General features: G+C 44.2%; 1 protein-coding gene across 1 annotated transcript; it reads left to right on the forward strand.

Annotated features, from left to right (window-relative positions):
- The first annotated feature begins 8,594 nt into the window (after window positions 1–8,594).
- LOC139753513 (glutamate-gated chloride channel-like) lies at window positions 8,595–53,772 on the forward strand. Its single transcript, XM_071670161.1, has 9 exons — window positions 8,595–8,693; window positions 12,278–12,347; window positions 13,418–13,571; window positions 16,900–16,982; window positions 19,085–19,224; window positions 34,709–34,909; window positions 35,957–36,010; window positions 50,956–51,202; window positions 51,687–53,772. The coding sequence occupies exons 1-8, from the start codon at window positions 8,595–8,597 to the stop codon at window positions 51,193–51,195; spliced, it is 1,041 nt and encodes a 346-aa protein (XP_071526262.1). The 3' UTR covers window positions 51,196–51,202; window positions 51,687–53,772.
- Window positions 53,773–72,089: the final 18,317 nt, after the last annotated feature.

Consider the following 72,089-nt stretch of genomic DNA (forward strand, 5'->3'; position numbering starts at 1 on the left):
TGTAACAGGGGAGTGTAGACCTCTGTTGTTCATGTAACAGGGGAGTGTAGACCTCTGTTGTTCATGTAACAGGGGAGTGTAGACCTCTGTTGTTCACATAACAGGAGAGTGTAGACCTCTGTTGTTCACATAACAGGAGAGTGTAGACCTCTGTTGTTCATGTAACAGGGGAGTGTAGACCTCTGTTGTTCACATAACAGGAGAGTGTAGACCTCTGTTGTTCATGTAACAGGGGAGTGTAGACCTCTGTTGTTCATGTAACAGGGGAGTGTAACCTCTGTTGTTCACATAACAGGAGAGTGTAGACCTCTGTTGTTCATGTAACAGGGGAGTGTAGACCTCTGGTATTCATGTAACAGGGGAGTGTAGACCTCTGTTGTTCATGTAACAGGGGAGTGTAGACCTCTGTTGTTCACATAACAGGAGAGTGTAGACCTCTGTTGTTCATGTAACAGGGGAGTGTAACCTCTGTTGTTCACATAACAGGAGAGTGTAGACCTCTGTTGTTCATGTAACAGGGGAGTGTAGACCTCTGTTGTTCACATAACAGGAGAGTGTAGACCTCTGTTGTTCACATAACAGGAGAGTGTAGACCTCTGTTGTTCATGTAACAGGGGAGTGTAGACCTCTGTTGTTCATGTAACAGGGGAGTGTAACCTCTGTTGTTCACATAACAGGAGAGTGTAGACCTCTGTTGTTCACATAACAGGAGAGTGTAGACCTCTGTTGTTCACATAACAGGAGAGTGTAGACCTCTGTTGTTCACATAACAGGAGAGTGTAGACCTCTGTTGTTCATGTAACAGGGGAGTGTAACCTCTGTTGTTCACATAACAGGAGAGTGTAGACCTCTGTTGTTCATGTAACAGGGGAGTGTAACCTCTGTTGTTCACATAACAGGAGAGTGTAGACCTCTGTTGTTCACATAACAGGAGAGTGTAGACCTCTGTTGTTCATGTAACAGGGGAGTGTAGACCTCTGTTGTTCACATAACAGGAGAGTGTAGACCTCTGTTGTTCATGTAACAGGGGAGTGTAACCTCTGTTGTTCACATAACAGGAGAGTGTAGACCTCTGTTGTTCATGTAACAGGGGAGTGTAGACCTCTGTTGTTCACATAACAGGAGAGTGTAGACCTCTGTTGTTCACATAACAGGAGAGTGTAGACCTCTGTTGTTCATGTAACAGGGGAGTGTAGACCTCTGTTGTTCACATAACAGGAGAGTGTAGACCTCTGTTGTTCACATAACAGGGGAGTGTAGACCTCTGTTGTTCATGTAACAGGGGAGTGTAGACCTCTGTTGTTCACATAACAGGAGAGTGTAGACCTCTGTTGTTCATGTAACAGGGGAGTGTAGACCTCTGGTATTCATGTAACAGGGGAGTGTAGACCTCTGTTGTTCATGTAACAGGGGAGTGTAACCTCTGTTGTTCATGTAACAGGGGAGTGTAGACCTCTGTTGTTCACATAACAGGAGAGTGTAGACCTCTGGTATTCATGTAACAGGGGAGTGTAGACCTCTGTTGTTCATGTAACAGGGGAGTGTAGACCTCTGGTATTCATGTAACAGGGGAGTGTAGACCTCTGTTGTTCATGTAACAGGGGAGTGTAGACCTCTGGTATTCATGTAACAGGGGAGTGTAGACCTCTGTTGTTCATGTAACAGGGGAGTGTAGACCTCTGTTGTTCATGTAACAGGGGAGTGTAGACCTCTGTTGTTCATGTAACAGGGGAGTGTAACCTCTGTTGTTCATGTAACAGGGGAGTGTAGACCTCTGTTGTTCATGTAACAGGGGAGTGTAGACCTCTGTTGTTCATGTAACAGGGGAGTGTAACCTCTGTTGTTCACATAACAGGAGAGTGTAGACCTCTGGTATTCATGTAACAGGGGAGTGTAGACCTCTGTTGTTCACATAACAGGAGAGTGTAGACCTCTGTTGTTCACATAACAGGAGAGTGTAGACCTCTGTTGTTCACATAACAGGAGAGTGTAGACCTCTGTTGTTCATGTAACAGGGGAGTGTAGACCTCTGTTGTTCATGTAACAGGGGAGTGTAGACCTCTGTTGTTCACATAACAGGAGAGTGTAGACCTCTGTTGTTCACATAACAGGAGAGTGTAGACCTCTGGTATTCATGTAACAGGGGAGTGTAGACCTCTGTTGTTCACATAACAGGAGAGTGTAGACCTCTGGTATTCATGTAACAGGGGAGTGTAGACCTCTGTTGTTCATGTAACAGGGAGTGTAGACCTCTGTTGTTCACATAACAGGAGAGTGTAGACCTCTGTTGTTCATGTAACAGGGGAGTGTAGACCTCTGTTGTTCACATAACAGGAGAGTGTAGACCTCTGTTGTTCACATAACAGGAGAGTGTAGACCTCTGTTGTTCATGTAACAGGGGAGTGTAGACCTCTGTTGTTCATGTAACAGGGGAGTGTAGACCTCTGTTGTTCATGTAACAGGGGAGTGTAGACCTCTGTTGTTCACATAACAGGAGAGTGTAGACCTCTGGTATTCATGTAACAGGGGAGTGTAGACCTCTGGTATTCATGTAACAGGGGAGTGTAGACCTCTGTTGTTCATGTAACAGGGAGTGTAGACCTCTGGTATTCATGTAACAGGGGAGTGTAGACCTCTGTTGTTCATGTAACAGGGAGTGTAGACCTCTGTTGTTCATGTAACAGGGGAGTGTAGACCTCTGTTGTTCATGTAACAGGGGAGTGTAGACCTCTGTTGTTCATGTAACAGGGGAGTGTAGACCTCTGTTGTTCACATAACAGGAGAGTGTAGACCTCTGTTGTTCATGTAACAGGGGAGTGTAGACCTCTGGTATTCATGTAACAGGGGAGTGTAGACCTCTGTTGTTCACATAACAGGAGAGTGTAGACCTCTGTTGTTCACATAACAGGAGAGTGTAGACCTCTGTTGTTCATGTAACAGGGGAGTGTAACCTCTGTTGTTCACATAACAGGAGAGTGTAGACCTCTGTTGTTCATGTAACAGGGAGTGTAGACCTCTGTTGTTCACATAACAGGAGAGTGTAGACCTCTGTTGTTCATGTAACAGGGGAGTGTAGACCTCTGTTGTTCATGTAACAGGGGAGTGTAGACCTCTGTTGTTCATGTAACAGGGGAGTGTAGACCTCTGTTGTTCATGTAACAGGGGAGTGTAGACCTCTGTTGTTCATGTAACAGGGGAGTGTAGACCTCTGTTGTTCATGTAACAGGGGAGTGTAGACCTCTGGTATTCATGTAACAGGGGAGTGTAGACCTCTGTTGTTCATGTAACAGGGGAGTGTAGACCTCTGTTGTTCATGTAACAGGGGAGTGTAGACCTCTGTTGTTCATGTAACAGGGGAGTGTAGACCTCTGTTGTTCATGTAACAGGGGAGTGTAGACCTCTGTTGTTCATGTAACAGGGGAGTGTAGACCTCTGTTGTTCACATAACAGGAGAGTGTAGACCTCTGTTGTTCATGTAACAGGGGAGTGTAGACCTCTGTTGTTCATGTAACAGGGGAGTGTAGACCTCTGTTGTTCATGTAACAGGGGAGTGTAGACCTCTGTTGTTCACATAACAGGAGAGTGTAGACCTCTGGTATTCATGTAACAGGGGAGTGTAGACCTCTGTTGTTCATGTAACAGGGGAGTGTAGACCTCTGTTGTTCATGTAACAGGGGAGTGTAGACCTCTGTTGTTCATGTAACAGGGAGTGTAGACCTCTGGTATTCATGTAACAGGGGAGTGTAGACCTCTGTTGTTCATGTAACAGGGGAGTGTAGACCTCTGTTGTTCACATAACAGGAGAGTGTAGACCTCTGTTGTTCACATAACAGGAGAGTGTAGACCTCTGTTGTTCATGTAACAGGGGAGTGTAGACCTCTGGTATTCATGTAACAGGGGAGTGTAGACCTCTGGTATTCATGTAACAGGGGAGTGTAAACTCTGTTATTCATGTAACAGGGGAGTGTAGACCTCTGTTGTTCATGTAACAGGGGAGTGTAGACCTCTGTTGTTCACATAACAGGAGAGTGTAGACCTCTGTTGTTCATGTAACAGGGGAGTGTAGACCTCTGTTGTTCATGTAACAGGGGAGTGTAACCTCTGTTGTTCACATAACAGGAGAGTGTAGACCTCTGTTGTTCACATAACAGGAGAGTGTAGACCTCTGTTGTTCACATAACAGGAGAGTGTAGACCTCTGTTGTTCACATAACAGGAGAGTGTAGACCTCTGTTGTTCACATAACAGGAGAGTGTAGACCTCTGTTGTTCACATAACAGGAGAGTGTAGACCTCTGTTGTTCACATAACAGGAGAGTGTAGACCTCTGTTGTTCACATAACAGGAGAGTGTAGACCTCTGTTGTTCACATAACAGGAGAGTGTAGACCTCTGTTGTTCATGTAACAGGGGAGTGTAACCTCTGTTGTTCACATAACAGGAGAGTGTAGACCTCTGTTGTTCACATAACAGGAGAGTGTAGACCTCTGTTGTTCACATAACAGGAGAGTGTAGACCTCTGTTGTTCACATAACAGGAGAGTGTAGACCTCTGTTGTTCACATAACAGGAGAGTGTAGACCTCTGGTATTCATGTAACAGGGGAGTGTAGACCTCTGTTGTTCATGTAACAGGGGAGTGTAGACCTCTGTTGTTCACATAACAGGAGAGTGTAGACCTCTGTTGTTCACATAACAGGAGAGTGTAGACCTCTGTTGTTCACATAACAGGAGAGTGTAGACCTCTGTTGTTCATGTAACAGGGGAGTGTAACCTCTGTTGTTCATGTAACAGGGGAGTGTAACCTCTGTTGTTCACATAACAGGAGAGTGTAGACCTCTGTTGTTCACATAACAGGAGAGTGTAGACCTCTGTTGTTCACATAACAGGAGAGTGTAGACCTCTGTTGTTCACATAACAGGAGAGTGTAGACCTCTGTTGTTCACATAACAGGAGAGTGTAGACCTCTGTTGTTCACATAACAGGAGAGTGTAGACCTCTGTTGTTCATGTAACAGGGGAGTGTAACCTCTGTTGTTCACATAACAGGAGAGTGTAGACCTCTGTTGTTCATGTAACAGGGAGTGTAACCTCTGTTGTTCACATAACAGGAGAGTGTAGACCTCTGTTGTTCACATAACAGGAGAGTGTAGACCTCTGTTGTTCATGTAACAGGGGAGTGTAGACCTCTGTTGTTCATGTAACAGGGGAGTGTAGACCTCTGGTATTCATGTAACAGGGGAGTGTAGACCTCTGTTGTTCATGTAACAGGGGAGTGTAGACCTCTGTTGTTCATGTAACAGGGGAGTGTAGACCTCTGTTGTTCATGTAACAGGGGAGTGTAGACCTCTGTTGTTCATGTAACAGGGGAGTGTAACCTCTGTTGTTCACATAACAGGAGAGTGTAGACCTCTGGTATTCATGTAACAGGGGAGTGTAGACCTCTGTTGTTCACATAACAGGAGAGTGTAGACCTCTGTTGTTCATGTAACAGGGGAGTGTAACCTCTGTTGTTCACATAACAGGAGAGTGTAGACCTCTGTTGTTCATGTAACAGGGGAGTGTAGACCTCTGTTGTTCACATAACAGGAGAGTGTAGACCTCTGGTATTCATGTAACAGGGGAGTGTAGACCTCTGTTGTTCACATAACAGGAGAGTGTAGACCTCTGTTGTTCACATAACAGGAGAGTGTAGACCTCTGTTGTTCACATAACAGGAGAGTGTAGACCTCTGTTGTTCATGTAACAGGGGAGTGTAACCTCTGTTGTTCACATAACAGGAGAGTGTAGACCTCTGTTGTTCATGTAACAGGGGAGTGTAACCTCTGTTGTTCACATAACAGGAGAGTGTAGACCTCTGTTGTTCACATAACAGGAGAGTGTAGACCTCTGTTGTTCATGTAACAGGGGAGTGTAGACCTCTGTTGTTCATGTAACAGGGGAGTGTAGACCTCTGTTGTTCATGTAACAGGGGAGTGTAGACCTCTGTTGTTCATGTAACAGGGGAGTGTAGACCTCTGTTGTTCATGTAACAGGGGAGTGTAGACCTCTGTTGTTCATGTAACAGGGGAGTGTAGACCTCTGTTGTTCATGTAACAGGGGAGTGTAGACCTCTGTTGTTCATGTAACAGGGGAGTGTAGACCTCTGTTGTTCATGTAACAGGGGAGTGTAGACCTCTGTTGTTCACATAACAGGAGAGTGTAGACCTCTGTTGTTCACATAACAGGAGAGTGTAGACCTCTGTTGTTCATGTAACAGGGGAGTGTAGACCTCTGTTGTTCATGTAACAGGGGAGTGTAGACCTCTGTTGTTCATGTAACAGGGGAGTGTAGACCTCTGTTGTTCATGTAACAGGGGAGTGTAGACCTCTGTTGTTCATGTAACAGGGGAGTGTAGACCTCTGTTGTTCATGTAACAGGGGAGTGTAGACCTCTGTTGTTCATGTAACAGGGGAGTGTAGACCTCTGTTGTTCATGTAACAGGGGAGTGTAGACCTCTGTTGTTCACATAACAGGAGAGTGTAGACCTCTGTTGTTCATGTAACAGGGGAGTGTAGACCTCTGTTGTTCATGTAACAGGGAGTGTAGACCTCTGTTGTTCACATAACAGGAGAGTGTAGACCTCTGTTGTTCACATAACAGGAGAGTGTAGACCTCTGTTGTTCATGTAACAGGGGAGTGTAGACCTCTGTTGTTCACATAACAGGAGAGTGTAGACCTCTGTTGTTCACATAACAGGAGAGTGTAGACCTCTGTTGTTCACATAACAGGAGAGTGTAGACCTCTGTTGTTCACATAACAGGAGAGTGTAGACCTCTGTTGTTCACATAACAGGAGAGTGTAGACCTCTGTTGTTCACATAACAGGAGAGTGTAGACCTCTGTTGTTCACATAACAGGAGAGTGTAGACCTCTGGTATTCATGTAACAGGGGAGTGTAGACCTCTGTTGTTCATGTAACAGGGGAGTGTAACCTCTGTTGTTCACATAACAGGAGAGTGTAGACCTCTGTTGTTCATGTAACAGGGGAGTGTAGACCTCTGTTGTTCATGTAACAGGGAGTGTAGACCTCTGTTGTTCATGTAACAGGGGAGTGTAGACCTCTGTTGTTCATGTAACAGGGGAGTGTAGACCTCTGTTGTTCATGTAACAGGGGAGTGTAGACCTCTGTTGTTCATGTAACAGGGGAGTGTAGACCTCTGTTGTTCATGTAACAGGGGAGTGTAGACCTCTGTTGTTCATGTAACAGGGGAGTGTAGACCTCTGTTGTTCATGTAACAGGGGAGTGTAGACCTCTGTTGTTCACATAACAGGAGAGTGTAGACCTCTGTTGTTCACATAACAGGAGAGTGTAGACCTCTGTTGTTCATGTAACAGGGGAGTGCAGGAATTCTGTTGTTCATGTAACAGGGAGTGTAGACCTCTGGTATTCATGTAACAGGGGAGTGTAGACCTCTGTTGTTCATGTAACAGGGGAGTGTAAACTCTGTTATTCATGTAACAGGGGAGTGTAGACCTCTGGTATTCATGTAACAGGGGAGTGTAGACCTCTGTTGTTCATGTAACAGGGGAGTGTAGACCTCTGTTGTTCATGTAACAGGGGAGTGGTAAACTCTGTTATTCATGTAACAGGGGAGTGTAACCTCTGTTGTTCACATAACAGGAGAGTGTAGACCTCTGTTGTTCACATAACAGGGGAGTGTAGACCTCTGTTGTTCACATAACAGGAGAGTGTAGACCTCTGTTGTTCACATAACAGGAGAGTGTAGACCTCTGTTGTTCACAATAACAGGAGAGTGTAGACCTCCGTTGTTCATAAACAGAAGAGTGTAGAACTCTGTTGTTCATGTAACAGGGGAGTGCAGACTTCTGTTGTTCATGTAACATGGGAGTGTAGACCTCTGGTATTCATGTAACAGGGGAGTGTAGACCTCTGTTGTTCATGTAACAGGGGAGTGTAAACTCTGTTATTCATGTAACAGGGGAGTGTAGACCTCTGGTATTCATGTAACAGGGGAGTGTAGACCTCTGTTGTTCATGTAACAGGGGAGTGTAAACTCTGTTATTCATGTAACAGGGGAGTGTAGACCTCTGTTGTTCACATAACAGGAGAGTGTAGACCTCTGTTGTTCACATAACAGGGGAGTGTAGACCTCTGTTGTTCACATAACAGGAGAGTGTAGACCTCTGTTGTTCACATAACAGGAGAGTGTAGACCTCTGTTGTTCACATAACAGGAGAGTGTAGACCTCTGTTGTTCATGTAACAGGAGAGTGTAGACGTCTGTTGTTCATGTAACAGGGGAGTGCAGACCTCTGTTGTTCACATAACAGGGGAGTGTAGACCTCTGTTGTTCATGTAACAGGGGAGTGTAGACCTCTGTTGTTCACAGAACGGGACAATATACAGCTCTGCTATTTGGTGATAATATTGATATCAGGACCCAGAGTTTTCTCCAAGTACTTGGTGATAACATTGATATCGGGAGCCAAGGTTTCCAATCATCTAGTGATAACACTTATCAGTAGCCAGGACTTCCAAGTGCTTGATGATAGATATCATTGCTATACGGAATCAGGGTTTCGTATTCATCATATGATAATGATAACACACCATCGTCTCTCTCCCTGCCCAGGTCCAGCCATCGTTCACATCAACCTCATGATTCGAAATGTCCAGACCATCTCTGACGTCAAGATGGTGAGTTACACTCGATCTGTTCTTGTCCACTCGTAATGAGTTACCTGTCCTTGATGAGTTACCTGTCCTTCATGAGTTACCTGTCCTTCATAAGTTGTCTGTCCTTCATGAGTTATCTGTCCTTGATGAGTTACCTGTCCTTCATGAGTTACCTTTCACTCTTGGTGAGTTACCTTTCACTCTTGGTGAGTTACCTTTCACTCTTGGTGAGTTACCTGTCCTTGATGAGTTACCTTAAATTCTTGATGAGTTACCTTTCACTCTTAATGCGTTACCTGTCCCTGATGAGTTACCTTTCACTCTCGATGCATTACATGTCCTTGATGAGTTACCTTTCACTCTTGATGAGTTACCTGTCCTTGATGAGTTACCTTTCACTCTTGATGAATCACCTCTTCCATCAGATGAGTTACGTGACTCTTGATGAATTGCCTTTTTTCTTGAGTTACCTGTCCCTCCTAATGTGTATCCTATGCCTTATGATAAGTAACCTGTCCCTCTTGATGAGTTACCTGTCCCTCCTGAGGAATTATCTTTATCTTCTAATGATTCACCTGTCTCTTTTGAGTTCCCTATCCCCATAAATGAGTTACCTGCCCCTCTTCATGCCTTAAACTGTTCCTCTTGATGAGTAACTTGTCACTGTCGATGAGTTACCCGTCACTCTTGATGAGTTACTCGTTACTCATGATGAACTACTGTCTACTGGTCTACACACAGAAACTATAGGAAGCAACAGCCAGGCGCAAGTCAGGGAGCCCAAGGTTTTGGCAAGGGACACACGTGAAGACAGCTCACGAATGTAGTAACCAAAGTAATACCTGTAGAATAAGGAGAGAACAGCAACATCACTGTGGATAGAGAGAGAGAGAGAGAGAGAGAGAGAGAGAGAGAGAGAGAGAGAGAGAGAGAGAGAGAGAGAGAGAGAGAGATGGATGGAGAGAAAGGGGGGATGCCTGGAGCACTTGTAGGGCGAAAGACTTTCCATTCGACTCTAATTAAGGATAGAGGTGCAGGAGGTGCCACCCTACAGATATGAACAGTTCTCTTGTACTGTTGGGGTGTGGGGGGGGGGGGGGGGGTGATGTATGAGATATCTGGAAGGAGAAAAAGTCATGGCGGCGTCTATACAACAACACTCCCAGCTTTTTGTGGAAGCAGCAAGTGGTTTAATATTCATCATGTGGGGTTTCACACAGGATAGAGTTGGGGGATATGTTTATGGCCAGCAGGTTTATGCTTATCAGAGGGATGAATAATTATGGTGCTCTGAAAGTGAAGAGGGGGAAAAGAGTGACACTTAGGGAGAGAGAGAGAGAGAGAGAGAGAGAGAGAGAGAGAGAGAGAGAGAGAGAGAGAGAGAGAGAGAGAGAGAGAGAGAGAAATGAACATGGTTTCTGCTTCCTCATCCCGAGATATTGCACAGGTTCGAGTTATGTGAGGAGATGTGTCCAGTATGACAGAGGCAACGGATGATAAGAGTAAGGAAGGAAGGGTAATTGAGGTGAGGCATACAGAGGGGAATCTCCCTCAAGAGTGGACATAAAAACAGCAGTATCGAGACCAGCGATGCTGGTGATGAAGCTAAGTCTGGACGAAGGCAAAACTCTGCAGACATTTACAAAATGGTTGACGCAACGCTAGTACATAAAGGACGACCCTGAGATAATGCCTCAGCAGTAGAGGCCAGATAGCTTGACTCTATGAGTATTAAGTTCTTTTTTTAAGAGTGATAAAAGAACACATTCAAACCTCTTGATCGAGAACATAGCTCCTGACAATGGACGAGTAATGCAAGGGAAGAGAAAGAACACCATACCTCTCAATTTTGCTACAGCAATTGACGATCAAACCACCGAAAATATCAACAGAAAATGCAGCGTAACAGAACACTAGGAGTAAGATAGGAAGACGGATCAAAGAGGTCTTAAGCAACAGAAGGTTCAAAGTAGTTGCAGACGAAGCCATGTATCATGAAGATGATGATATCAAGGGTAGAGTGAGGTGACGTACCAACCCTTGGTAAGCTCACAGACCTGTCAGTGAGGGTGTCATGTCCCCAGACGTGGACACCTCCTGGGGTTAACTCGAGCCTAGTTACAAGCTGACGGCGCTGGCTAAGCTTGCCACAGCTGTGGTACTTTACACCAACAGTAGGTGGTACCCCTCTGTCTACCAACCAGAGGACCAACCCGAGGAAGCGTGAAAAGCAAGGTGAGCTTTGCGCCTGGAATCGAACCCTGGCCATTGAATTAGTAGTCAGTGATGCTAATCATAAGGCCACCGAGGCACCTTCTGTCAGTGAGGTATTCATAAGGAACAGTGTTAATCTTGATTCTCTTTAGAATACAGATATAGGGCATCGACAGGAGAAGTGAAGCGCTTTGCTTATACTTAGAGGATCAGAAGCTGAAGAAAATGACTTAAATACAATCAACGGATAAGCTTTCGTGAACCATAGGGAATTTAGCGAAGACAAGCTTGTGCAAAATAAGGTAACACCGCATTGAGAACACCGTATATAGACCAAAATAGAAAGCAAGAGAGAGAGAGAGTGAGGCTTATTTCAGAGATTTGGTGTCATCACGAATGAGCCAAATAGAATGTAAAGTACATATTGAAACAAGAGCTATATAGAACCAGGTATGATCTTGTGATCTCAAACATCAAGACAACTATTAATGATATGTTTTATGTATACATAAGAAGCATCTATGCATTCATGTGTCGTTACATATTAATATCTGACTAGGTGTGTATACATACTGATATATTTACGTATATGTGTTGAAAGACCCTATCACCCAAAACATATTTTGCATAACGTTAATATACAGATTGCCAGATTGTACCCCTAATGACAGAGCTAATTAGCCAGTAGTCATTATGACTTTTTCTGCTTGTTGATATTCAGTGGAATTAAATGAACAACGTTTGTAAGTTTTCTTTCATACAGAAAAAATTATATATATATATATATATATATATATATATATATATATATATATATATATATATATATATATATATATATATATATAATGTTGGAAAGGATCACAATTTTGCGCGTGATCAAGATATTCCTGTGAGTCCACGGGGAAAATGAAACACGAAAAGTTCCCAAGTGCACTTTCGTGTAATAATCACATCATCACATGTTTACCAAATGGCGTCCTAGCTTCGTCTCTTCGATGTATATCAACTGACTGTTATATTTCTCTCTTGTGTCTCCCATGATGATGTGATTATTACACGAGAGTGCACTTGGGAACTTTTCGTGTTTCATTTTCCCCGTGGACTCACAGGAATATATATATATATATATATATATATATATATATATATATATATATATATATATATATATATATATATATGTATATATATATATATATATATATATATATATATATATATATATATATATATATATATATATATATATATGTATATATATATATATATATATATATATATATATATATATATATATATATATATATATATATATATATATATATATATATAATGGAGATGTGTATGGGCAATCGACGCTAATAGATGTGTGTGTTTTCTTCCTGCAGGAGTACAGTATACAGATCACCTTCCGTGAACAATGGGTGGATCATCGGCTCACATTCAACAACATGCAAGGTACGTACGTGGCTGGCCGGACCGAGGTCTATCCCCAATGGCTATCCCAAGGACTGTTCCTAAGACTACTATCCCTATGGTCATCCCAAGGACTATCCTCATGGCTATTTCCAGGGACTGTCCCTAAGACTATCCCCATGGCCATCCCAAGGACTATCCCTAAAACTATCCCTGTGGCCATCTCAAGGACCATTCCAAAGACTATCCCTAAGGCTATCCCAAAGATTATCTCAAAGACTATCCCTGTAGCTATCCCAAGAACTATCCCTAAGACTATCCTCATGGCCATCCCAACCACTATCCCTAATACTATCCCAACGGACGTGCCACAGGCTATGAGTCAGCATCACACTAATTAGAAGAAAATGTATAGAGGTTTCAAATGTTGGTTCACTACTATGCCGGATAATTTACCTATTTTTAATTATGTGTCTTGAATTTACCTCATCTAAGTTGTCAAGGCAAAGATACAAAAGCCATAAAAGTATTTCATACATTTTCTAACCCAGAATCTCACTTCAAAGTTGGTGCTGTGATTTCACGTTTTCTTTCCTTACATCTTCTCTTCAAAGTACATACCTACTTACTACCCATTACCTGTCAACTCACCTAATACCCATTACACTATTTACTTCCACCTAAAGAATTGAAATTACAGAAGTTTCTTTCATCGCTTACCTTATTTTCCAGTACCCAAAATACAAGATATAAAGATACCCAGTACCCACATCACCAGCCAGTACCAACCTACCACATCACCATACATGTATATATTCAACATACACCACCCCAGTACCCACTACACCACTCAGTACGCACTACACAACCCAGTACCCACTAAACCATCCGGTAGCCACTACACCATCCAGCACCCCACCCGTATCCACCACACCTCCCAGTACCCACTACAGTATCCAGTACCTACCATTCCACAGAGTAACCTCTTCTTACCCTGCCACATCACCCAGTACCCACCAAACCACCCGGTAGCCACCATACCATCCAGTGCCCCACCCAGTATCCAGCACACCACCCAGTACGATGCCCACCAGTTCACGTCTCGTTGGCAGGTCGTATCCAGTACTTGACCCTGACGGAGACAGACATGGTGTGGATGCCTGATTTGTTCTTCAAGAATGAGAAGGAAGGACATTTCCACAAGATCATTCTACCCAACCTCTACATCCGTATCTACCCAAACGGTGGCGTTCTATACAGTATCAGGTGAGTCTACAAGATCATTCTACTCATCATCTACCTCCTTATCTACCCGAACGGTGGCGTTCTATACAGTATCAGGTGAGTCTACAAGATCATTCTACTCATCATCTACCTCCTTATCTACCCGAATGGTGGCGTTCTCTACAGTATCAGGTGAGTCTACAAGATCATCCAACCCAACATCTACCTCCTTATCTACCCGAATGGTGGCGCTATCTACAGCCACAGGTGAGTCTACAAGATCATTCTCCCTCACCTCTACATCCGTATCTACCCGAATGGTGGCGTTCTCTACAGTATCAGGGGAGTCTACAAGATCATTCTACTCATCATCTACCTCTTTATCTACCCGAACGGTGGCGTTCTTTACAGTATCAGGTGAGTCTACAAGATCATTCTTCTCATCATCTACTTCTTTATCTACCCGAATGGTGGCGTTCTGTACAGTATCAGGTGAGTCTACAAGATCATTCTACTCATCATCTACCTCCTTATCTACCCGAATGGTGGCGTTCTCTACAGTATCAGGTGAGTCTACAACATCATCCAACCCAACATCTACCTCCTTATCTACCTGAATGGTGGCGCTATCTACAGCCACAGGTGAGTCTACAAGATCATTCCCCCTCACCTCTACATCCGTATCTACCCGAAAGATGGTGCTCTATACAGCATCCAGTGAGTAAGATGAGTATATTCTCTGCATTATTAGTTGATATGATGAGTAAAATTTCCTGCATCTGGTGAATAGGTTTTAGACACGTGGGAGTTGACATGTCACCGAATGGAACCATGGGAGCTGAAGTGAACTGTCGGATGGGTGAAGTGGCGAAGGTCTTGAATGTGAAGAAGAATGAGTGGAAAAAGAAGTCCCTGTCTGTGAGGGCGAAGATGAGTATGTTTGCTGGTATAATAGTTCCAAAATTGTTGTGTGGATACGAAGCGTGAGCCCAAGATCAAAAGAAGTACGAAGATTATATTTTTGAGGACAATATGTGGGTGTGAGGAAGGTTGTACGAGAGAGCTGAAAAGATGTGCTGAAATGGTTTGGACATATGGAGAGGATGAGTGAGGAGAGGTTGACGAAGAGGGAACAGGTTGTACGAGAGAGCTGAAAAGATGTGCTGAAATGGTTTGGACATATGGAGAGGATGAGTGAGGAGAGGTTGACGAAGAGGGAACCGAGGAAAGGCGTACGCGAGATAGAGCGAATTGGAACGATGTGGTTTAAGGGGGACAACGAACTGTCATTGGACTGAAGCAGGGCATAAGAAGCATGGGAGAGAGAGAGAGAGAGAGAGAGAGAGAGAGAGAGAGAGAGAGAGAGAGAGAGAGAGAGAGAGAGAGAGAGAGAGAGAGAATATCCCAAATGGTGTTCTAAACATGCCATTCTCTCGTCTGAAACAGACATATTTCAAATACACTGAGTGACAGTGATGTGAATAATGATAACCTGAGACTTAACTTGACGAAGAACTCAGAGGGGGAAAAAAAAATAGAAAATGGGCAAGAAAACGGGAACAACAACACTACAGATGACTCGCTCGGGGTGATGCAGGGAGGGAGACAACACGTCTTGCTTTATTAGAATTTCCTTCACAAATTCCGGGAGCGGGAAAAACATGACACAGCTTTGGTGTCGCATGACATGAGCGGATTACCCGATGAAAAAAAGACATTAAAGAAATGGCTCTAGGAATGACAGGATGTATATTGGCCATGAAAGAAAAAAGATGTGGAATTCTGAGAGTCTTGTGTTGTACGAAGTGGGAAGTTGAACGTAACTTGGAAGTTCTAACTCCAGACTATGCTTACCTCTATGGTTTAGGGAACTTACCCATACATGTTATGAACTTACCCATACTTGTTATGAACTTGCCCATGCTGTAGGAACTTACCCAAGCTGTAGGAACTTATCCATATTTGTATGAACTTACCCATACTTGTTATGAACTTGCCCATGCTCTAGGAACTTACCCATGCTGTAGGAACTTACCCATATTTGTATGAACTTACCCATACTTGTATGAACTTACCCATACTTGTATGAATTCACCCATGCCTGTATGAACTTAAACATACTTGTATGAACTTACCCATACTTGTATGAACTTACCCATACATGTATGAACTTACCCATGCTGTACGACTCCATAGAAAATTCAGCTCTGCTTGAACATTATGTTGTTTCAGATTTAAAAGTGGTCTGCATCATGTTTACACAAAGTGTCTACTAGTAGTGCTGCTACTGAAACTACGACGATTAAAGCTAATAGTAAAACTACTACAACTACTACTACTACTTTTACTCGTACTATTAGATCGCATAAACAACTTTGGCTGTTGTACTGGGCATGACGTAACAGGAATTCGCAACTTGAGCCCGACGTCCGTCCTTGGAAGATAACAAGCTCTTGGAAGATCACAGCGATGGAAATTCTTCCCACAACTCCAAAGTCCATCTACAAGAACAACAACTCCTTTGTTTTGCAGGATGTTGTCCACAGCCACTCGGTAACCTAAGTAGTACCTTATGGTTTGCTCTGAGGTCAGTGACATAGTTGTGCACAGTGACCCCGGAGAGGACAGATCACTGCAGTACGGGGAGTTCATACAGGTGGAGGGGACAAGCTGTGTCCGTACTCCCGCCATGGGGAAAGGTGATATCAGAGAGGAAGGCGCTGCAGGTGGTCGTGACGGGGGAAAACAAAGGAGGGCAAACTGCACCAGACCACTGGAGTCTTCTGCTAGTGGTGCCGGAAGATGACTTGAGGAGAAATGTCTATACACTGTAATGTGTCTTTCAAGAAGGCGCGAATGATGTCAGTCGTAGATTTAAGGCAACGTATTCATCAAGTTTATTGTTTTATGTATCCACTGATCACAGCTGCTCTTACAGGCGAATGGTTCCATAAGTTTAAACAATCCCTTTGAGGAAAGAAAATGCACTTCTCCTTATTCGATGTAGAATGGTTGCCTGCCTGTTTGTGTCTATCACCACGAATGACAGTTGGACAAATCGAACCTTGAATCACAGTTTAGTTCGAGAATCATTAAGGCCTTGATGATAATTATGGTCATTATCTAATCACTGTATGTATCATGGCGTAGATGCAGAGGTGTTCATTATACTGTGACGAAGACGTAGAATGTGATGTGACAGAAACGTAGAGAAAGAAGGACAGGAAGCGAAAAAGATGGAAAGATGAAGTGGAAGAAACTCTTGAGCAGAAGCAAGGGATAAATGAGATCGAGTATAAGTCATGAGGAAGCACCAGCTTAGACACAAAGAATATGATAAAAGCGTCTCATCTACTCCTTCCTTTGACAGGATCTCTCTGACGCTGTCCTGCCCGATGGATCTGAAGCTCTTCCCGCTGGACCGACAACAGTGTCAGCTCCTCATGGCCTCGTGTAAGTATAGACCTTTCCTTTAAGCAAATATATGCTATTGCTAAGCACTATCTATCTTGTCCAGGTACTCTTTAATTTCCATATATCACGAATATTGGTAAATTGGTAACTTGCTTATTAAGAAGGATATCTCTTCAGTACACAGGTACTTATTCTCCGTTTTCTTCGGACATCACTTTCTCTCCAAGATATTCATGTGTCTTCCAAGTCGAGGAATTTTTTCTCTAGGTTGATGGGATGGTCAGTGCCGAGGGGCTTTCCACCCAAAACGTTCCTTTTGTGTGATGAAGCGGCCTTGGAGAGGTGAAAGGGGGGTGGGTCAAGTGTAATGAGTTACCACAGTGTTGCAGAGTTGGAGATGTAGGGCTGGACTGTACCGTGAGTTGTAAGTGTTGTCGTATGGGGGAAATCACACCCGTCTGTAGCTTGCCATGGAGACTTGAGATATGTCAAAGGTAGTCTGAGCAGCAAAGACCCAGTCCCTGGTGGGGCTAATTAGGCCTGTCAGTAAGGGCCATGAACATGGACACCCCCTGTTAGGTTCATTATGCATGTCGGTGAAGGCCATGTCCCTAGACATGGACACGGCCTGGTTGGATGAACGGCTGGGTTAGCTGCGCGCTCTCTGTCCACGCCGAGGATCGAACACGAGCCAGTGGATAAAAAAGATAACTACGTTAACCACAACACCACCCGGGGGCGCCTCCACTCTCAACAGTGACCATCCAGTTCATCCCGAGGAAGTTCCACCTTCCCCTCAACACAGCAGGGGCCTCGCTCCAGAGCAAGGTGTAGCTGTAGTAAGATACTCGTCTCGACCACTGTCTTGGGAAGCCTCATAACTTTTGGTATGTCATGCCATCCACTACTCCCTGTTCCTCACCACAGTTGTGTTATTACATCTGTACTCCTGAGCAAACCTAACCTAGAATATATGTCATCTGACCTCACCTTGTTGGCTGTAAGGTTAACATGGGTCTCTCGTCTCTTGCGAGGTTAACGAGGGTCTCTCGCCTCCTGTGAGGTTAACGTGGGTCTCTCGTCTCTTGTGAGGTTAACGTGGGTCTCTCGTCTCCTGTGAGGTTAACGTGGGGTCTCTCGTCTCCTGTGAGGTTAACGTGGGTCTCTCGTCTCCTGTGAGGTTAATGTGAGTCTCCCGTCTCCGGTGAGGTTAACGTGTGTCTCTCGTCTCCTGTGAGGTTAACGTGTGTCTCTCGTCTCCTGCGAGGTTAACGAGGGTCTCTCGTTTCCTGTGAGGTTAACGTGGATCTCTCGTCTCCTGTTAGGTTAACGTGGGTCTCTCGTCTCCTGTGAGGTTACCGTGGGTCTCTCGTCTCCTGTGAGGTGAACGTGTGTCTCTCGTCTCCTGTGAGGTTAACGAGGGTCTCTCGTCTCCTGTGAGGTTAACGTGGGGTCACTCGTCTCCTGTGAGGTTAACGAGGATCTCTCGTCTCCTGTGAGGTTACCGTGGGTCTCTCGTCTCCTATGAGGTGAACGTGTGTCTCTCGTCTCCTGCGAGGTTAACGAGAGTCTCTCATCTCCTGTGAGGTTAACGTGTGTTTCTCGTCTCCTGCGAGGTTAACGAGGGTCTCTCGTCTCCTGTGAGGTTAACGAGGGTCTCTCGTCTCCTGTGAGGTTAACGAGGATCTCTCGTCTCCTGTGAGGTTAACGAGGATCTCTCGTCTCTTGTGAGGTTAACGTGTGTCTCTCGTCTCCTGCGAGGTTAACGAGGGTCTCTCGTCTCCTGTGAGGTTATCAAGGGTCTCTCGTCTCCTGTGAGGTCAACGAGGGTCTCTCGTCTCCTGTGAGGTTAACGTGGGGTCTCTCGTCTCCTGTGAGGTTAACGAGGATCTCTCGTTTCCTGTGAGGTTAACGTGTGTTTCTCGTCTCCTGTGAGGTTGACGAGGATCTCTCGTTTCCTGTGAGGTTAACGTGTGTTTCTCGTCTCCTGTGAGGTTAACGAGGATCTCTCGTTTCCTGTGAGGTTAACGTGTGTTTCTCGTCTCCTGTGAGGTTAACGAGGATCTCTCGTTTCCTGTGAGGTTAACGTGTGTCTCTCGTCTCCTGTGAGGTTAACGCGTGTCTCTCGTCTCCCTGGGCAGACGGGTGGACGACGGAGGACCTGGTCTTCCTGTGGAAGGACGTCGACCCGGTGCAGGTGACCAAGAACCTCCACCTGCCTCGCTTCACCCTCGAGAAGTTCATCACTGACTACTGCAACAGCAAGACCAACACAGGTCAGGTTACTCCTCTTCACTACTCCTCACTCGTTGTCTGTAATGATGTTCGTTCCTTCTCCTCTTCGCTACTCCTCACTCGTTGTCTGTGTTATAATCTCAAGAGTTTCCCCTTCCTCTTCAAGAATCAGAGTCACTTTTATGTGTGTTGCAGCACACTGACACACACACACACACACACACACACACACACACACACACACACACACACACACACACACTTGAAAAACGAGTTCCAGTTCATCCAGTGTTTAGAAGATAGATTTTTCATAAGGCTAAACGTTATTCTATAAAACTAGTTTTAATGGCTTGCAGTTTGGTCACATCATTACAGTATGAGAATGAGAGACTATTCTCTCCTTAATTAATCTGCTAATTACAACTGCCTTCAGTGTTTATATCTGGTTATCAGGCTGGGGTCATTAAGACAAATAATTTCTGACTATTATGAGTATTTTATCTCCATCTTTCCTCCCACTTTCCTATGAATAATTTTCAGACCTGATGATTTCCTTCCATTCTTCCCATATCTTACCAAAACTAATTCTGTGTAATTAATGACACCCTTATCCTTCGCGTTCCTCCACAAGGCACAATCCTCCTCATCCTTGTGTGCTCCAAGAAATTCCTTCGCTTTTGTTGCAACAGGGAATCACAAATGGACGCACTGAAGATCGTGTCTAAGGGAATCAGAAACGGACGCACTGAAGATCGTGTCTAATCAGATTTGCGTCAGCGATGATTACTGAGGAAATGACGTTGTTTAGCTAGATCAAGAAAACTCATAATGCTGATGAGTTAAAGCTTGGCACTTACGAACTTTAAAGTTATGACTACACCAGACATACACTGTAGTAAAGCTATGACTACACCAGACATACACTGTAGTAAAGCTATGACTACACCAGACATATACTGTAGTAAAGCTATGACTACACCAGACATACACTGTAGTAAAGCTATGACTACACCAGACATACGCTGTAGTAAAGCTATGACTACACCAGACATACACTGTAGTAAAGCTATGACTACACCAGACATACACTGTAGTAAAGCTATGACTACACCAGACATACACTGCAGTAAAGCTATGACTACACCAGACATACGCTGTAGTAAAGCTATGACTACACCAGACATACACTGTAGTAAAGCTATGACTACACCAGACATACACTGTAGTAAAGCTATGACTACACCAGACATATACTGTGGTAAAGCTATGACTACACCAGACATATACTGTAAAGCTATGACTACACCAGACTTACACTGTAGTAAAGCTATGATTACACCAGACATACACTGTAGTAAAGCTATGACTACACCAGACATATACTGTAGTAAAGCTATGACTACACCAGACATACACTGTAGTAAAGCTATGACTACACCAGACATACACTGTAGTAAAGCTATGACTACACCAGACATACACTGTAGTAAAGCTATGACTACACCAGACATACACTGTAGTAAAGCTATGACTACACCAGACATACACTTTAGTAAAGCTATGACTACACCAGACATACACTGTAGTAAAGCTATGACTACACCAGACATATACTGTAGTAAAGCTATGACTACACCAGACATACACTGTAGTAAAGCTATGACTACACCAGACATACACTGTAGTAAAGCTATGACTACACCAGACATACACTGTAGTAAAGCTATGACTACACCAGACATATACTGTGGTAAAGCTATGACTACACCAGACATATACTGTAGTAAAGCTATGACTACACCAGACATACACTGTAGTAAAGCTATGACTACACCAGACATACACTCTAGTAAAACTATGACTACACCAGACATACACTCTATTAAAGCTATGACTACACCAGACATACACTGTAGTAAAGCTATGACTACACCAGACATACACTGTAGTAAAGCTAGAACTACTCCAGACATACACTCTATTAAAGCTATGACTACACCAGACATACACTCTATTAAAGCTATGACTACACCAGACATACACTGTATCAAAGCTATAACTACACCAGACATACACTCTAGTAAAACTATAACTACACCAGATATACACTGTAGTAAAGCTATGACTACACCAGACATACACTGTAGTAAAACTATGACTACACCAGACATACACTCTATTAAAGCTATGACTACACCAGATATACACTGTAGTAAAGCTACGACCAAACCAGACATACGGCGCAGTAAAGCTAAAAAAAAAAAAAATGTGTTGGAGAAATCGATATATCTCATCTATAGATCGACTACATATCGAGGCAGACGTAGACAACCATCCTGACAGTGTGGGCTGGGGTGGTAGAATGTCTCTTCCATTTCACTCCAGTACACACGACCCAAGCCCAACTGGCGACCACCATTCCCAAACCAAGTGTATGGTCCCCTCCCACCACCTTGCGACACCTAGCATGGGAAAGCCGTGTTTAATCACCGCCAGCGGTGTGTGTCCTGGTGGAGTTATCATGGCAATAATGGCGAGAACATGGCCCGATACAGCTGTGTGGTGTAACATAGGAGGCCCCCAAGATCAAGAGGTGTTCACGTGACTCGTCGGTGGTGTTGCGGTGGAGGGAGGGAGGCATGGGTGAGTTGAGGAAGTCTGGTGAGGGAGGGAGAGGGTGAATAACACGTAGGGGAGAGGAGGAGGACGAGGACAAGTGATCAATCAATATAGAGAAAGTGAGAACACAGAAATGGGGATGATAGATGCAAGATGAAACATTGTGAATATGATGATAGGCATGGGAGAAAGTGAGGTATGAAAATTATAGGAGAGGAAGGGGGAAGAAGGAGTAAAGAGGAGGAGACGGAAAGAAGGAGGAGGAACAGGAGGAGGTAGAGTGTGATGGTTGTAAACAAGGCATATGAAGTAGTGCAGCAATTTAGGGGAAACTTAGGAACATGAATTTGAAGAGGTCAGTTCAGGAAGCGGATCATAACGAATTGAAAAGAAATGATTTCGAAAAGTGGTTGACGGGATGTCAGTGATTGTGGTGAAGCAAAACATAATGGGCCGCCTGGGATCAAGCCTGCACTGGTTCGCATCCTGGTCGGGGCTGTCGTTACACAGTCTACCCAACTGTTCCTCCTTCCCTGTCGGGGTCGGTTGATGGGACTGGTACCTGGCTTAGGCTAGGAAGTATACACAGAGCGATGATGAGTTGGCCTTGGTTAGGGCGTTCAGCTGCCCGTGCCGTCTCAGCTAACACAGAAAAAAAAGCTGTGTCAGGAGAGTTTAACTGTGACAAGAATAAGATTGAAGAATGTCATAGAATTGAGAATTATAAGGGTAAAAACGGGTAGGATTATAGTTCATTTGATATTGATGATGAAGGGCGGACTTATATAGTGATGAAGGGCGGCCTTATATAGTGATGAAGGCCGGCCTTAGACAGATGTTAAAAGAAGATCAGGTAAGGAGGGAGACGGATGGTTTACACTATGGTGGAGGCTGGATGATGAATCTCAGGCCACGGGTGTTAAAGAGGTGGATGGAGAAGAGCTCGTTCTTGGGGCAGTGTTGGTAGAGATGTGGTGAGGTTCCGCGTCTTTTGATCGCGGTGAAATGGGGATCCAGAGAAGCGTTCAGCACTCCTCAATCTGTGGCGCCATTCCGATTTGGGATTTCGATTAGAAAAGAATCGTGTCAGATGTTGCCAAAGGTTATGTAGAGGATGAAAGAATGTCTCTCTTTGGACTGAATACCAGCAGTCTACGTGTGTATAGGGGGGGGGGGGGGGAGAGAATATTAAAGATGGCAACCTGGGCCAGGGAGGGGAACGTGTCAGCTATCGAATTACTGGCTAACTGCGCCCCCGTCACTAACTTCCCCAATACCCAGACGTAGTGTCTCCCCGGCTGGTGGCTACGTGGCCGCCCTCCCCACTCCCCTCACTGTGTCGGTGGGTCCAGGCTGTCAGCCCTCCATCATCTGACGCAGTCATCCAGCCTCTGATGATATTGTGTAGAGGATGTTTTTATGAGAAACACATTAACGGAGGCAGACTGGAGGGTGATGGTGGTGGTGGGGGGCTGTGATAGTGAGGAGGAAGGACTTGGGAAGACTGGGACACAGCGCCAAACGAGAACGCTGGATCGTCTGTTGACAGCAAAAGAGGAGCTAGACAAAGAGGTTCAAAGTTCGAGAGAATAGGCGAATAATAGAAGACACAGAGTAAGGATTGGTAGGTAGTGAGAGAAAATGACTAATGAAAACGTGGCTTTCAATAATGTATAAGTAAATATGGATTTATAGAAGAAAGTGAGAATGAGGTGTCGTAGGAGAATGATAAAACATTTTTGGAGTGAATTACCAACATCACCTATCTGTGACGAGACTTTCCACAGGGAAAAGTTTGCGCGTAGCGCTCACCGTATTGAGAGAGAAATGAGACAGACAGACTACTTAGGCGCAAAAAATAACAACGCAACATCAACATGGAACACCCAAGTTGAGGTAGTTAAAGCGACCAATGTCTTCCAGGTGAAGCTAGATACAGCAAGACCAGTACAGTAACAAGGCAGTTCCACTTGTCTACCACGATCCATCGAGCGCTTTTCATTCCTTTTATTTCTCACTCAATTTATGGATCCTGCTCTGTCCTGCACGTCCCTGACAGCTTGCACTAACAACTCTTTTCTTCTCTCCACCTGACGGTTCTGTCTCTGCTTGATAGCTCTCGTCCTCCTGTACCTACAGCTCTGAGTTCCTCTCCCTCTCTCTCTCTCTCTCTCCTTTATGGTTGACACCTTCCCTCCCGCCTGACTGCTTCGTCCCCGTCCTTCTCAAACCTTCCCACTCCGTCAGATACGTTTGTCGGTTTCCCCCCAAGTGTTACATACTTCTCTATGGAATTCTTCTGTTGTATCTTCTTCACATGATAGCTTTCACCCCAATTCTTTCTCCTTACCTTCCTCTCTTGACAGGTTTAACAGCCAAGGTGTCCCTACAATCCTCACTTGACGAGTGTTATCTCCTCGTTCCCCCGTATCCCTCTCACTTGACAAGGGTTAACTCCTGTGTTTTGCTTTCTCCATCTCATTCGACGGCTTCAACCCGGATGTCACAGCTCTTTTCTCCAAACATTTCCGTCTCTCATCTCGCACTTCCTCACATGATAACTATGTTGCCTGCCCTCACTCACACGTTTGACAGCTATAATCCTCACCTTGCACACAAACCATTTTAACCTCCTGTTCATTTTGTTTATCTCTACTTGATAATTACATTTCTTTTGCATGTGAAGTCGTTTTTGCCGCCCGTCATATGACAGATGTTCACTTCCCACCACATTCCTTTGGCGTGACCACTATCCCCACCATTCTCCCATCCAGCCCAGCACTTGAGGGCTTCACCCTCTTGCTCTATCCACTTGGAAGCTGTAACCTTCCCACCCGCACCACTTTATGGTTCCTTCCCTTCAACATGTGCTTCACTGCTTCCTCTCTTTTCCTCAGGCACGAGACGATTCTTTTTCTCTTCCTACAACCATTCCCATGACAGCTCCTCTCTCTCTCTCCCCCCCCCCCCCCCCTCCTACCTGAAGTGTGTGGAGTTACCGCCCTTACCTACCCTGAAGTGTGTGGAGTTACCGCCCTTACCTACCCTGAAGTGTGTGGAGTTACCGCCCTTACCTACCCTGAAGTGTGTGGAGTTACCGCCCTTACCTACCCTGAGGTGTGTGGAGTTACCGCCCTTACCTACCCTGAAGTGTGTGGGGTTAGTGCCCTTACCTACCCTGAGGTAAGTGGGAGTATTGCCCTTACCTATTCTGAAGTGTGAGGTGGGTGTTCTGCCCTTACCTACCCTGAGGTAAGTGGGAGTATTGCCCTTACCTATTCTGAAGTGTGAGTTGGGTGTTCTGCCCTTACCTACCCTGAAGTGTGTGGAGTTACCGCCCTTACCTACCCTGAAGTGTGTGGAGTTACCGCCCTTACCTACCCTGAGGTATGTGGGAGTATTGCCCTTACCTATTCTGAAGTGTGAGTTGGGTGTTCTGCCCTTACCTACCTGAAGTGTGTGGAGTTACCGCCCTTACCTACCCTGAAGTGTGTGGAGTTACCGCCCTTACCTACCCTGAAGTGTGTGGAGTTACCGCCCTTACCTACCCTGAAGTGTGTGGAGTTACCGCCCTTACCTACCCTGAAGTGTGTGGAGTTACCGCCCTTACCTACCCTGAAGTGTGTGGAGTTACCGCCCTTACCTACCCTGAGGTGTGTGGGGTTAGTGCCCTTACCTACCCTGAGGTATGTGGGAGTATTGCCCTTACCTATTCTGAAGTGTGAGTTGGGTGTTCTGCCCTTACCTACCCTGAAGTGTGTGGAGTTACCGCCCTTACCTACCCTGAAGTGTGTGGAGTTACCGCCCTTACCTACCCTGAAGTGTGTGGAGTTACCGCCCTTACCTACCCTGAGGTAAGTGGGAGTATTGCCCTTACCTATTCTGAAGTGTGAGTTGGGTGTTCTGCCCTTACCTACCCTGAAGTGTGTGGAGTTACCGCCCTTACCTACCCTGAAGTGTGTGGGGTTAGTGCCCTTACCTACCCTGAAGTGTGTGGAGTTACCGCCCTTACCTACCCTGAGGTGTGTGGAGTTACGCCCTTACCTACCCTGAGGTGTGTGGGGTTAGTGCCCTTACCTACCCTGAAGTGTGTGGGGTTAGTGCCCTTACCTACCCTGAGGTGTGTGGAGTTACCGCCCTTACCTACCCTGAAGTGTGTGGAGTTACCGCCCTTACCTACCCTGAGGTATGTGGGAGTATTGCCCTTACCTATTCTGAAGTGTGAGTTGGGTGTTCTGCCCTTACCTACCCTGAAGTGTGTGGGGTTAGTGCCCTTACCTACCCTGAGGTAAGTGGGAGTATTGCCCTTACCTATTCTGAAGTGTGAGTTGGGTGTTCTGCCCTTACCTACCCTGAGGTAAGTGGGAGTATTGCCCTTACCTATTCTGAAGTGTGAGGTGGGTGTTCTGCCCTTACCTACCCTGAGGTGTGTGGGGTTAGTGCCCTTACCTACCTGAGGTATGTGGGAGTATTGCCCTTACCTATTCTGAAGTGTGAGGTGGGTGTTCTGCCCTTACCTACCCTGAAGTGTGTGGAGTTACCGCCCTTACCTACCCTGAGGTGTGTGGGGTTAGTGCCCTTACCTACCTGAGGTATGTGGGAGTATTGCCCTTACCTATTCTGAAGTGTGAGTTGGGTGTTCTGCCCTTACCTACCCTGAGGTGTGTGGGGTTAGTGCCCTTACCTACCTGAAGTGTGTGGAGTTACCGCCCTTACCTACCTGAGGTATGTGGGAGTATTGCCCTTACCTATTCTGAAGTGTGAGTTGGGTGTTCTGCCCTTACCTACCCTGAGGTATGTGGGGTTAGTGCCCTTACCTACCCTGAAGTGTGTGGGGTTAGTGCCCTTACCTACCCTGAAGTGTGTGGGGTTACCGCCCTTACCTACCCTGAAGTGTGTGGGGTTAGTGCCCTTACCTACCCTGAAGTGTGTGGGGTTAGTGCCCTTACCTACCTGAAGTGTGTGGAGTTACCGCCCTTACCTACCTGAAGTGTGTGGGGTTAGTGCCCTTACCTACCCTGAAGTGTGTGGAGTTACTGCCCTTACCTACCCTGAGGTGTGTGGGGTTAGTGCCCTTACCTACCCTGAGGTGTGTGGAGTTACCGCCCTTACCTACCCTGAGGTATGTGGGAGTATTGCCCTTACCTATTCTGAAGTGTGAGGTGGGTGTTCTGCCCTTACCTACCCTGAGGTGTGTGGGGTTAGTGCCCTTACCTACCCTGAAGTGTGTGGAGTTACCGCCCTTACCTACCCTGAGGTAAGTGGGAGTATTGCCCTTACCTATTCTGAAGTGTGAGGTGGGTGTTCTGCCCTTACCTACCCTGAGGTGTGTGGGGTTAGTGCCCTTACCTACCCTGAGGTGTGTGGAGTTACCGCCCTTACCTACCCTGAGGTGTGTGGGGTTAGTGCCCTTACCTACCCTGAAGTGTGTGGGATTTCTACCCTTGATAACCTTGAAGTATGTGGTGGTAGAGTCCTGACCTTCCCTGAAGTTGATGATGCTTAACATCAACATGCAGGAGCTCTTGTGCGTCACATGTAGATTTCTCTTTTCCGACACACACAAACACACACACACACACACACACACACACACACACACAGACACACACACACACATACAAGGATGGCTCCCGCCGCCTTCCTTTCTACCACTACCTGTGGCACATGGAGGACTCCATGACCACCCTAGGTAAGGTCAGTGAATGACCCTTCGCCTGGGTGAGCTCAGGATGACTCCTGACCTCTCTCCGGCGTGTGTGACCGTAGGACGAACCCTGAACTCCCTTGGATGTGTGACCTTAGATTGAACCCTGACCTCCCTTGAGCGTGTGTGACCTTACGTTGAACCCTGACCTCCCATGCGTGTGCGACCCATGGGTAACTCCATCTTGTGTTTACACTTTGACTTCTCACGCCATCCACGCGTAACCTCTAATAACCCCTCACTCATCTCCCTGACCCGTTACTCATTGGCTGGGACCCTTAACTCATTGCCTTGACCCATGCGTTTCCTCACTCACCCCCCCCCCCCAGACCTAGTGAGCCCTTACCCATTTTACTGACCTCAGTGACACCCCCCAACTCATCTTCCCGACCTGTGTGACCCCACCTTATTTCCTTGACCCCAGTGAATTCTTACTTTTTCCCTGACCTGTGACACCCATTCATATCCTTGACCTGTGTCATCCCCAGCCGTCTTACTGACCTGTGTGACCTCCAACTCGTTTCTCTGACCTGTAAGACCTTTTCTCCCACTCTTCTCCTTGATCTGTTTGACCCCTTGCGAAAATCAACATATCTCTTATCTATTGTGGCCTTTGCATGACCCCTCATTAACCCAACATAGGTAACATCTAGATGACCCCACATCTTTCCAAAAGTTTAATGATTTTAGGGTGACCCCCATGTGAGTGAAGTGTGACCCGAGGATGACCTCTTTTGTGACCTGTCATGTACCACGGTGATGATGATCTTCAGGCAGCTCTTATGTGTTCTCAACATGCTTGACCTCTCGTTTGTGTGAACTTGACTGTGACTTTTCTGTGACCTCTTTCCCGTGTGACCTCTCCTGTACATGACGTGTGCGTTATCATCCTTTTTTTGGGGGTGACGCCTGAGGAGCCTGTGTGACGTATAACCTTCATAAGCCATCATCTCCATAAGCTACTAGTGACCCCTTCGTCCCTCAGAAATGTGTAGCTGCTCATGATTACACTTCGTGTGACCCACGGCTTAAGATGAGTTAATCCAAGGTGATCCTTCATTTTCCGAGGCACACACACACACACACACACACACACACACACACACCACACACACACATATATATATATATATATATATATATATATATATATATATATATATATATATGTATATATATATATATATATATATATATATATATCTTTCATACTATTCGCCATTTCCCGCGTCAGCGAGGTAGCGTTAAGAACAGAGGACTGGGCCTTTGAGGGAATATCCTCACCTGGCCCCCTTCTCTGTTCCTTCTTTTGGAAAATTATAAAAAAAAACCAGAGGGGAGGATTTCCAGCCAGCCGCTCCCTCCCCTTTTAGTCGCCTTCTACGACACGCAGGGAATACGTGTGTTTGTATGTGTGTTTGTACGTACGATAGATAGATAGATGGTTTAATCGATAGAGAGATGGTGTGATAGACTGATAGATTTAACCTGGAGGCATGGACATAGTGATCTATGCAACAATCATCATTGGAAAGAGAAAATAATAACACTGAGTACTTTCGTTTGTTACATCCATTTCCCGCGTTAGCGAGGTAGCGTTAAGAACAGAGAACTGGGCCTTATAGGGAATATCCTCACCTGGCCCCCTTCTCTGTTCCTTCTTTTGGAAAATTATAAAAAAAAAACCAGAGTGGAGGATTTCCAGCCACCCGCTCCCTCCCCTTTTAGTCGCCTTCTACGACACGCAGGGAATACGTGGGAAGTATTCTTTCTCCCCTATCCCCAGGGATGAAATATATATATGTATATATATATATATATATATATATATATATATATATATATATATATATATATATATATATATATATTATTATTTATTTATTATACTTTGTCGCTGTCTCCCGCGTTTGCGAGGTAGCGCAAGGAAACAGACGAAAGAAATGGCCCAACCCACCCCCATACACATGTATATGCATACGTCCACACACGCAAATATACACACCTACACAGCTTTCTATGGTTTACCCCAGACGCTTCACATGCCTTGATTCAATCCACTGACAGCACGTCAACCACGGTATACCACATCGCTCCAATTTACTCTATTCCTTGCCCTCCTTTCACCCTCTTGCATGTTCAGGCCCCGATCACACAAAATCTTTTTCACTCCATCTTTCCACCTCCAATTTGGTCTCCCTCTTCTCCTCGTTCCCTCCACCTCCGACACATATATCCTCTTGGTCAATCTTTCCTCACTCATTCTCTCCATGTGCCCAAACCACTTCAAAACACCCTCTTCTGCTCTCTCAACCACGCTCTTTTTATTTCCACACATCTCTCTCACCCTTACGTTACTCACTCGATCAAACCACCTCACACCACACATTGTCCTCAAACATCTCATTTCCAGCACATCCATCCTCCTGCGCACAACTCTATCCATAGCCCACGCCTCGCAACCATACAACATTGTTGGAACTACTATTCCTTCAAACATACCCATTTTTGCTTTCCGAGATAATGTTCTCGACTTCCACACATTCTTCAAGGCCCCCAGAATTTTCGCCCCCTCCCCCACCCTATGATCCACTTCCGCTTCCATGGTTCCATCCGCTGCCAGATCCACTCCCAGATATCTAAAACACTTCACTTCCTCCAGTTTTTCTCCATTCAAACTCACCTGCCAATTGACTTGACCCTCAACCCTACTATACCTAATAACCTTGCGCTTTTTCACATTTACTCTTAACTTTCTTCTTCCACACACTTTACCAAACTCAGTCACCAGCTTCTGCAGTTTCTCACATGAATCAGCCACCAGCGCTGTATCATCAGCGAACAACAACTGACTCACTTCCCAAGCTCTCTCATCCCCGACAGACTTCATACTTGCCCCTCTTTCCAAAACTCTTGCATTTACCTCCCTAACAACCCCATCCATAAACAAATTAAACAACCATGGTGACATCACACACCCCTGCCGCAAACCTACATTCACTGAGAACCAATCACTTTCCTCTCTTCCTACACGTACACATGCCTTACATCCTCGATAAAAACTTTTCACTGCTTCTAACAACTTTCCTCCCACACCATATATTCTTAATACCTTCCACAGAGCATCTCTATCAACTCTATCATATGCCTTCTCCAGATCCATAAATGCTACATACAAATCCATTTGCTTTTCTAAGTATTTCTCACATACATTCTTCAAAGCAAACACCTGATCCACACATCCTCTACCACTTCTGAAACCACACTGCTCTTCCCCAATCTGATGCTCTGTACATGCCTTCACCCTCTCAATCAATACCCTCCCATATAATTTACCAGGAATACTCAACAAACTTATACCTCTGTAATATATATATATATATATATATATATATATATATATATATATATATATATATATATATATATATATTTCATACTATTTGCCATTTCCCGCATTAGCGAGGTAGCGCAAGGAAACAGACGAAAGAATGGCCCAACCCACCCACATACACATGTATATACATACACGTCCACACACGCACATATACATACCTATACATCTCAACGTATACATATATATACATACACACACAGACATATACATATATACACATGTACATAATACATATTGTCTGCCCTTATTCATTCCTGTCACCACCCCGCCACACATGAAATGAAAACCCCCTCCCCCCGCATGTGCGCGAGGTAGCGCTAGGAAAAGACAACAAAGGCCACATTCGTTCACACTCAGTCTCTAGCTGTCATGTATAATGCACCGAAACCACATATATGGTGACAGATTCGAGTGAGAAACTGCAGAAGTTGGTGACTGGATTTGGAAAAGTGTGTGAAACGAAGAAGCTTGATCGTAAATGTGAATAAATGCAAGGTTATTAGGATTAGCAAGTTAGAGGGACAGGCTAGACGGGGGTGCCATGTTTGGAAAGGTCGTTAGCTGGGAGGGTGAAAAAGGGTATATTTGAGGGTATATAAGTCCCAGCAGTGTTATATGGATGCAAGGCACGGGCTACATGAACGAGGATGTGCAGAGGAGGGTGGGTGTTGGAAATGAAATGGTTGAGGACAAATTGTATGTAGTGTAAAATGATTTGATCGAGTAAAGGATAAAAGGGTGAGGGAGATGTGTGGTAATAGGAAGAGTGTGGTTGAGAGAGCAGAAGAGGGTGTGCTGAAATGGACTGGACATATGGAAAGAATGAGTGAGGATAGGTTGAGAAAGAGGATATATATTTTAAAGTGCAGGGAACAAGGAGAGTGAGGAGACCAAATTGGAGATGTAAAAATGAAGTGCAAAAGATTTTGAGCGATCGGGGTCTGAACATGCAGGAGGGTGAGAGGCATGCACAGGAAAGAATAAATTGAAACGATGTGGTATACTGGGGTGACGGTATGTCAATAGACTGAACAAGGGCGTATGAAGTGGCCGGGGTAAACCCTGGATAGTTATGTAGGGCTTGCTCTGGATAGGGTGCGTGATTCCGGTGCATGGCATATGAACATTTAGAAAGTAGATTTGAACGAATGTGGCCTTTCTTCGTCTTTCCCTTGCGCTACTTCGTTAAAGCGGGAAACAACGACCATGATTATATATATATATATATATATATATATATATATATATATATATATATATATATATATATATATATATATATATTTCTTTTTTTTCCAAAAGAAGGAACAGAGAAGGGGGCCAGGTGAGGATATTCCCTCAATGGCCCAGTCCTCTGTTCTTAACGCTACCTCGCTAACGCGGGAAATGGCGAATAGTTTGAAAAAAAATATATATATATATATATATATATATATATATATATATATATATATATATATATATATATATATATATATATATAAAATAAGAGTGTGCATATCTCGGAAGTATTCGAATTTTAATTCCGAAATATTCGATTGTTGGTTATCTCCGGACAATGAGTTCCTTAATGACCCTGTCAGTCAACAGTCCCACAGCCCAAATAACCAATCAACCTCCTTTCCAGCATGATCTCTCAACAGTCCACAGCGTTTTCATAATTTGCGATTCATCAGACGTACTGTCTTATGTCTCGAGGTTACTATATGGACTCCAGTGAACGTGGAACACCTGCCTGACTCTGGTGATAACCTGTGAGCATGAGACATCTGCCTGTTTCCAATGATAGCTTGTACTAAGCTGTCGCTGACCTCGTCATCTTTCTTCAGTCGTTGTCTCTGGTGAATTCCCCTGAGAAGCTGACTGATCACAGACTCTCCCTGAGGGAGTGTTCTTCTCCAACCTCTAATGCTGTTGTCTCCTCCCTCTCGCCACCCTCTGCCACACTTCACCACCACCTGATCCTCTAATATCAGTTGTCTAGAAAGTCTGGACTCAATGGCAGACCTCACCGTTTAACTGGAGGTCAACGACATTTCGAATTACACGTCATGAACTTGTACGTACATGCCAATGGGTCCTCCATACACATGGGTCTGTGTGTGCTACTTGGGCATTTGTTGAACTGGAGGTAAACAGCGAATTATGCTTTTGAGACTGGACTTTTGAAACACCCACTAGATTCGATATTTACCAAAAAAGAAAAAGGTTAAGGTGCATTCACCATCTGTTGTGGATAAAACGAAAGAATTCAGACATCACTAGACACTGGGACCTCTTTTCTTTTTTAAGGCTGTTTGAGATCGTGAAATTGATCAGAAACACAAAGACTTTAGTGTGGAGAGGATAAAGAATGACGAGGAGAAATGCTTTTGGAACACTGTAACGTTGAAGCAAGCGCTGGAAATGTGGTATACCAGAGGGATAATTGGCCTGAAGACTGATGGTCAAGCCAGTTAAGTTGTTATGTCCAACCAATTTGAAGCTCGATTCTTACTCAGTGTTCACGTAAGGTCAACCAAACACTAATCTGGTTACCAAGGTACAAAACCAACTCTACCATGTTACTTGACTTGTGCTTAATCATCTTGTGATTGAGTTTTGAAAACCAGTCTAAAAACTGACTCATCAGATATGTACGATTATTATTATCGGAAACCAAACAGCGATTCGATGATTGAGTCGTGACCTCTCTCAATGATACACAATCATGCCTCGCATGATGGTTGCATCATACAGTAATGATCTCTGAGCAGTGACTTATTAGCTCTTTATCCATAACGTGTTTCCACTGGCAAACTTCCAGTCCTAAGGAACATTTCACAGGACCAAAAATGTTAATGGAAAGATCACTCTAGTGGTGAAGAACACGTATCCATTTTGTTTACCTTTATTCCATTCAATGTTGACGTATCTTGATTCTGTAAGTCATCACGTAAAATGTTATCGTCCACCAGCAACGAGACTGCAGATAAAACATGAATTATGTCCTCGGCGGTAAATAAGGATAAACAGGAACTATATGAGATCTATGTCATAACTTCATCGTCTCGAACTAAATGGAATTGATAAACCATGTATCGGATAATGATGGACCTGTAATTCTCTCGCTTGCGTGCAGTCCCTCCAGACCGCTTTACGAGTCGCGTTTTCTCTTTAGAATAAAAAAAAAAAAAAACCGCTTGAATTGAAGTGAACTGTTCCTTTCCGTTTTTCTTCGTCAAAAGATTTATCAATTCTTTCCTCCTCCGAGGAAGGCAGGTCCCCGCCCCAAATCTCTCCCAGCAGTTGCTGCTGGCGTCACTAAAGTCGAAATGAGAAAACAGAGTAAACTTTCTTCCTCTCGACTTGCCTCATAGCCTTATAGGTATTTGTCTTCTCTCGTATCGATGGCTGACACGCTGTGCCCTACACTCGACCACTGACGACGCTCTGCGTAGTCTTGGTCTGTCCGTCACCTCCTTCGCCAAGGTACCCTCACCAGCGGCATGCAGGGTCCACCCCGCCAACTCCCCGACACACACTTGCCCCAGCAGGAACAAAGAGCGTGGGACTTAAAACTACCACTTGAGGTCCTTTTAACCAGAGGTTGCGCTCATGTCAGCTTCCTCGCCACGAAGAGTTCCTAGCTTCGTCCTGTGATTTCATGTAATTCATGTTTCTCTTATTCTACAGTCACGCAGTTCCTCCCTTTTTTGGTTGGAAACACGTATTTCTTCCGAAACAAATGGGAAAGATGGAAGACAGATGGGTAAGAAGGTGCCAGAGGTCAGTTACCTTACACTATCTGACTCTTCCCCACTACAGGCCATCGATGTGTGGACGGGCGTGTGTCTGACCTTCGTCTTCGGGGCGCTGCTGGAGTTCGCCCTCGTCAACTACGCCTCGCGATCCGACAAGCACCGCGAGAAGATGAAGGAGCAGAAGAAGCAGTGGGAGGCGGAGCACGTAGCCGCCCTAGAAGCTGCCATGCAGGAGCAAGCCGAGGACGGCCACACCTTCGCCATGGTCAGTAGTCTGAAGCCGTTTCCAGTGTAGGACTTAAAGGTACCGGAACACCTTCCCTAACGGGAATTCCTTCCGAGAATCATGTTGTTAATCATTGTACTTTTTGGAATGGCATTTCCATCCTCCACCCTCCCTCCCTTCCCCTCCATAAACCCCCTTAATCTCAGCCACTCATGTCCTCCCACTTGACCCAGGCCCACCATAAGTCCAACAGTAGGGTGTATGTGTGTGTATATATATATATATAACTGTTGTTGAAAGACATTACAGCTCGACTATTTGAGGTCACAGATCCATCCCTAAACTTCAGTCAAGTGATAGGCTTGTTGTGTTCACGAGCCAGAGGTTTTTATTGCTTCTCGAGTATAGTCGAGCTGAAGATTTTAATGTCATGTTGGGTCTAGAACTCTCTGCAGGATGCACCTAAAGGATCTGCGGAGCTGGGCTAGGCCCGTCCTACAATGGAACATTGAGTGTTATTAACAGTAGGATTGTTCCGGGGCCATTAAGTCTCCTTTTGACGTGTCTCATTCTGTGTTTATATGTTTGTTTGCTTGTTGTGTCTCTCTGTCTGTCTGTCTGTTCGTGTTTCATGTTTACATCTTGAGAATGGATTGATAAATATGCTTCACGACATTAGTGTCGACAACCTCCCCTTAGGGGGAGAGTTTAACACTTGCAAGTTTATCATCATACAATGTCTAAACCCTCTCCTCCCCAACCACCCACCACACACACCCTCAACTAACCCATCCCTCCTCCAAACCCTAATGTCTGGATTCTGAATCGCGTCCACCAGCACGTCACATAATAATATCTTCCTTAAATAGAACCCACCCCTCCTCCCCCATAACCACACTACCGTAGAAGAGAAACCAATATACAACCATTAAAAAAAAAAGAAATAGAAAACACAGAGAACAACAAAGTGGTCAGTAGGGTTGCTAAAAATGTAGGCGGTTAGAAGCCTCCCCCACCTTCCCTCTTCCATCCCACCCTTCCTGTAGAGCTTATTCTAAAGGGTGTCTTAAATCTTGCCCTATCCAGCCGTCATCAGCTCCTCGCCCTCGACGCTTGATGGATCTTCTTATCGCTAAGACGGTAAGTGTCAACCCCTTGGGCCGTGGACGGGCATGCAAGCAAGCAAGAGAATGACCAACGTTTGTGATTTATAATCTCTCATATACATAGGTGCAACAGATCTGTGGAAGGTAGAACGGAGGATGATCATGCTCCCCTTCCTCTCTCTCATTTGATTTCCTTTTTCATTTTCATTTTGGTATGATTTATTATGGTTACGAGTTAGAGTTCTGCATACTGCTTTGCCTGGCCCCTTTCTCTCTCTATCTATCTATCTCTATCTCTCTTTTTTTTTATTCTCTCCTGGAGATAAGACACAAGCTTCGCCGCTAGAGGTCCACCATCACTCAGTAGCCATGCAGATTGTCGAAGTCTTGTGTGTGTTGCTTGAACAGTGTACGGTCGCTAGTGAATCTTGGCAAGTCCTGCATTAGTTGAGTTTATTTACGACGGTACTGATATATATATATATATATATATATATATATATATATATATATATATATATATATATATATATATATACATATATATATGATCTTATAAAACTTTTTTGCCGTTTCCGGCAACAGTGAGATAGCGCTAGGAACAGACGAAGAAACAACTTCATTTCCTCACATTCGCTCATCAGCTGTCATATATTATGCCCCATCCGCCCTGAAGCCCTACAGAGCGTGTCATGGTTTCCCCTGACCACTTCATAAGCCCTGGTTCAACCCCATTGACATCACGTTGCCCCGTTTTCCACATCGTTCCAATTCGGTCTATCCAGTGCACGCCTCTTACTCTCCTGCATGTTCAGGCCCCGATAACTCAAAGCCTTCCATATTCATCTCGGTCTCGCCAAAATTCCTTTACTTCAGACAAATACATCATCTTAACCATTCTCCCTTCGCTCATCCTCTCCATATGTCCAAACCGTTTCAACACACCCTGATCAGCTTTCTCACTCATACTCCACTTGCTGCTATATGTATCTCTCTCTTTTACACTGCCATTCCGTACATGATCAACCCTTCTCACACCACATATCATCCTCATCTATTTCATTTCCAACACATCCACCCTCTTCCGCTCTTTTGTATCTAAAGGCCCAAGACCCGCACCCATACAACACCGAAGGGACCACTATGTCAGCCGACATAAATGTCTCTAACTGCACAAACGTTAACCTCTCCTTCCACACACTTCTCAGTGTACCAAGAATCTTTGCCCCCTTACCCATCCTATGATTCACTTCAGTTTCCATTGTTCCATCCGCTGTCGTGTCTCTTCGCCCTCTATCAGGTATCTGAAGCACCCCAGTTCTCCTAGGTTCTCCCTATTCAATTTTACTCTCAAACTGAACCGTCTCTCTCTACCTTACCAGCTCCGTTACCTTATTTCAATTCACTCCTTTCACACACTATCACTAAACCATGTCACCAGCTTCTGCAGTTTCTCTTTCGAGCCCACCACCATTACTAAGTCATCTGCAAACAACAACGAACGTACTTCCTGTTCCTTCCCTCTTACCTTACATACCAGATACACTATCAGACTCGCGCTTCTCTCTAAGACTCTCGCACTACCACTCTAAAAGCACCCCGTTTGGAATTGCCAAGAGGGAGGTGGAGACAAGTTAGCAGATTGAGAGTTGTCTGGGACGAACACGACTCACTCACCCTAAGGAATCCTCGAAAGTGTTAGGGTATCTACCAAAACCATCACCCGTAAACGTCGTTTATAGATACCGACATCACACGAGCAAACTGTGCCACCAGGCAAAGGCCGTCGGAACTGACAAAAGGAATAGAGAGAAAATGAATGCAGAAACTGATCAAGAGTTTCTGTAGGAGTCCATACCCGTGACTCTTTAAAGATGGAACTGCTGCTGGTCTGTAGTTGGTCGTACTCTACCGTATTTGTGGTTCAATGGCGCAGTTTAAGGAGTAAAATGAATATCAAATGTATTCATAAAATAGGGTTAACGCGTTGCAAAGAAGAACTGGATAAAGAATCTAAAACTCTTTATAGAGAGATATAGCCAACCTTCACTACTGGCAGAGGCTACCAGGCTACTGGCTATTTACACTCTGGTCGATTACACTAACACAGCCAGCCACGGGCATAACAGAAAACGGGAATCCGAGGGAGAAAATGTTAACTGAGTAGGTCAGTGTCACTATAGACCAATCTGCTCTTTTTTTTTTTCTTTCCATATCAACAATTTTTTTGAAATCACATAAAACAGAGAAATACGTACTGTGTATCGGAGAGCAACACACTACAAAGGAGGAACTAATGATAATGAAAATAATGATATTAATGATAGTAGTAATGACAACAATGATAATAATAATAATGATAATAATAATAATAATAATAATAATGATAATAATAATGATAATAATAATAAAACAATGATAATAATGATAATGATAACAATAATGATAATAATAATGATGGTAATAGAGCTCTTGAAAAAAGAAATGTTTGAGGTATATAAGATGACGTGGCGAGCCATCTCTTGATGAAGTGGAGTGTGGAGTGGCTGTGGAAGGTGTGTGTCAGGTGTTCAGGTGCCTGATACGGTGGGCTGCATAACTGTGGCACTGCGTGAAGGTGAGAGCAGTCATAGTGAAAATGAGATCCCGTCTGAATAGTGGTCCCTCATTGTTGATATAAGAAAGTAGGGTCGATGGGAAGGGAAGAGAGTGCGTGCGGGCGCACACAGGGAATTTTTGCATTTTACAGAATGAAGAAAATCTGAAGGGGGGGGGGGGGGAGGGGAAGAGGGTGTATGGAGCATCTATGGATTTTGAAAAGGTTCTGGCTGGACACGAATAGAAAAGCACTCTGGGAAGTTCTTACTCTCGTGTGGTGTTTAGGAAAAACATTTAATTCCTGTTGACATACAGATAGATAGATAGATAGATAGATAGATATGGCACTTTGCTTATACGAAGGCAGAAACCCGCAGTAAATGATTAAGTGATCTCTAATGACACTGATCTATTATTCCCTTAAGGTTTTCTCCCTTGGGTTCCCGTTTTCTGTTAAGCCAGCGGGAGGATGGGTTGCCACAGCTGACAAGAATGTCAACAAGCGACCGGTAGCCTGGGAGCCACTGTATAGAAGGACATTTAGATTTTATATCAAATTCTACTTTTTTCTGATTAATAAAACTTCTTTTACTCTTGTGTTGAGGTTACTCATCTTAAAAAACTATATTCTTCACTTGGGTCCGAAAAAAAAGCCTTAGACGACGTAAATTTCATTAATGATTTAAGGGGCAAGAACTCGAAGCCTTAGTGGTCTATGAAGACGAGTATTATCCTCAATCGTTCTGCTCCTGTTTATATATATATATATATATATATATATATATATATATATATATATATATATATATATACTTTTTTATTTATTTATTGTACTTAATCTCCGTCTCCCGCGTTAGCGACGTAGCGCAAGGAAACAGACGAGGAATGGCCCAACCCACCCACATAACATATGTATATACATAAACACCCATACACGCACATATACATACATATGCATTTCAACGTATATATATATATATATATATATATATATATATATATATATATATATATATATATATATACAGAGACATACACATATATACACATGTACATATTCATACTTGCTACCTTCATCCACTCTCGTCGTCACCCCGCCTCACATGGCATAGCATTCCCCTCTTCTACTCTCTCAACCACACTCTTTTTATTACCACACATCTCTATTACCCTTTCATTACTTACTCGATCAAACCACCTCACACCACATATTGTCCTCAAACATCTCATTTCCAACACATCCACCTTCCTCCGAACAACCCTATCTATAGGCCATGCTTCGCAACCATATAACACTAATGGAACCACTATTCCTCCAAACATACCCATTTTTGCTCTTAAGTATAATATATATATATATATATATATATATATATATATATATATATATATATATATATATACCTTGCTTTCCAGCGGAGATGCGTCAGAAGCAGACAAATGTTCTTCAAGGAAAATTCCTTGTTCACCCCCTTCCTCTGTTGTCATTTCAGAAAGTTAACACAGTAGTGATTATAACAAAATGATAAAAAATAAATTCCAATAATAATAATAATAATAATAATAATAATAATAATGAAAATAATAATAATAATAATAATAATAATAATAATAATAATAATAATAATAATAATAATAAATGATAATAATATAGTAATTATGATGATAATGATCACTGTCATGGTGATCATTATGTCAATGATTATTATTATTACTGTCATTATCACAAAAGGTAAAGTTAGGTACTTCAAACCACAATGATCCCAGACACACAGTAGTGATGAATATAGAAAGAGAGAAAGAATGGTTACATTATAATTACGGGACTAAAATGAATTATCAATCATCCAGTTGTATAATGCAGTTAAACCTTCCAGTAATATAATACAGTTATTCAATAACGCAATGGCATATGTATGAATGCATCAGCTTCCTGCAAATGTATTCATACGTTGAGTTACACCTTTACAGCACTCATATTCCAACCAGATCTCCTGGTAATGATCACATTAAATGAATGTATTTAAGAATGTTATTATTAGTCTGTTAGTACTGCACATCATTTTCTCCACCAACACATCCCAAGTCTCCCTTGCCTAACCTTTCTAATTCCTAGTCATAACATTATATCCGTCTTGTATTTTAAATTCCTTCTGTGTTACGACGGTTCTAAAAATCTTCCCGTTTTCAGTGTGATCTGTTGTGATGTCTCCATTTTCTGTTTGTTTATCTTTTAAGCTTCGTACTTTTAAACAGCTTATTTGTGATGGATGTTACATAAATTTTTTTTTTTCTCGAATGCTCCCCCCTACCCCCGAAGTCTCCCATTTTGTACTGATGCATATGTACAGGAATCTTTTTTTTCTACAATTGAGAATGGTAACTTCAAAAAGTTACTAAGGTATTTACGTATTGCAGACTGTGAAGCATCAGTCACAGGTAAGTCATTCAGGGAGGGTCAGTCACAGGTAAGTCATTCAAGGAGGGACAGTCACAGGTAAGTCATTCAAGGAGGGACAGTCACAGGTGCGTAAAATAAGTCATGGAGGGTCAGTCACAGGTATGTAATATAATTCATGGTGGGTCAGTCACAGATATGTAACATAATTCATACAGGGCCAAGCGTCAGTTACGTAACATAATTCATGGTGGGTCAGTCACAAACACACGTGAAATAATTCATGGAGAGTCAGTCTCGGGTACGCAAAATAATTCGTGGGAGGTCAGACACAAGTACGTCATATAATTCAACAAAGGCCATGTCTCAGGTAAGTAAAAATAATTCATAAAGGATCTGCTCCCAGGTACGTATGATATATATCATGAAGGCTTAAATAATTCATAAAGGATAATGTACGGAAGATCAGATATAACTGCAGTACGATTACCGAAGAATCATTTGGCTCTGGGAGAGAGGAGGTTCGTGGGTTGAATGAGGGGGGGTCCTTAGTATGATGATTACGGGAGCAGCCAGCAAAGTCTGGCAACAAAGATATAAATTGAGAAGACAGACAAACGTTGGTGTCTAATGTCACATGGCTGTTTAATCTGTTCGAGGATAAGGTAATGAGGGAAGCGAATGCGAGCGTGTTGGGACGGAAGGGCGGGTCTATAGTCTGGCAGGGGTCGTGGATGCTTCGGGAAGTGGGTCAGATTTTGTCTGCTGATGACACGGTGCTGGTGGGAGATTAGAGTCAGGAACTCCAGAAATTGGTATCCGAGTTTAGAAGAGTGTGTGAAAGGGGAAAGTTGAGTGTGAGTTTGAATACAAGCAAGGTTCAGCAGTGCAGAGGGATAGGTTTGTTGAGGGTGTGAGTTTGATTGGAAAATACCAGGGGGATTGGAGGTGCTATAGACAGCTGGGAGTGGACATGTTACCGAGTGGAACTGTGGGAGCAGAGGAGAGTCATGGGTAAGGAGGTCAAGGTCCAGGGAGCAAGTGTGGAGAGAGAAGCCACTCTGTGGGAAGGCGAAGATGGGCAGGTTTGAACGTACACTAGTCCCAACGGTGTCGTATGGTATGAGGGATGGTATGTGCGGTGGAAGGTGAATGTATCGGAAATGATGTGTTAGGGAACAATATGCGGTGAGTGGAGCGTTGATTGAGTGTGAAATTCTCGGGTAAAAGAGAAGCATGGTTATAAGAAAGGTATGGTTGAGAGAGCTGAAGAGGATGTGCTCAAATGGTTTGGACATACAGAGAGAATGAGTCAGGAGAGGTTGACAAAAAGGATACATTTGTCAAGAGTGTAGGGAACATGATGAGGGAGAAAACCAAATTGGAGATGAAAGGATGGAAAGGAAATGGTTTTGAAAGCATAGGGACTGAACATGCGGGAGGGTGTAAAGCGTGCATAGGATAGAGTGATCTGGAACGGAAAGGTATACGGGGGACGACAATGTCCTGTCGGTGGACTGAACCAGGGAATATGAAGCGGCCAGAGGGATGTGAGGTCTAGTTGTGGATAGGGGGCTCTTTTCCGGCGAACAAGTGAAAAAAAAAAAGAAGCTATATATATCATTCTTCAATATACAGTCCATTGACCTCGATGGACTTCACCCACTGACCCTTCATGTTACTGGTGTTGCTAGTCTTATAGAAGTCCTCCGCTTGCCGGTTAGACCAGGCTCCAGTAGCCTCCGTAAGCTCTCCATCATCTTCAGAACAGCGACCACGCAGGGAGGCCTTTATGTTTCAAAGCCGACAATAATCGGAGGTAAGGCAGGTCTGACCTGTAACGTGAGGTATGTGGCTGAGCTGCTGGAGAGCTCATCTACTAATACCAGCAGCTTGTGCCACTAAGGCCTCGTGGACCAGCGCACAAGTTATGGAGTAACAACACACCTTTAGTCAACATTCCTCACAATTTCTCCTTGATGGCACGGTGCCACTTTCATACCAGGGCATCATAGACCTTTGTTCTCTCACCTGGCATACAGTTGATTAGAAAATCCCTGTTGACAATCTAGAAAATCGGGGCCATGATCTTGCTGACCCGAAAGTTGCACTCGGAACTTCTCACGGGGTCAGGGAAGTCTGAAGTTATCATTGCATGGATTCCGCCTTGGACTTCGGGGTGCCAGTGGCAGATCCTGGTCTTATCTCTTGCGAACAGACGGGAGATAAAGTGAGCTCAAGTGTGTGTGTGTGTGTGTGTGTGGGGGGGGGGGGTGATAGCTAGCTTCCAGGAGTTTAAACACCTCGTAACGTGAGGCAACCATCTGGGGTCGACTCTGGGCACTGTGTCCCTCTGGGGACTCGTCCAGCGCGAGACCTCACAAAGGTTCAGATGATCCAGTTGATGGTCGCAACACTTACACGTGGAATTCTCACCTCACCGTAAATCTCATTAAGTTTTTACTGGACTATTAACTTCACGACTTGTGCACAGCTTCTTATGGGTGCCTTTGAAAGCCATCCTGAACATGGGTCATGCTCAAGACTCTTACGGTCACGCTGGAAGTCTCTGGTTCATTTTGTCACCGTGGCATATACAGGGGCACCATCAAACCTACACGACCAGCATGTACTGTTCGATATTCGTCACACACAGACACCTGCTCTGGAGAAGAACTTTGCGACACTCTGACGCTAAGGTTTCTGAATATCTGTAATTCAAACATCTGTGGACCTCCGTGGTGTAGCGTACGGTAGCACCGCTGACCGTGATGTATTCATGAGCCACCTGGGGTCGAGCCCCTTCGGTTTAGAATGCTAATCGTGGGAGTCGGTTCGCAGTCATCCCAGCTGTTCATCCTCCCCTATGGGGTTGGTTGATGAATTGAGTACTTTGCTTAAGCTGGGATATACGTGTGTGTGTGTGTGTGTATATGTATATATATATATATATTTGGATAGATAGATAGATAGCATCAATAGGATGGCCCTTAATCAGGGCATTGAGATGCCTATGCAGTCTCAGCTAACATGAAAAAAGATCATTTGACTACGCAGGTAGACACTACCACACGAGTGAAATTAACCCCGAGGATCATGCCGAGGTTGACCTTTATGATACACAGAAAACAGAACCTTGTCTTGTTGCCTCATACCATGACTGTTCGCGTCTCAGGGTACTGACGACGGGTCTGACGCACACACACACACACACACACACACACACACACACACACACACACACACACACAGTACCCATCTTGCGAACGATCCTCACATGGAGGCACTACAGCAGACAGTCAGTCACACGTCGTGTGAAGGGTCAAGCCTCAGGCACGGAAGAGAACTTGTGAACGATGACTCGAAAGGACTCGAGATTATGTGAGGAGGATGAATTACCTTGACACGAAATGACATCTAACGTTTTCTTTATCGATAAAAAAAACGTATAGTAACGTGTGGAAAATTGGTGTGCGTGTGTGTGTGTGTGTGTGTGTGTGTGTGTGTGTGTGTGTGTGTGTGTAAATATATATATATAAAACGCCCTTGGCCCGATCGTCTAAAAGGATCACATTCTGCGAAGGATGGCACATGGCAAAGCACTGAGGTACTGGAGGCCAAGTGATGATGAACGCTCGTCATGACCATATCTACGCCAGTGATTCCTCCACTGTAATCACCAAGAGCCACATGACCGACGCTTCTCTAGTTCACGTGTTCCCAGCGCTGCAGGACTCAACATTAGTCTCACATCGACAGGTCTCCCGATTCTAATGCTACGTTTACCTCATATCTTCCCATGTGTAATGGCGGAGGGACCGTCATTCAGTATGAATCCTGCCAGAGCGGCATCACCAGGAAGGGAAGCTGTGTTAATGTAACTTAAGCGCCTCCCAGTACATTAGTCTGGACGGCATAGTCTGCAAGCGTCACTAAGGAACTTGGCTTTGCTTGAGGTTTCGAGTGGCAGGAGCACCAAGCAGCCCCCCTCCCCACCTGCTCCTAGGGCCAGGGGCTTCCGTCATAGCTACGGCCTGTAGAATACTTTCTCACGTAACTACTTTCTAAAGAATGTCAGCAAAGGTTACACAGATCCTGCCACAACCGACGTCATCAGGGCCCTGACACGGCAACCTCCTCCTACACGGTGACTCTTGACTTTCTCTACGAGCTAGAAATGGCAAGTCCCCAACTTCTTTACATCTTGGATAATTCAGATGAATACCACAGGACTGACGAACCCTAATGCGCATTACCAGGGATATTCGCCAACATGGTCGCAAAATCAGTGTTCCCAAGCCCCTCCGTAGTCTAGGACCTTACTAATCAGCAGGATAGAAGGCAGCAACACCAGTGATGAAATATGAAGAGGAAACGTCTTTATTGACGATGTTAGTAGCTAGAGGTGTTGCCACTATTCAAAGTCTCAGAGAGAAGCAGTGATGGCACGGAACCGGCATATGGTCCAACCCACTAACCTGTAACTCTCAGTGATCCAAGGGTTTATGAGGCAGTCTAACCCATCCCTTCTGGGTCAATACGAGATTTTATGGGTGTAAGACTCCAGCTCATTAGGGGAAATGGTTCACCTACTCTGTCAACCATCGTCTCACCGGTGAGGTTTCCTTCGTCCATTGGTCCTCGTTTTCTCTGGTGTTTCCCCACTGTGCATTAAGGAGGGACTGGTGGCATCAGACTCACTGCTGTCAGCAGCACCTCACACGATCTTGTATCCTGGGCAACTGAAGGTATTGTGAGCGGTGAGGCAGTCAACTTGTTGAAATCAAATCAACTTGACTTCACAGCAACCCCAGCTGAGCGAGCCTATGTGTGGAATTTCTCTCGAGACGAAGCTCAAGGACAAATTAAGATTTCTGAGAATGCTTCCCAACTCGTGAGGAGGAGACGCTGTTATTACAGAGGTCTGTCACTGTCTTGCATCTGCTGAAATGTGTTACAGCGCACCACTGAACCTGCAATCGATCCAACGGAGAATCCAGCAAGATGACCTCCCTCTTCCCCCTCTTCTGTACTTTACTGCCCAGCTCCCAGAGCCATGGAGAACAACTTGTCTAATCACTTGAAAATTTGGTTCTTGGATAACACCTTGGAGGGCACAGCTAAGCCCTTGCGAAATAGCATAGAGGATCACGAAGACTATCTCTCTCTCTCTCTCTCTCTCTCTCTCTCTCTCTCTCTCTCTCTCTCTCTCTGAACCCTCCCAAAAGTGTTTCCATCACCAACACCCTGGGGACTTGACAACACCTCATCTAAAACACAGCCAGGAGCCTCTGTTGTTAACTCTGAAGGCGACATTTTGCTCGGGGCGTCCTTGGGTTCGGAAGCCATCAATATCATTTTCTATAAAAAGGCGGAAGACTCAGGAAAAGACGCAAGACAAAATCAGCACCACAGGTGCCCATGGCATCCAACCCCTTCCTACATGGTGTTTAATCTTACCGAGATTAATCTGCTTCCATATAGCTTCACCATCTTTCAGCAGACTCAAGGAATTTAACAAAAACATTGAGGTCTACCTAGAATAAGAACCAGAATCTCCGTTTAGACAAGTGCCATGGAAATAAGCAGTTCTCCCTACTATACTAGGTCGTATTGGGATCCGCACTGCCTTCCAGATCACCATTCCAGCATTCTGCAGCCACAGTAAACTGGCCTTTGAAATAAGCTCTCTCGGAGGTCTGCAGGTGAATATGATCATAATTTCATTTCAGCAGCCAGGGACCTGGGGTAACTTTACACATCACTTCTCAGCAAACAGAGAAGCAAAGCAGCTGGGATAAAACCATGGAAGTCACGACGACCTCAGCCATGCTGGACCAGACTCTTGCTTGCGTGAGGCAGGCCTACCTACCAATTGTAAGATCCCCACCACTTGGGGAACTTCGTATTTGCCGTCTCCAACGCTTCCTTGACACTTAAGCCCTTCGCCTTGCCACCTCACCTTCGCCTTGCCACCTCACCTTCGCCTTGCCACCTCGTCTACTCTGAATACCAGTGTATCTGTGGCAGAGAAGTAGCCGCCCAGTGTGAATGACATGCCTTGAGCTGTGCGCCAGGCACAGTGAGGTTAGTGAGGAATAAAAGGCCTCCTGCGTCTGCCAGCTGACCAGTGAGAAAGAATTATGTGTCTGCTTAGGCCTGGAAGAGACAGGTAAGCAGTTGGTGTGGGACTATATGTGTGTTTCCATCGTGAATGATTCACATTTGGAAGGACGTCCATAAGTTGTGGACCTACGTAGTGTAGCGGTTAACGTTGCTGACCGCAACACATTCACGGGTCACCCAGGGTCGAGGGCACAGATTCCAATCCTAGTTGCTGTAGCCAGTCCACAGTCTATCCAGCTGCTCATCCACTCCTTAAGGATTGGTAGATAAATTCCTTCTAATCCCACGGGAAAATGAAACACGATAAGTTCACAAGTGCACCTTCGTGTAATGATCACATCATCAGGGGAGAAACAAGAAAGAAATATAACAGTCAGTTGATACACAAGGAAGAGACGTAACAAGGACACCACCTGGTAAACAAGTGACAACCTGAATGGAAGTTGTTGATGAGATGGCCTACATTAGGGCACTGAGTTACCCGGGCAGTCTCATCTAGCATAAGAGAGAAAAAAACGATGAAAATGACAGATAACATCAATGGACTATAAACTACAAAAACATGGAGCGACGATATTTTTTCCTTCTCGATAAGCCCGGAAACGCTAATTCTTCTGGGAGAGAGAACTCATCTGGCTCTGGCTAACGAAGGATGGAGAGAGAGCCACTAACCATCTTTTTCATAGCCTCAGCAGAGCTGTTCAGAGAGGGAACAGATGCGGCATTATCAGTCCACGTTCGTTTTCAGGGGAAGAGAAGTTTACCATGTACTTTAAACCATTTTCTAATGACTTTTGTTTTTACCGTTTGGTTATCATATATGCTCGTCATTTCCCGCGCAGCGGGGTAGCGTCAAGATCAGATGACGGAGCCTTAGAGGGAAAATTCCCTCACTTGGCTCCTTGTTCTGTTCCTTCTTTTGGAAAGTAATACAGGAAGGGAGGCTTTCCAACCACCCGGTCCCGTCCCTCTTAATCTCCTTCTACGACACGTAGAAGATACGCGGGTTATTATTTTTCTTTCTCCCCTTGATCACCTTTGGCGAGCCTGTATCGTCTTCAATTGACGAGAATACAGTCTCGTCAAAGAGCTTCTTGTTTCAAAGGAGTCCATCCTGTTCCTGCTACTGAATATAGCGCAGCCTTCAAGCTGCAAGAATCCCCTGGATAAAGGGGGTCTTGGGGTTGTAGAATGATAAAGAATATCTTTACTTAGCCAGACCCACTTTCACAATCATTGATATAAGAAGTCATTACTTTGCATGACCTATTTTGAGCCACTTCCATGATCATTGTATCTGGGAGAAGAGATCAAAGGACAAAGGATCTTATCCCAGAAATGAGAATCTTGTGATGGAAGGCTATGGGTTCCGTGTGTTATGAATTCAGGATCAGTTGCCTCTCCCAAGTGGGTTCCCACAAACTGGAGACAGGCCTGAAGATCAGGGAAGTAAGCATAACAAACTTACGATAACCTAGCCTACACTAAGTTAGGTTAACTTAGCATATAGTCTGACCCGACAGAGGCGCTGGTCTTCCTAGCCTAGCTAAGCCTAGATTAAGCTAGCACAGTCTAGCCCAACGGAATATGGCCTACTTGGACTGGTAAAGCCTAGGTTAATGTAACGCAACAGAGGCTAGTTTATCTAGCCTAGCTAAGGCTTTCTGGATAACCTAGCATATTATAGTCTAACTCCACAGAAACTATCCTAGGGAGGCCATGCTAAGCTTACGATAACCTAGGAGAATATACATACCTGGTCGATACAGTAAACAAAAGGCGTATGGAATTTTTGTCCGGATTGAAGAAAAACTTTACTGGAACGGTGACGCAAGCGAACTGGAGCAGTCTGAAAACTCAGGAGTTTTTCTACCTTTCGTCGTAACGAAATCTGTGTGAATCTATCACCCACAAACTTCTGTGGCAAACTCGGTCACCCACAGACTTTTGTTACGGGTTTGGTCACCCGTAGACTGCTGTGTCGGGTTCAGTCACCCACAGACTTCTGTGGCAAACTCGGTCACCCACAGACTTCTGTGACGGGTTCGGTCACCCACAGACTTCTGTGGCAAACTCGGTCTCCCACAGGCTTCTGTGACGGGTTCGGTCACCCACAGACGTCTATGCCGGGTTCCGTCACCCACAGACTTCTATGTCGGGTCCGGTCACCCACAGACTTCTGTGGGTGGTTCGATCACCCACAGACTTCTGTAGCGGATTCAGTCACCCACAGACTTCTGTGGCGGATTCGGTCACCCACAGACTTCTGTGTCGGGTTCGGTCACCCACAGACTTTTGTGGCAAACTCGGTCACCCACAGACGTCTGTGTCGGGTTCGGTCACCCAGACTTGTGGCGGGTTCGGTCACCCACATACTTCTGTGTCGGTTTCGGTCACCCACAGACTTTTGTGGCAAACTCGGTCACCCACTGACGTCTGTGTCGGGTTCGGTCAAACACATACTTTTGTGTCGGGTTCGATCACCCACAGACTTCTGTGGCGGGTTCGGTCACCCACATACTTCTGTGTCGGGTTCGGTCACCCACAGACTTTTGTGGCAAACTCGGGCACATACAGACGTCTGTGTCGGGTTCGGTCACCCACAGACGTCTGTGTCGGGTTCGGTCACCCACAGACTTTTGTGGCAAATTCGGTCACCCACACACGTCTGTGTCGGGTTCGGTCACCCACAGACTTCTGTGTCGGGTTCGGTCACCTACAGACTTCTGTGGCGGGTGCGGTACGTAACTGTGGCCATCCAATGATTATCATGCGAAGAAAAAAGAACCTTAGCGACGATCACATCCAGATATAGTGGCTGGAAGGCGTGAATGAGGCCCCAGAACTTCAACGGTGCGTGCGCTTACTCGCCACAATGCGCTTAGTAGCCACAATGCGCTTAGTAACCACAATGCGCTTAGTAACTACAATTCGCTTAGTAACCACAATTATCCGTAGTTCCAGGCGAAGCTTCTCTGACCGCTGTTTTGGGGAAATGAAATTGTGAAAAAGAAATACCAGTCAGGAAACGGATGATTAATATATAGACGTGTAAGACACTCCCGCAGAACTACTGAAGAAGCTCCTTTCGGTAACACCACCACTGGAACGAAACAAAGGCATGAGAGAAAGGTATTCTTCTCACGACAGGCGCAGAAATGATTGTCCTTTCAACTTTTTTTTTTGCTTCCTGCCATCACAAGTCGTCCCTTTCATGATAATCACAAACCTACGTTTTGAATTGAGAATATTCAATAAACCCAATAACACGGTTATCCAATATATATATATATATATATATATATATATATATATATATATATATATATATATATATTTATATATATATATATATATATCTTTTTCTTTCAAACTATTCGCCATTTCCCGCATTAGCGAGGTAGCGTTGAGAACATAGGTGCCTTTGAGGGAATATCCTCACCTGGCCCCCTTCTCTGTTCCTTCTTTTGGAAAATTGAAAAAAAAAAAAAAAAAAAAAAAAAAAAATATATATATATATATATATATATATATATATATATATATATATATATATATATATATATATATTAGATACACATTTGTTTATTCTTCTATGCTCGTATTTGCATGTTTGAATATATATAAAGACACTTTCCCCCATCATTAACAAATCTTATGAGAGAATTTGTTTAAACAGTTAATCCTTAATCTAAGCTATTGTTACGATATTGTATACATAAAATCTTATATGAATGTCTGGCAGATGACATATCAAAGCTGTTGATTTCCATTTATTCCCCATTCTCCCTCTGTAAATCATTCAAATCTACGTTTCCCATAACTTTTTAAGTCCTCTCCTTCACGGCCTTCTGCAGAAGCCACTGGTGTCTCGCCACAACGGAGGTATGGGCACGGACCCTGGGCGTCCCTGCGAGATCCACCTTCAGCCTCCACGCAAGAACTGCTGTAAGACGTGGCTCTCCAAGTTCCCCACCCGCAGCAAGCGCATCGACGTCATCTCCCGCATCACCTTCCCGCTCGTCTTCGCCTTCTTCAACATGGCTTACTGGAGCACTTATCTCTTTACCGAAGAGGAGGAAGAGAACCCCAAGTAAACTCGTGGTAAGTGATGGGAGGAAGTTGGGTAAGGAGAGGGAAAGTGGGTGGAAGATTAAAACTTTGGGTGAAATGATGGAGAAGATAATGTCAGGCCATCTTGTAGTAAGACAGGAAGGGGTAAGGAGAGATAGATAGAGTGAGAGAGAATGAATATATAGATGATAGGCTGTTTAGAGAGAGTTCTTGATGATGTCAAGGAAATTTGAGCAAAAGAAAACGAGGAATGAGGAAAGAAAATTGTGAAGTTGCTTTGGAAACTGGAGGAGAGACTTTTATGAAACAAAACATTTTTGCTTAAGGGATAGTTCATTACTTAAAGTTCTTACTATATCTGGAGCGATAGCTCTTGTTCCATGAACAACATTGAGGTGTGTATGAACTATCCCTTCCTTAAAGGACCGAGGAAATAAAGGTGAAAATTCCTGTGGTCTTTATATGTCTGCACATTACACGTTTCCTTAACTCAGAAGTTGTTTTTCTTCAACAGGTTATCGTTCACCTCTTGAGCACTGGAGTCTGTGTGCGTCTGCAACTTTACCTTACTGAAGCCATCGCAGACTGGAACCATAGGTGTCTGGAACCATGGGTATCTGGAACTATGGGTGACTGGAAACATGGCAGACTCGTACCATTGGTGCCTGGAACCATGTCAGACTGGAACCATGGGGGACTTAAACCATGAGTCACTGGAACCATGACAGACTGAGACAATGATAGACTGGAAATATTTGTCACTGGACCCATGTGTGACTGGAACCATGAATAAAAGGAACTCTAAAAATTAGAAAATGTGATAACTAGCACATCGGGCAGAAGGTACATGTAAAACACGTATCACTTATAACTGAAGTCAAAGAGAACTGGAAAAAAGGACATCTGGTGCTGCCGTTATACTGGAACAAACAAGGAAGACTGGAACATACATGCCAGCGACTATAATGTAAGGTGGAGGTCTTTCGATATCTGGAAATGTGGATGACTGGTTCATGCATGACTGGCCCCTGGATGAGTCCGATCTGCGGGTCTAAACTGGAACCATATATGGCTGGAATCTCGACAAATGACAGGGTAGATGATAGAAACTGCAATTGGCTGAAGCCATAGCTGACTAGAATCTTGTATGACTTAAAAGTATGGCTGATTTATATCATGGATGGATGAAATCACAAATGACTGGAAGCATGAATGACTGGTATCATTATCAGAACAATGAATATCATGAACCGAATGCAATCATGGAAGTAATAAAAGAGCGCCACGGGTGCCTGGAAGCACGACTACTTAGAGGCAAGAATGTCTGGAACTGTGAATGGCTGGTACAATAGATGACTGGAAGCTCAGAGGATCCCCATCCTGGCCACAAAGGGCTCAGCAAGACATAGAAACTTCACGAAACTCATCAGGCGAGGACGGTTGTAAGAGAATGCTGATGTTTGCGTCCAAGTCCTCTCCGCCTTTTAGGCAATTATCATACTCGACTGGGAAGAGGCATAAAACACAGCGATCGCAAGTATTTCAGATAATCGTTCCCGTTCTTACAGGGAATAAAATTTTGCTTTTCAATAATTTTTTTTCATCAAGAAATTTGATATAAGCTGAATTCCATGTAGGAAAAGAGAAGTCAATTCATGGTCGGGAACATTTACAAGAAAAAGAAAATATTGACTGGAATAACTGTTTTGTATTTACATGAGCTTTTGTTTAGTACAAATACGTGATTGATGTGTCAGCTGACAGACGTTCATCAGGAGAATGAAGAAAACACCACTTCACGTAACCTGATGTGATACTGGGAGCAAATGTTGCAAAACATGGCTAAAGGAAAGGCGAGAGAGACTCCTTATCTGTCCTCTGGCCACGAGTATAGACTTATGTATGTGTTAGTAAGTGAACTTGAGCTATCTGAAACAAAAGCTTTAATCCTGTGAACTTCTGATCCTATTGTTATAAAGGAGAAGCACGAGAGAAAATAGCAGTGTTTTCTCAAGATGAAAGAGTTTCTGCTTCTGTTGTCACTGTCATCCATTCATTTTTCGTGGGGGCAAGCTCTGCCCATCCACACCTGACCCATCAGTCTGTTCATATCTTCCAGTTCTCCAAACCTACCTCAGTCAGTATATGATATTCTATTTAGTAGGGTACAAAATATCCACATCAGCACAGATCTTCTTTGACCCCAAGTACAACCCTGCCCATTATTAATACCAAGAAGAAAATTGAATTGATTTCAAGTACAGATAAGTTTTCTACAGTATTCTAAGGCCAGTTAAGAATCCACGACAAGAACATGGCAGCGTTTAGTTTAGCTTCCTTCAAAGAGGTTCATAGCTTCAGAACCTGATCGTCTTCAGCTCAATTGTATGTGGGTCATTGTGTTATATAAGAAATTATATTAACCAAGTGTTCTCCATGTTGTTAATGTACGAACAATCATACCGTTTTAGAGATGGTTTGTGTTTTGGTTAGAATCGTATATTGTTGGTTATCACGAGGTTATTATACCTTGTTCTGACTCTCTCTCTCTCTCTCTCTCTCTCTCTCTCTCTCTCTCTCTCTCTCTCTCTCTCTCTCTCCACGTATCATGTCTTTGTCTCGCTATCTACATGTCTGTCTGTCGAGCTTACAGCCAACCAGTCAATTTGAGGGATGTATGTATCGATCAAATCTATCTATCTATCTATCTATCTATTACTTATCGTTTTCAAGGACGTGTGAGCTGCTCAATTAGGAAATAATGTTGGTGGAAAAAAAGAGAAAGATATTCATAAGGTGCCAATTTCTATGATAGTAATGAGAGGTGATTAAAAGGACCAGGAAGAACTGATGATCAGAGCTTTGATGAATACACAGATGACACAGCCAAGATGAGTCGTGATACCGAAGACTGATATAAAAAAGCAGTGATGATAGTGATGATGATGATGACAAAAATGGTGATGCTCAGTAAATCATTGTGATATCTATGGTGAACTGGCCTTAGTGATGATAGTGAACGGCACAAGTGAGGACAGTGAAAAGCGACAAGTCAGGTTGAATTATGATGAATATGGATAGTGAAGTGAATGTGATTTAGATATCATTGGTACTAGTGATAGTGATGGTGATAGTGAGACAGTGGCAAAATATGTTATGATTGTGAAAAACAATGTTCATCATGATCAAAGAAAGAAAAAAAGTTTTCAACGTATTCGACAGCGAACTTCGTAGTAACAGTGAAGAAAATGGGATGATGGTGAAGATGATGGTACTTGACAAGAAATGGAATGATGATGATAAACATAAGACTAATAGTGATAATATTAAATAGGCTTTGAAGTATCTTCTTTTTTTACTGTGTATAATAGTACTTAAATCGATTACCCTAAGACTTGTTTCTGGTGTATATATATATATATATATATATATATATATATATATATATATATATATATATATATATATATATATATTATGGCCATGAAAGACAACGAAGAAAGATCGTTTTCAACTGGAATCGTTTCGCCGGTCCTTCACATATTCCAACACACTCACACACTAGCGGGAGATGGCCATCACAACACTCACACATGCAGGACAACAGCTGGGAAATATACGTAGATGTTCCAGAGGATCCTGTCCTTAGTGCCACTTGAGCACGACCGTACGACCCTTGACCACGACGGTACGACCTTTGAGCACGACTGTAAAACCCTCTGTGTATGATGGCCTGGTCTTCATCATAAGTCTGAAGGATTAGGTCAAAGATCAAGGCTATTTTATATAAAGGTCGTGCTATGGTGCTCAAAGGGTCGTACCACTGTGCTCAACGGTCGTCAGGTCGTGCTCAAATGGTGAGATTTAGAGAATAAAAAGAAAAAAAAAAGGGAAAACCACAACAGGTTATCTATGAAGCACAGTTATCATTCTAAGGCGACGTTCTGAGTCGGATTGCCCTTAGGATCCGCCAGACCTCGAGAGAAGGATTTTGTGTTTCACTCTTTCTTTCTTTCGTCTATAAGACCTGTTACGATAGCCTTCAATACCTAGTTGCTTGTCACTCTCCCTCACCCATCTCTCTCTCTCTCTCTTTCCTGGTCTGTTTCACTTTGTTACTATCTCTTAAGAGCATTTAGAAGTGTAGCATCAGTTTATAGCGATCTAGAATGTAGTACCAGATTCTGTATATCGACAGGATCAGGATCTATCACCTCCGCCACGTCGTAGCCTCAATCTGTCTCTGGTGATGGTAGAGGCGAGGAGGATGTGAAGTGAGGTGAGGACGTTATACATCTCTACGTCTCTCCTGATCCTCACATGGCAATGTTGTCGATATACAGACGGGTAGTCACGCAAGGTCCAGGGATGATCTCCTCATATTCCTGCCTCTCTTTCTCTTTTGCCATCATCCAAAATACAGAAGCTGTTGTCCCTCTTGATCTATTGGTTACTTCGCGACGGCCCTTGGTAATGCCTTCGTTTTACTTGGAAGCTGCTGACGAAGAGGATAAGAGACGAAGGTATTTCAAGCGCTTATCAAAATCTCCGACAGCTTTGTACCTTGGGTGTAGATGGCGCTAACTTCACCTATCTACAGATGTAAGCAAAGACGTTAGGGGTCGATACCGTGTAAGTTTTGTACAGGAAAACCGACTTTACCTGAACCACTGGCCATAGCGGGTGATGCTAAAGCTTGGCTGTATATATATAGTAGTTTGTCTAAAGTTCACTACGTGAGCCATAGCGTTGCGGCTGTAGGCTAAAACAAGTTAGATTATAGAAGTTAGATCTCCCAAGGGCGACACTTGCCGCTCTTTGCAAATGACACAGTACTGGGTGTCGTCCAGTGTCGCCACCTGGGTGTCTCTCTCTCAACCTATTGTTAATACATTTTCTTAAAAAAAAAATATATAGTTGTAATAAGGAGTACGTGACAATACCATTTTGTATCATAGTGGCTTAGAACTCATCAAATCTTCCGTGATGTAAATCCTCTCCATTTTCTGTTGACGGAGTGTTTTTCTTGTTTGGTTTTTCATCTCACGCAAAGACCCCTTCATTAAAGTGTCTCTGGTAAGAAATATTAGACCCGTACTTATAGTAGTGACCAAAGAGACTGTTGTTAAGTAGGCCTTCCTCCCATCTGTCTCTCTCTCTCTCTCTCTCTCTCTCTCTCTCTCTCTCTCTCTCTCTCTCTCTCTCTCTCTCCTGTACGCAGGTAGTAGTGTTCGCTGTGGGGGAATTCATTCCACGAGCGCCGGGGAATGAACTCTCCATCTGGGTCCTCCGCCTTTCTCTAAAACTAGGCCAAGAAGCATCCATGTAGGAGTTCCCTCCCTCAGCGCCCAAAGGATTAACCATTTCGTAGGAATTCCGTCAGTTGCGCTAAAAGTTAGATTCCAGACAGAAAATCTCTCTCTCATCTCTCTCTCTCTCTCTCTCTCTCTCTCTCTCTCTCTCTCTCTCTCTCTCCCCCACACCCCCAAAGAAAACCAGCTTTGAAATGGGGAATTCCTCCGCTCAATGCCTGAGGATTACACTCAACACGTAGCGCCTCACTCCCCAGGCTCGGTGCCTGAGAGCTATAGCCTACCGTACGATTCTCCTCTGCTCACGTCTTGCTACAAGACCCACTGATTCTCCTCATGTAGTGCCATCCGCCGGTGGCTACCCTCTCTCAGTTCCTTCCTATTTTTCTTCTCCCCATTTGTATCTGTCAATAGCCATATGTCACATAACCATATATAGCAAAGTCCTTTGCACAAATCATAAAGTAAATTCGATGTTATAGGTGTGTAGAAACGAATCAAAGTACAGCAAAATGATGTGCCCTTTATCCATTCCATACACATACATACACAGACTATATATATATATATATATATATATATATATATATATATATATATATATATATATATATATGTAATATATATATATATATATATATATATATATATATATATATATATATATATATATATATAACATATATATATATATATATATATATATATATATATATATATATATATATATATATATATATATATATATATATATATATATATATATATATAAACACACTAACACCGAAATGACCTGACGACCATTAGACAACCCTACCCCTTCACCTTGAACTCCACTCCACCAAAAATAAAGCCATCTGAAACTACACTCCCCAGACAAACACGAGTCGTAATTCCTCGTCTACGTTTTGGACACCACTCATCTCTACAACATTATAAACACTGATTCACCATATCACAAGACCTCCTCCTCCCAAGTATGCAGCTCTCACTCTTGAAGACACACAATATCGACTCCTCTATTATCCTGCGCTTCCCTGGCCCAGACAAACACGCAACATCATAGTGCTCCATAACCTGTGAGTTTCCATCCGGTGGAGGTGGCTGACTTCCTGAACGCTGCGGGACTGCATGGAAGATATACATACACACACACACACACACACACACACACCGTAACATACGCATGGATCACAACACTCACGCAGCCATCCACAAACACCCACTCACCCTGGCCGAATATTTGTTTTCGTTCTGAGGTCAATATTGCCTCGACGCCACCTGTGTGAGAGAGGCTCCGCCTGGGGTGCGTGTTCGACCCCCCCGCCTCGCGAGTCCTCAGTCCTCGATATTAATCTTCGAAGTCAGTGAGGTGACCTGGATAACCCACAGAGGTTACTTGTGGAGGTCAGCAAGTTGTTCCACAAGTCACCTGTAGGTGTGGGACTTGAATTCGTACGATCGTTGAGTTCGAGGTTAACTGTAGTTGACCCGGAAGCCTCCACATGTCGGCTTGGTGGAACAGGTCGTCATGTACTATAGCTAAGGCCTGCTTCAGGGGGTCATCTGTGATGGCTAGCATCTACCACCTCGATAAGTCAGCCATCATCTGTGGCTCGGTAGTTCCTCCAGAGGGGTCAGGTCTCCTGCAGGATCAAGCTGTGTCCCATCTATAAGAGCTCCTGCTGAGGGCATGTGTCCTGGACAGACGTTTCTACCAGACGATATGGTTTTGTGGCCGTCCGTCGATTGGCCACTGACATCTTCCTAACCATCAAATGGTGGTTGTCCCACAAGATACACATTACAGGATAACATCCACTGTAAACTACAGAGGATACATTTATTACAAGATACATGGAGGCAGTAAGACGTTCAATCCTTACAGAAGCATAAACAAATATACAGAGATAAAGATCGTAAGCAAGTTTATAACAGTTCAACGAAGGAAGATGTGCAGCGAAACAGCACCTTAGTTCCGTTGAGTATGGGTTCACATGGCAGGTGTGTTTCATGGCAACTCTCTGACACAATCATGAGGAAGAGACAGTTCACAATACTCGATCTATTGCCAGACGTTTTCACTTTGCCTGTACGTGGATGAGGCAAAACGAGTCTATCTTTCTTTGACGTCCTTGCGCGCGCGCACGCCTGAGCGACCCTCCACACCTAGCTCCATTTTTACATCCGAGTTCAAGTTCTCAGTTTGATGTGCGATCACGTGACTTCGTGTTTAGACGAGCGCTTACGCATCCCAGGCAAAGTAGGTCGTCCTGACTTACATGTCTCACCTCTTCAAAGGCGAACTCAGCCAGTGATAACTGCATTTGTGTCTATATTTTGAAAGTGAGTATAAGAGAGATGTTATGACAGTTCGTTATCTTCCTCTGTCTCTTATTCCTCCAACATCGCATGATTTCCTTCACCATCCTTCTCTTTTGATATCACCAGCATCTCCATCACTTTCGTTTATCTCCATCTGTACATCTTTTTTCCCCCCCACCCCCCTCACTACCCTTATGTCTTTCCATCCATACAACAGCTACCCCATCATCTTACATATATATATATATATATATATATATATATATATATATATATATATATATATATATATACCCCTCGACCACTTCCCTCACCTGTGCATCCATCTGCCTCATCATCTCCCTTATTTTCCATCTCGGCTTCTCTCCATCTCTAGCGCCATCAGTACCTCCATCTTTCTGTAGCTAAGGATATCACTGTGTTCCCTACGTCCTCAACATTTTCATTCCTTCTTGTATTGCTTCCGATCCTTTTGGTCTTTCTTGCCTCCGCCTTCTCCCCTCTTTCTTTCTCTCTCTCTCCTCCCATTTCCTTCCTACCATATTTTTTCCCCACCCCAGTTTCTCCCCACCCTACCCCAGGCCTCCCCACAGTGCCCCTCCACTGATTGCTCTGTCCTTCAAGAGAGATGTAAACTACGTTGTTGCTTCTCTCGTCTCGTCTCCTCTGAAGTGATCCAGTGTGTCAGGCTCTGTGCACCCACACGGAGCATTGCTTCTGTCTTGTGTTCTTCGTTGTGCTCTGTCACCTCTTCATCCCCCTTGAAAACCCTTTTCTGTTACGATGAATCACCTTTTCTTTTGTCTTTATAATCCACTCGTACTTCCCTCACATCGGTTATTTTTTTAAGGTCTTCCTCACACATGATCATTTTCTTTGTGCATTTTGAGCTTTCGTTAGCTTGAAGTCTTCAAAGAATCTCTGCCAGGCTCAAAGAAATAATAGAGAGTTTTCAAGATCATAGAATCCACGAGAATTATTACTTTTCGAGCTGTTATTTTAGGGAATTCGCCATCAGAGGTAAAATGGATTGAGCTGGATTCAGTGCTAGATATTAACAAGGGAAATTATCATCGTTTCAAGATGGGGTTCGAAGTGACTCGATTCCGGGTTTCAAATGACCCAATTTGAGGCTCAAAATTGACTACTCTTGAGTTCAACATGACTCGATTTAGGGTTCAAGATGACTCGATTTGGAGTTCGAAACTATTCGACTTGGGGTCCGAACTGACTCAGTTTGGGGATCAACATGAACCTTTTTTGGATGGGTTTACAAACTAATCAATAATATGGAAATTGTTTGTTCAGAGCTAATAGTGGTCAAGGCTTACCTCCACTGTCTCCCCTGGTTCTGAACCAACAGTACCACTGAACCAACACTGCCACTAAGACAACAGTACCACTGAACCAACACTACCACTAAGACAACAGTACCACTGAACCAACACTACCACTAAGACAACAGTACCACTGAACCAACACTACCACTAAGACAACAGTACCACTAAGACAACAGTAACTCCAAGACAGCAGTACCACTAAGACAACAGTAACTCCAAGACAACAGTACCACCAAGACAACAGTACCACAAGACAACAGTACCACCAAGATAACAGTAGCATCAAGACAACAGTAGCACCAAGACATCAGTAACATCAAGACATCAGTAACATCAAGACAACAGTAACACCAAGACAACATTAGCACCAATACAACAGTATCACCAAGACAACAGTAGCACCAAGACAACAGTAGCATCAAGACAACAGTAGCACCAAGACAACAGTAACATCAAGACAACATTTCCACAAGACAACAGTAACACCAAGACAATAGTAACACCAAGACAACAGTAGCACCAAGACAACGGTAACACCAAGACAACAGTAGCACCAAGACAACAGTAGCACCAAGACAACAATAGCACCAAGACAACAGTAGCATCAAGACAACAGTAGCACCAAGATAACAGTAACATCAAGACAACAGTGACCCCAAGACAACAGTACCATCAAGACAACAGTAGCACCAAGACAGCAGTACCACCAAGACAACAGTAGCACCAAGACAACAGTAGCATCAAGACAACAGTAGCACCAAGACAACAGTACCATCAAGACAACAGTACCACAAGACAACAGTAGCACCAAGACCACAGCAGCACCAAGACAACAGTATCACCAAGACAACGGTAACACCAAGAAAACAGTAACATCAAGACAAAAGTACCACCAAGACAACAGTAGCATCAAGACAACAGAATTACCACCAAGACAACAGTAACACCAAGACAACAGTAACATCAAGACAACAGTACCACCAAGACAACAGTAGCATCAAGACAACAGAATTACCACCAAGACAACAGTAACACTAAGACAACAGTAACATCAAGACAACAGTACCACCAAGACAACAGTAGCATCAAGACAACAGAATTACCACCAAGACAACAGTAACATCAAGACAACAGTAGCATCAAGACAACAGAATTACCACCAAGACAACAGTATCACCAAGACAACGGTAACACCAAGAAAACAGTAACATCAAGACAACAGTACCACCAAGACAACAGTAGCATCAAGACAACAGAATTACCACCAAGACAACAGTAACACCAAGACAACAGTAACATCAAGACAACAGTACCACCAAGACAACAGTAGCATCAAGACAACAGAATTACCACCAAGACAACAGTAACACCAAGACAACAGTAACATCAAGACAACAGTACCACCAAGACAACAGTAGCATCAAGACAACAGAATTACCACCAAGACAACAGGAGCACCGAGATAACAGGCATCACTTGTATAACCGTAACACAACCAAAACAACAGTAACACTGGCATAGCAGTAACACCATTAAGGCAACAGTAACACCAACATAGCAGCAACACCACTAAAGATAACTCACTCAAGATAACGGTAACACTACCAAGATAACGGTAACACCATCAAGGTAAGAGTAACACTACCAAGGTTAGAGACATGTAGACAACAGTAACACCACCAAGATAACACTAACACCAAGATAGCGATAACACCAAGATAACAGCAGCATCAAAGCCACGAACACCATCAAGATAACAGTGATGACAAGACCACATACACCACCAAGATAACACTAACATAACAAAGACATTAGATACACCAAGATAACATAAACATCACAAAGATATCATTAATACCAAGATAACACTAACACTACAAAGATATAAATCGCACTAAGATAACACTGACACCACCAAGATAGCACCAACAACACAAAGATATCAGTAACACCAAAATAACACATACACTACAAAGATATCAGTAGACTAAGATAACACTAACACCACCAAGATAACACAAACACCACAAAGATGTCAGCAATACCAAGATAATAGTCATGAGCCAAACTCCCCAACAACACAAATGAAACATGAAAATTGATGTAAAGAAAAAAAATAGATTACAGTTAATATTGGTCTAGATCACCCCTACTATCTCCCCTGGTTCTCATCTAGAGGTCTAGATCACCCCTACTATCTCCCCTGGTTCTCATCTAGAGGTCTAGATCACCCCTACTATCTCCCCTGGTTCTCATCTAGAGGTCTAGATCACCCCTACTATCTCCCCTGGTTCTCATCTAGCGGTCTACAGCACCCTTACTATCTCCCCTGGTTCTCATCTAGAGGTCTAGATCACCCCTATTATCTCCCCTGGTTCTCATCTAGAGGTCTAGATCACCCCTATTATCTCCCCTGGTTCTCATCTAGAGGTCTAGATCACCCCTACTATCTCCCCTGGTTCTCATCTAGAGGTCTAGATTACCCCTACTATCTCCCCTGGTTCTCATCTAGAGGTCTAGATTACCCCTACTATCTCCCCGGGTTCTCATCTAGAGGTCTAGATTACCCCTACTATCTCCCCTGGTTCTCATCTAGAGGTCTAGATAACCCCTACTATCTCCTCTGGTTCTCATCTAGAGGTCTAGATCACCCCTACTGTCTCCCCTGGTTCTCATCTAGAGGTCTAGATTACCCCTACTATCTCCCCTGGTTCTCATCTAGAGGTCTAGATTACCCCTACTATCTCCCCTGGTTCTCATCTAGAGGTCTAGATTACCCTACTATCTCCTCTGGTTCTCATCTAGAGGTCTAGATCACCCCTATCATCTCCCCTGGTTCTCATCTAGAGGTCTAGATCACCCCTACTATCTCCCCTGGTTCTCATCTAGAGGTCTAGATCACCCCTATTATCTCCCCTGGTTCTCATCTAGAGGTCTAGATTACCCCTACTATCTCCCCTGGTTCTCATCTAGAAGTCTAGATCACCCCTACTATCTCCCCTGGTTCTCATCTAGAGGTCTAGATCACCCCTACTATCTCCCCTGGTTCTCATCTAGAGGTCTAGATCACCCCTACTATCTCCCCTGGTTCTCATCTAGAGGTCTAGATCACCCCTACTATCTCCCCTGGTTCTCATCTAGCGGTCTACAGCACCCTTACTATCTCCCCTGGTTCTCATCTAGAGGTCTAGATCACCCCTATTATCTCCCCTGGTTCTCATCTAGAGGTCTAGATCACCCCTATTATCTCCCCTGGTTCTCATCTAGAGGTCTAGATCACCCCTACTATCTCCCCTGGTTCTCATCTAGAGGTCTAGATTACCCCTACTATCTCCCCTGGTTCTCATCTAGAGGTCTAGATTACCCCTACTATCTCCCCGGGTTCTCATCTAGAGGTCTAGATTACCCCTACTATCTCCCCTGGTTCTCATCTAGAGGTCTAGATAACCCCTACTATCTCCTCTGGTTCTCATCTAGAGGTCTAGATCACCCCTACTGTCTCCCCTGGTTCTCATCTAGAGGTCTAGATTACCCCTACTATCTCCCCTGGTTCTCATCTAGAGGTCTAGATTACCCCTACTATCTCCCCTGGTTCTCATCTAGAGGTCTAGATTACCCTACTATCTCCTCTGGTTCTCATCTAGAGGTCTAGATCACCCCTATCATCTCCCCTGGTTCTCATCTAGAGGTCTAGATCACCCCTACTATCTCCCCTGGTTCTCATCTAGAGGTCTAGATCACCCCTATTATCTCCCCTGGTTCTCATCTAGAGGTCTAGATTACCCCTACTATCTCCCCTGGTTCTCATCTAGAAGTCTAGATCACCCCTACTATCTCCCCTGGTTCTCATCTAGAGGTCTAGATCACCCCTACTATCTCCCCTGGTTCTCATCTAGAGGTCTAGATCACCCCTACTATCTCCCCTGGTTCTCATCTAGAGGTCTAGATCACCCCTACTATCTCCCCTGGTTCTCATCTAGAGGTCTAGATTACCCTACTATCTCCTCTGGTTCTCATCTAGAGGTCTAGATCACCCCTATCATCTCCCCTGGTTCTCATCTAGAGGTCTAGATCACCCCTACTATCTCCCCTGGTTCTCATCTAGAGGTCTAGATCACCCCTATTATCTCCCCTGGTTCTCATCTAGAGGTCTAGATTACCCCTACTATCTCCCCTGGTTCTCATCTAGAAGTCTAGATCACCCCTACTATCTCCCCTGGTTCTCATCTAGAGGTCTAGATCACCCCTACTATCTCCCCTGGTTCTCATCTAGAGGTCTAGATCACCCCTACTATCTCCCCTGGTTCTCATCTAGAGGTCTAGATCACCCCTACTATCTCCCCTGGTTCTCATCTAGCGGTCTACAGCACCCTTACTATCTCCCCTGGTTCTCATCTAGAGGTCTAGATCACCCCTACTATCTCCCCTTTTTCTCAGCAACGTTCCGCCAATTTTGCTTTTAAAACGTAATGCATCTGTGTCAAACTGAGGCTTGATCTCTCTCTCTCTCTCTCTCTCTCTCTCTCTCTCTCTCTCTCCCTCTCTCTCTCTCTCTCTCTCTCCCTAAAAGCTTGTCTCGTCAATTCGTTCCGCTCCGCTTTGCTCGCGAGCCACCGTCACCCACAGGTGAACAAGAGAGAGACAGATTAGTAATATGAACAAAGCCCAGCTTGGATTTATGAACTGGTCTCCTCCGATAGTGTTCACATGGTCAGAGGAGTTCATGTGAACTCTGAACCTTCCTGGGAGATGAACGCACCTGTCAGGCAGAACTCATTAACGACCCCTCCACCCCAATTGGTTCTTGCGTTCCCGGTCGTCTATGTAACACGGCAACAACACCCATAGAAATTAGATGGAAGAAGAAAACGGAAATGTTATTGGTCTTCGCTTTTCACGTAGACGTGGTAAACGAAAAGGAAAAGAAAATGTATCTTGCGATTTTGCTAAGAAAAAAAAAAGATACAATATCGAAATGACATTTATGGATAACGATGCGTTTGTATAATGAAATCCTAATACGATCGAACTCACACATTTTCATCCGTTGTAGTCTTGGTATGTGAGCGTCGCGTTCGTTCCCTTCGCTAAAGGCAGTAGACAAACACTTCCTCACCTCACCTCACCTCACCACCAGCCAACCACAGGAGGCGGGCACACACTGCCACCTCCTCCTCCTCCTCCACTGCTCGTATCAGATCACTGCTTCACCAACGCCTAGCAGGAGCCAAGCCCCTGGCAGCACCACGACACTCCTAGGGCGGGGTCTGAGTTGCAGCCCCTCACACACACACACACACACACACACACAGTGTGCTTAACCTGCCATCTTCACTACAGTTTAGGTTAACCAGCTTAATCTGCCTCCTGATACCACAGTTCAGGGCAGGTTGTCAGCCCGCCAGCCAGCCAACCTCCCTCCCTTCCAACACCACCACAATACAGACCAGGTTGTCAGCCAGCCAACCTTCTTCCAACACCATAGTCTGGGCCAGATTGTCAGCTGCCAACCTGCCTCCCTCCCTCCCAACACCACAATATAGACCAGGTTGTCAGCAGCCAACCTGCCTCCCTCCCTCCCAACACCAGCAAAACATCTTCCCTTGCTTAACCATCACTCACCCAATTACAGACGCGTAGTTCTCCCCACCAGCACCATTCAACACACAATAGACCATCATTGGTAATAATTATTATAGGTCTTTACTCTTTTTGTAATTATAAGAGTTAAGATTCCTACCTAGATCTGCTTGTGTCTGTCAGCATGGTATCAATTCAAAGTATGAGGCTTCTGGTAGACAAGGTAGAATTTTAAGATATACGGCAAAAGAAATTGTTTCCGCTCTCTGGCACAATATACAGTAACGTAGACATAATTATAATAATTAATGATAATAATAATAATAATAATAATTCATGTTTTTATCAGTGTTGTCTGTTATTTCCGCGGCGAGATGAGGAGGTCTCGCGTTAGTCTGTGTTAGGAGACTCCTCACGCGCGCAACCTCACGTTTCCAGCCTCACGTCACTGGAAACGGTCCTCTCTTCCGTCATGAGTAGACAGCGCCCGCCACGTGACGTCATCAGCATGCTCCACCCACCACGTGACGTATCAAGTACGCTCCACCCACCGCGTGACGTATCTAGCATGCTCCACCCACCGCGTGACGTATCTAGCATGCTCCACCCACCACGTGACGTCACTAGCATGCCTTACCCACCTCGATGTCACTAAATATGCCCCATCCCCATCTCGTGACGTCACTAGCATAACCCCTCCCACCCCCTCACCTCACGACGTCACTAACATGCCCAATCTACCCAATGACGTCAGAAATATGTTCTAACCCACTTCGTGACGTCGCTAGCATTGCCGCCTCCTACTCCCAAATCCCTATTTGACGTCAGAACTATGCCCCACCCACCTCATAAACGTCATCAGTACGCCCCACCCACTTCTAAACGTCACCAGTATACCCCACCCATTTCGTAAACGTCACCAGTATGCCCCATCCACTTCGTAAGCGTCATCAGTATGCCCCACCCACTTCGTAAACGTCACCAGTATGCTCCACCCACTTCGTGACGTCACTAGCATGCCCCGGCCACTTTTCTCGCTGTGTGGCGTTGAAGGTTTTGTTAAACTTCTCATTAGTGGAGATAGGGTGAGTGTGTGTGTGTGTGTGTGTGTGTGTGTGTGTGTGTGTGTGCTGTAACATAGTTCAACACATGTCTGGCTACAGAAACCTTTAATACGTAGCATTCGCATTCATTCTCTTGGGTCGATATGTATAAATGTATGTTTCTTTGGGGGAAAAAAGGAAGTTCTCCACGAGAACAGACAATAGTCTTATTACGTTTTAAGGCTTATTATTATTATAAAAAAAAATAGTATTTTGGGGAAGGTTTTGATAATTTGGTGTATACATGTACATATTCCTGACTGTAATAAACATAAAATAAAAATTTCAGATTCTTTATGTATCATTTGATGTATTTCGGGTTATATATATATATATATATATATATATATATATATATATATATATATATATATATATATATATATATATATACGAACAAAAAAACACCTAAAGATAAGAGATTCCAAGTGTGATAACGTCTCCTTCAGTAGGAGATAAAGTGTGACCCACCTTCATAAGTGTGACCCACCTTCATAAGTGTGACCCACAGCCATCAAGACCGTGGGGGTGGGGGTGGGTCACCACCAGACCAGTGGGTTCGCTGGTCAACTACATCGTGTACATAAGTGTGTGTCGTGGGGTTCGAACCCCGCCAGCAGCTTGACTCGCGAGTTCCTCAGCAGCAGAGCCAGTGATGGTGAGGTGCCAGAGTAGCAATACTTCGTTACTTAAGTAGGTTACTCTGCAAGTAGCGATGCTACTTCGTTACTTAAGTAGGGTACTCTGCAAGTAGCGATACTACTTCGTTACTTAAGTAGGTTACTCTGCAAGTAGCGATATTACTTCGTTACTTAAGTAGATTATTCACCAGGTAGCGATACTACTTCGTTACTTAAGTAGGTTACTCACCAAGTAGCGATACTACTTCGTTACTTAAGTAGATTACTCTCCAAGTAGCGATACTACTGCGTTACTTAAGTGGATTACTCTTCAAGTAGCGATGCTACCTCGTTACTTAAGTAGGTTACTCTTCAAGTAGCGATACTACTTCGTTACTTAAGTAGATTACTCTCCAAGGAGCATTACTTCGTTACTTAGATTACTCTGGAATCTACTTTTACTTAAGTACCCCGATAGTTCTTGAATGACAACTTTAATTGCATTAGACTCGGGGTGGGGGAAAAATATATATACATTGATTTATATATCCCTGACGTCTCGTTGCTTGCTTTGCTGATGGGATTGTGGTCGTACTGGTTCGTTCAAGTTCCGTTATGGCAGTTGGGGTAATCCACTTTTAAGTTCAGTAGTGAAGTGTGTGAGTGTGTGAGTGTGTTCCTACTTCACACCTTACCATCACTAAATGAGTCAACATGTTCCCATATATTTGGTTCACTGTCGGCCACGTCCAGCCCATGAACAGCCTAAGAACATGTTAGTGTTCTTCCTTACACGATAAAAACGTGAAATACATTTCTTTTTTTCTTTCTCCTCAGATTTACAGAAGGTGGAATAAAGTTGGCTTCTAAATTAGACGAGGGAGATCCAGTTAGCCATATACATCACGTGCACAAGACGAGACGTCTGTGTCATACATCTGATACACAGAAAGACGGTGTCGCTGTGCCATGATAACTGGCTAGGAGAAGCTGTTATCTATACCTCTGACACAGAGAGACGGTGTCACTATGCCATGAGGCACATTAGGGAGTGAGACTGTGTTACATCTCCCACAGAAAGACGCACCACTACGCTACAATGACTGTCTAGCGAGACTTGATGGTAACGACAAGGAGAGAGAGAGAGAGAGAGAGAGAGAGAGAGAGAGAGAGAGAGAGAGAGAGAGAGAGAGAGAGAGAGAGAGAGAGATAACCTGACGCAACACAGACTCCATGTATCACTCACTCGTGTGCATACCTTAACCATACACCACAATTGGGTCGACCACACTCTCTCGCTCAAAATCTGACACACACACACACACCTCTCCCTTAGAAATAATATATCTTCCTAGGGACAAACTATCGTGTTATAGCCTAGATTGCCTTATCTATATACCTGTTCTATATAACGTTATTGGTCTACGCCGAACGTTACCGGAAGACGGAGCAAAATAGACTCTAATGTCACTCACAATAAATCAGGTAATTACGTGCCAAAAAAACAGACATCAAGAGGTATCAAGATAGTGACCTCTATGTCCCATTGCGTTTAGAGGCTATTATTGTGTACGGGTGTGGTGGGGTTTAACACGTGACGATGGACTGTATGGGGACATTATAGACTCTCTGTTTAACTGCTGTAGGGACCAGAGTCGCGTTGCCGGCGCCTGTGCCAACCCAAGGGCGAGTTTTATATCAAGCAATCCATGTATTAATTATTATCAATTACGAATAAAGAGAATCATTCAGGATCTGTCTCATTTTCCTCCTCTGGTATATTCGTTCGTCAGAACACTCAAGAGGTGGAACAGAACATCCCTTGATGAACAAAATCAAGAACAAAAACAGCAGAAAGGAATATGGAGAAATTTTGACGAAATATCAAAGACAAATGAACATTGTTTTCATTGTATAAGGCTACAGTATAATGTAACTGATTACAATAACACATCTCGGAACATAACATCCTTCGTGAACAAATACAAGAACAACAGATATATACACCGCACCTCCGAGAAATATTTTGCTAAAATAGTTACAACTGAAAATAGAAAAAGATATTTTTATCATATGAGGCAACAGTAAGAGGCAAACTATACATCTTTAAGGGCAATTACACATACCTAAAGTAATTATACATACCTAAAGTAATTACACATACCTAAAGTAATTATACAGTTCGCCACAACAAGGAATTAAGACAAGGTCAAGAGAATCATAAACAATAGGAACATTTAAGATGCAAAGACGTGATATGATCAGACTTTACAGAAATATAAACAAGACATTATCAAAAAGTTATGAGTGAGAGTAAAAGATCTTGAGGAAGTAATAACCTCATTTAAAGTAATTACTGTACAGGATGTAGGAGAGAAGACATTGATACATTCTATTATTAACAGAGTTTTGAGTCGGATGATGACATACGTAAAGGAAGTCTGGACTGCAAGATAGATCAATGGATTAATGAACAGAGAAAACAAAGGATGAAAAATAGATATGCTAATCTTTCTGTTTGTTTGTTTCCAGTGAAATATGTCAACAGAACTGTGACAACTCAACTTCTCTCAGTAGACACCAATCTCTTATGTGACTCTCTCTCTCTCTCTCTCTCTCTCTCTCTCTCTCTCTCTCTCTCTCTCTCTCTCTGTTTCTCTTCTCCCCTCTTCTTCATTCACACTTTCTTTCCCACTCTATTTATTTTCCTCTCACTTTCATGGTATCCTTCCTCTCATCCACACCCACCATGATCCACTGTACTTAAGCTCGAGCGCCTCATTCCTGTTAAGACACAATCCTCTGTACACTCTGAGGCTGAAATGCCTTATGCTTCTCCTACATTCAAGATCCCATATCAACTCTTGTGTCTACTCCTACATTCACGATCCCTTATCAACTCTTGTGTCTACTCGTACATTCAAGATCCCTTATCAACTCTTGTGTCTACTCCTACATTCAAGATCCCTTATCAACTCTTGTGTTTACTTTCATTCAGTGAAGAGACTGTCTTCAGCTGTCCATACTTTCTGGGCTCCACCACTATCCTTTCCAGACTCAACCTTCCATATATATATATATTCCAGACTCCTTCTCTATCCTTTCTTCTTCAATCGTCCGTGTCTTCCAGACTCCTCCACTGTCTTTTCCAGACTCAGCCGTCCGTGTCTTCCAGACTCCTCCACTGCCTTTTCCAGACTCAACCGTCCATGTCTTGCAGGCTCCTTCATCAACCTTTCCATGCTCAGTCGTCCGTGTATTCTGGTCTCCTCCGCCATCCCGCGCAGGTTTTAGCTGCCACCACGAAGAGCGGACGCTCACACCACCGGATTTATATTACCTCCAAGCACGGTCCATTAATCGGGATCCCCCGCTTTTCCAGTTCGGTCCCCTTCCCTTCGTATATCCTGGATCAACAGCTGGTCAGTCCAGTTTGAACCAGTCATTCTGTTATTCACTGGCGATACGCAACATTAACAAGACCAAGACAAGAAAGAACCCAGACGCAGCCAGCGGGAGGTGTGGGTGTATGTAAACATTCGCCGAGACTAAGCTTGCCAAAGGCTCTTTCGGGTGTGCCATTTCAGGCACAGGTCAGGTGTGTGTGTGTGTGTGTGTGTGTGTGTGTGTGTGTGTGTGTGTGTGCGCGCGCGCTCGGGTGTGCCATTTCCGGCACATATGGACTTGGTCGTATTAACTCTCGAAGAAACGTGAGAGTTGCGTCAACACAGAAGGTTTGGTTAAGCTGAAATTTTAAGCCGAGGAGCAACGAAATGGGTAGGTAGCAGGCAACCACTGACCAAGAGGGTGCTACCACTAGGGTAAGTGACGGATAACGCTGTGTGCTGACACTACACTGGCTGTCACGTTCCCTTCCATGGACTAAGTTACTACTGCCTTTCCTTTATGCCACACTGACACCAGGGATGTCTGGTATTTGGTCTACGAAAAAACACTGGCTCATTCATCTTCACACAATGCCATTGTTGTCAACATGTTAACTCACATTTTTCTCTATTCCACATTTCCCAGTTTCCTTTCTCGATATCAGTCACGTGGAAATGCAACGAGATAACCGTCGTTTTGGTGATCAACTGGAAACTCTACCTCTCGTCGAGGAGAAATGGGTAGTTCCCAGGGGAAGGCCTCCTTGACAGACATGAAAGGGCCCTGACCCACCCCTTCCCCACTGGGGCCGGGCACTGTCCCAAGACCTAACTCTCTCTCTCTCTCTCTCTCTCTCTCTCTCTCTCTCTCTCTCTGCAACACTTATGGATTGAGATCCCACCTTTCCTCCGCTGAGCATCCTCTTTCAACTGCCTCACCCGATACTATTCAGTGTTCCTCCTCTTCATTACCAGATGTGGGACTTATAGTCTCCTCCACAACAGAGGCTCTGCCCTTAAGGGAGGTGTATGTGTTCACACTGCCATACAACACCACCATCTGATCTCATGCACATCGAGTCTCTCATTTTTCATGCCATCTGGGGCACAATTCCTTATCCTCTATACTTCTGATTTTGTCATCCCTATATCTCACTTTCCCCCGACATTCCTTCAACTATAACTACAATACTTCAACAATATGAACTCTGCCACAACACATCAGTCACTCTCAACCACATTCATGTAATA

This window comes from Panulirus ornatus, chromosome 14 (assembly GCF_036320965.1).
Source record: "Panulirus ornatus isolate Po-2019 chromosome 14, ASM3632096v1, whole genome shotgun sequence".
Taxonomy (NCBI): domain Eukaryota; kingdom Metazoa; phylum Arthropoda; class Malacostraca; order Decapoda; family Palinuridae; genus Panulirus; species Panulirus ornatus.

Coding starts and splice junctions, on each gene's coding strand:
- LOC139753513 (XM_071670161.1), top strand. CDS start 8,595: ATGATAACACACCATCGTCTCTCTCCCTGCCCAGGTCCAGCCATCGTT. Junction 16,983..19,084: donor TCAGCTCCTCATGGCCTCGT/GTAAGTATAGAC, acceptor CTCCCTGGGCAG/ACGGGTGGACGACGGAGGAC. Junction 36,011..50,955: donor ATCTTCTTATCGCTAAGACG/GTAAGTGTCAAC, acceptor GGCCTTCTGCAG/AAGCCACTGGTGTCTCGCCA.